This window comes from Cyclopterus lumpus, chromosome 9, assembly GCF_009769545.1.
Source record: "Cyclopterus lumpus isolate fCycLum1 chromosome 9, fCycLum1.pri, whole genome shotgun sequence".
Lineage (NCBI taxonomy): Eukaryota > Metazoa > Chordata > Actinopteri > Perciformes > Cyclopteridae > Cyclopterus > Cyclopterus lumpus.
This window is the reverse complement of record NC_046974.1, coordinates 17,539,244-17,607,701: the sequence shown is the minus strand read 5'-3', so window position 1 is coordinate 17,607,701 and position 68,458 is coordinate 17,539,244. Positions and strand designations below refer to the sequence as shown.

Sequence of the window (68,458 nt, the reverse complement as noted above, 5' to 3'; positions counted from 1 at the left end):
CCCATCAATCGTAAAATTGCCTCACTTGTTGTTGCAGACGCTGCTTGCAGTGCGAAATTTATTTAAATCGGGAATAGTCTTGCAAGAAGTGGGACGATGCCTGGGAGAGCAGCCGGTCAAGGAAGCAATGACCTCCAGGTCCTCCTCAGAGATCAGATCTTATGGACAAGACAGAGACAAGAAATGAGCAACTCAGCTGCAACCGATCTTTGCAAGACATTTCTGTGAAGCTGTAAAGGATAAACACCTGTGGCATTGATGGAGCGTTTTTCACGTCTTTCCAAAGACCTCTTGATGAGTTTAATGGTATTATCCATATAGTCAGCATTACGCACAGCATTACGGGTTTGCCCAACAGGCTGCTTCACCAACCGCAGAATGTCTGACGGACTCACTGCATTCCTCCTCACGCGCTCAACGCACCTGTATTGTGTGGAGACATCAGATCTATGAGTTATTGCTTCTGGCGCCTTACAACTTCCAGTTGAATGTATTGTACACTTCCATGTTGTGCCTGTGTTCAGTCACAATGGCTTCAATAGCAATTTAATACACGTGTGTTGAACAACTTTATGTTTCAATCAAAGTAGGAAAAAATGTGTTTAGCAGGCTACTCACACTCTCCTGGAGTACTCGTAGGCCGAATCTACTGTGGCCTTGGCTTCCATCACAGCCCTTTCAATGGCACTCCTGCTCAAATGGGATTCTGAAAGCATAAAATACATTTTGTTTCATATACTTTCTTTTTTATACTTAATGATGATGTTTTTGGCCAGTTTTTTTCTGAGATGATCATTTTTCATCCATGCCACACAGTTAGATCATTTTACTAAATATATATTGTCTCACAATAAACCATGAACTCAAATGTTTCAAACGTTTAATACAAAAATAAGAGAGTAAAATGTAATAGGAATCAACCAAGTAATGAATGCATTTAAAGCTATAGCTATTCTCAGTAAGATGATAGAGGTATTACTCACCGGCATCCACCTGGCATTGCACGCTCAGGTAAAGAACTGCAGCCAGTAGGCACAGAAAGTGGTTCATCTTTGCAAACAAGACTAATGTTCTCCAGTCGGTAAAGCACAGGTCAAATCACTTAAACTAATAGAATTGTTACAAATTTTGTTCTAAAACAAATATAATCCAATCTAATGCATCTAAATGCCCATAGAATATTTACTGGACATATTAAGTCAAATTAAAAAGAATGTGGAAGGGTTAAAAATAAAAGTAAAGTAACCTTGGATAAGCACAAAGTTGTGTACTCTTATTTGGAGATGGAGCTCCTTTTATACTCTCGATGGACGTGTGTCATTCACCGCCCTTGTTTGTCATGAATGTTTCTCAGACAATTACTTTTTTTTCTTCTTCTTCCTAGTTCCGCATTTGCAGCATAATGCCTTTGTGCCATTTACGGTAAATGAAACAATGAGGAAAACAAGAATGATCTGCTACAATTAGGTGTAATTAGGTGTCTTAAAAACAGCCACAGCCGATCCATCCACCTGTAAACATTAGTCTTTTTTAATGTTTGAATTGGATTTCACCACTTTCAAATTGAACCATATGACATCTCAAATTAATAATTTGTGTGACTTATGATTGATGGTAAGCCATAATGCTACATCCTCAAGGAGACAGTATTTTAAAACGATAGATAATTATCAATGTGACAGGTAGCACCGGGGAAGTCCGGGCTGGTTTTTCCCGTGAGGGCTTTCTAATACAGTTCTGGCCTTTTTGGCATCAACTATATGGCTCCGTTTGATATGCTCTAAAACTATTTTGGACTTAAATAACTTTGTGTAGATATTTGTGTACAATTATTTTATATGCGGTTTGATGGCCCATGGCAATTCAACAATAACCACATTTTCAAGCTGTATGCAGGATGTGGGCCTTTTAAATTCTTGTCCACAAGGAAGTTCAGTGAACCTTCAATGAATGGTGAAAAACAAACTGTATCACAATAACTAAATCTACAGAACTGAAGTAGTACAAATGAAGTAATAATATAAAAGAAACCACGGTTAATTAGTCAGACACTCATGTATGTTGTCTGTGATTATAAGGTGTGTTTGAGAAACATTTTGTGGCAATTATCCATATTAACGAATGATTATATCCTTTGAAAATTAAGCAGACACACACCTAACAAATCAAATTGTACCTCAAGAACTATGTTGCCAAAACAAAACAAAGGTCCTTGTTGCAGTCATCTAAACTAAGTGCACCTAGTGTCCTAAATATGTGTATAGATTCTTTCAAGAAAAATACCACAGTGAAAGATTTCATTAAAACATGCTTGGTTTTGATCACATTGTTGGATGCTGGTGGTTTTTGAAGACCTTTAAAAGGTGCAGTGTGTTGTATTTGGCAACATTTAGCGATCAGGTTTCAGATTGCAACTAAACAAACTTTTCCCATGTGACACAAGCGCCGGAATAATACGACGATGGCTGCCCTGAAAATGAGTGAATATGCAACCCAGTGTCACTCTCAGCGGCTGGTCAGTGCCCCTCGGTGTTTGATGCCAATGCTCCAGACTTTCAACTGACTACAATGTAAAACCCAACTGCGTCATTATTAGACGATCAGAGCAACTGCGCACTTTAAAGAACAAGATAATCGACAGAGGGCTGGTGGGAGGGGAGCAAGAAGAGTCAAACAAACACAGGACACTTGTCCAGGAGACCACTGTTAATGTCGTTGGTGTGAAATTTAAAGTAAACGTTGACATTGTGACGGTTCTGTAGCCTGTCTACTGTCTCCTGCACCCAGCAGGTAACTGGAGGCGTGGAAAGCCCTACTTGGAAGCACCTGGGCCCGGTGCTCTTTAAGAATAAAGACTCCGCCTTTGAGACAGCCCTTTCTCTCTCTCTCTCTCTCTCTCTCTCTCTCTCTCTCTCTCTCTCTCTCTCTTGGCATTGTTCGTGTGTGGCCAGCCAGGCAACAGCAACTTATCACTTGTACCCGTTCCGTTCCCGATTGTTCTGTGTTCTGTGTTGTATAATTTCCCCTATGTTTTGCTTTAATCTCTGCGTCTCCTTCTCATTTGTCATGACGTCAGAGCCGGGTCGTAACAGACATTCGTCACAGGAGTTGTTGGTTACATGAGTCATTGTTGTCTGGTGAGCCGTCCTCCCGCCTTGGCCCTGCTGATGCGCCATGGCCCCCACTGAGGACCCCCCCCCCCCCTCCTCTCTACCTCCTTCTGTTTCATGGATTGGAGTTCCATTCATATATTGTCATATTCATGTAATGTGTTTATGTAACTTTGTAATGCTGTTCATTCTGTACACATGACATCTATTGCATCTGTCCATCCGGGGAGAGGGATCCTCCTCTGTTGCTCTCCTGAAGGTTTCTTCCCTTTTTTCCCTGTCAAAGGTTATTTTTGGGGAGTTTTTCCTGATCCGATGTGAGGTCCTGGGACAGGGATGTCGTATGTGTACAGATTGTAAAGCCCTCTGAGGCAAATTTGTAATTTGTGATGTTGGGCTATACAAAATGAACTGAATTGAATTGAATTGAATTGTTGTCTTTGGTGCCCCTGAGTACGTTCAGAGCTCAGATAAGAACTATGAAGGGAAAGCTGCTTTTTATATATCAAATGTTGTTTACATGCAGTTCTTTGGAGTGGTAAGTATTAATTTGTTGGTTAAAGTTATTATCAACTAACTATCAGTTTATTCATATATATGGTGACAACAAACTAAACTGCAAACACTGCTAATACATTTTATATAAGTAAAATTACATAAATTATGCTTTCTAAACACACAAATCTGTAGTTTAAAGCACCGGTAAATGAAATGTCTAATAACTCAAACGATGACACTCCGCACGATCAGATAAGTGGATCAACGTATTGTGATTTGACTTGCACATATGATTATTATTATTATTATATGTTTTTCTTTTTTACATGGTGTTTATTTAAACATGGTTCATACCAGCGTAATTGAAGGGCTGGGCTGGGACATCGTGTATCTCTGGGGAAATCTCAAAGTCTTTGTGTAGATACTCATGTACCTTTGTGTCATAAAATGTTTGGTTGCTCATGACAATTCAACATTTGATGAACCAAATGTCCAAGCTGTATGGAGGATAAAGGCTACCGGGTGAACTTTTAAATTATTCTCCACAAGTAAGTTCAATGAAGTCAGGGACCTTCCATAAATAGTGAAACAACTAAATGTTTCACAATAACAAAATCCACAGAAGGAAAGTTATATAAATAGAGTAAAGTAAAATAAACAACGGTAAATTAGGCAGACACTTCCGTATATTGTCTGTGGTTATAAGTTGGGGTTGGACAATAATTGGAAGCAATCATACCTGAGGAAAACCAAAAGACAATAGATTGTTGGCTGCAGGGTGTGTGTGATATTAAAGCGTAAAGATATGCTGTTAAATGAAGCACTTTTGTGAGCATCAGACAAAAGACTCAATGGCAAAAATCACGCAAGAATAAAGTGAAGTAGAAAAATCCAAAAGTTTACTGAGAGCTTTGAGTAACAAAGGACAAAACAGCGAAAGAGTCACGCTGCATACAAAGCTCACTAAGAATGAGGCAAAACAAAGAAGCAGGCTACTTAGTAATCCATAAACAGGCTGAGGTAAATTGCAAGGTACAAACAAATGCTGGCACGCTAGTCTTGTACAACAAACTAAGAGGAAGCATGGGCAAGTGAATACAAAATAAGACGGAAATTAAATGATTAAAAGAGTCTATACCAGACATCACATCACCTAACATCTCATATTGTAACAATTCAATTCTAGTGTTGTCACAGATGATACGTGCAAGAGAGGTGTCCTTCAGGGAGTCCCTCTGGCCCACAGTGATAACGCCATTGTTCTCCCACCAAAGTCTGCAATTGGCAGTTCATGTTTAACCTTTTAAACCCCACGGCCGATTTACACATTATAGTTAGACTGTGTAAAACCTTACAATAAACATGTTATACATCAAATTAAACAAGAGAACGTGGGCTACAATAAGAAGTAAGCCATTTCCACACAACTCAAACACCAACTGAAAGAATTATTAAAATATCATAATCATTATTTTGTCAGGAGTCAGCCCACTCAAGCACGTTTTCGGAACTAGCAACCCGTAGCTCGGTGCTATCAGAAAAAGCCAGATAGCAAAGAGCAAGAGGACTCCACACAGGTTCTAAACATCTTCAGAAAAACCTTCTGTACCAAAGCATCACCGAGATATGAGCCAAAGAACACAGCAACATGAATTGCTTTAGCGCTTACAGTCACAAATGTTGCTTATCTTTGGCTTTTTTTTGAAAAAAATATTTTTTCTTCTAATCAACAAAAACTGCTATATTTCGATGTATTGAACACCATAAGTAATATACAAGTCAAATATATGGTTTCTGTTGAGACAAAATGGTGTAATTCTCCAATTTTGCCATTATTCAGGTTTCTAAAAGACTGCAAATCCCATAATGCACCACCGGCAGGCCAGTGCAGGCTGCTAATTACTTTAAGTTGGAACACCTGCAATTGGAAGGGCTCTCATTGAATCTCTCAGGAAACATTTCAGCAGAGAGAGAGGCAAGGAGGATTCAACTTATGGTGCAACCAAAGAAGCCACTGGTACTGTAACAAGATTTTTATTGTGATGTGCTTTCTTGTTTGAATTCATTTGTTGGATTGAAATTGTTTAAAGTTTACTTACATTTTTGTATAACTTTTGCTTTTTGTGTTTTGAAGGTTTTCAAACTGATGAACCAACCAGCCAAAAACTAAACAAATAAATATTGAGCTGTTTTGGAAAGAGTTGTCCCGTGCGTCCTTTGGGGTTCATGTAACAGGCCATTTCAAGTTGGGCAAAAGTTGAAGCAACCACGTATGAACTTGACAGTTTGGTACATGAGAAAATTAAAAATGCCCATTTTGCCTAATTAATCTGTACTAAAACCCCTCTAACTTTGTTCTGCTTTACTTTTTCAAAGTCAAACTTTGCAGAGACTGGTCCCATATTGTGCTATGATATCTGTGTTTTTTTTCCTTCCAAGAGATAATCATCCTGAAAGTGCCTTTTTTTTTTTCTTGGCCAACCTGGAAATTCAACTTTTGCTGTCTTTCATCTTTATTTACTCTTAACCAGTAACAAATCTAATAATATTTACACATCTGAACAAAAGCACACATGGTTTGCCTTTATAACACCACCATTATTCAAATAGCCTTTGTGGTTGCAGAGATACACCCTTTTTAGTTTGGGTATATTATTTCGAGCAGAAACCTATAAAAATAAGTCGGTGTTTGAAAGGTTAAAAGTGTGGCTAACAACTATCTGTACATCTTTAGTACATGTCAGTAAATAAAGCATTTTATGTAAAAATGTAACAATTCAAAGAGACTTTACAGGCATGAACGCTTCAAGAACAATGATGCATCAAATTTGGTATCAAAATACAAGTTGCAGTTGGTAAACTCATCTAAACCAAGTGCACTGCTGTCTGACCAACATAAAGTGTCCTGAATATGTGTATACATTTAGCGGTCAGGTTGCAGATTGCAACTAAACAAACACCAAAAACACACACTAATTTAGTGCCAATCATGTCACACTTAAGGTGATGTAAATTGTTAACTCTTAGGATGAACACAATTATATTATAAATATTTATTTTTGTAAAAAAAACACCTTGTAAAGTTAATTATTTAGAAATGATCAAACAGGTTGCATTTATTGGTCAGGAATGAAAATCAACATTTGAAAGAGAAGAAAAAAAATCTAAGAAAATATCACATTTCAACTAATCGCCAGCACTCCAGCAGAATAATATCCAGCAGAAATGTGATGTATGAATTGCCCTTAGATTTAAATAAAACATGTAAATTACAAAGAAAAAGATTTTATTCCACATGACAAAGCAAGCAACAATTCTAATTCAAACAATACACAAGGTTTGGAGCATTATAGTTTTGTGACTAATGTTTTAAGTAGTCAGCAGAAGTGTGAAGAACACAGAAAAAACAGATGCCCTGAGATGTAGCCGTCTTCAGTCAGACCGCTTACGAGTTAATACTCTCCTTCCATGGACTGAGATCAAAGTCAGGGATGTCACCACATTTAGTGTAACCAGACTTTCTGGGGGCATACAGGAAGGGCTGGGCTGGTACATCAGTGATGCCAGTGTTGTCACAGATGATACGTGCAAGAGAGGTGTCCTTCAGGGAGTCCCTCTGGCCCGCAGTGAAAACGCCATTGTTCTCCCACCAAAGTCTGCAATTGGCAGTTCATGTTTAAAAGTGTGGCTAACACAACTATCTGCACGTCTTTATTTCAATCAATAATGCATTTTTAGCACTTACCGGTCTCCCGTGCGGGTCCGCTGGAACTGAGTGGCAATCAGGCAGGCAAACAAAGGTCCCACTCTTCCTCCACGGACAAACGGCTCAGCCACTCCTCCCAGCCACACATCGATGTTGTCAGCTCTCCCATAGAGATTCAGCAGTTTTTCAGCCAGGTCATTACTTTTCAGCACTTTTGACAGCTCTTTCTTATTTCTTGGCTGCGACAGCCCACAGAACTTACGCCATTTGTTATAGCCTGAAAAAGGGGTACAAAGGGTGAAAATATAGCATATTTTAAGATAAAGTATGATTAGTAATACTTGCAAAGTTGCAGTTAAAATTCTAGAGATACAAGAAAATAAATAGAAAGACTCAATGAGCGTTATACCAGGGAGTCCATGGTCTCTTCCTCTCTGCATGTTGAGGGCAGCCAGATCCAGTGCCAACTCACTAGTGAATTTAAACAGCCTGTCCCTCAGTTCATCCGTCATCATTTGATCATGTGTGTTCATCTTGGCCTGACGACCCACCAGGCCCCTGATGAGGGGGTCCAGACCACCTGAGGAACACAAGGGACAGGAACATTTAAAATGTAGGCTATTGCTACTGAGAATCATGACCTCGCTCATCTGCGCCAGTCGGGTCGCTCGGCCGAAAACGCAGGGCCGCCGGTCGGACGTTTTACCGTTTGTCACGTAACGCTGATTTTCTTTCGCCAGTAGGTGGAGCTTCTACTATGAGTGAAAATAGGCTTGTCAATATCCTCAGGCCGTGACTTTTATCAAAGATGACAAGTTTGTGGCAGATTCAAGCAAGTCCAGTTGAGCCAGTAGGTGGCGCTGTGACAATGTGAACATATACATGCGTCATGTGTCTCTACGTGAAGTCTAGACCACCTCATGTAAATTAAATGTAAAAATTAGCCCTGGCTTGGATATGAACACGTATCTCTGGGTCATAGGGCAAACGCTTATCATGTTGAGCTACTGATCAGATGTAAAAACTTGACCGTTTTACCGACTAAGAAGATAACATTGCTGTCTAAATAGAATACATTATGGTCTAAAACTTTTTATTTTATTTTTTAGTAGGTGTTCTTATGACAAATTCGAATGTTTCTTCATGTAAATGTCTTCAGGCCTTGACTGGCATCATGCATGATTCTTTTTGGAAGGATTGGATCAGTTAAAGCAACAGTCTATAACATAACAAAACACAGAAAGTGGGTGACATAATGTCAAGTTATGTGAAAAGTCAAAATTGTTCTAACTATTCATATTTAAGGCCTTCAGATCATCCTTTAAAAAAAGATTGAAGTCGATCGGATAAGTTTTGAGGGAGGACACTGTAAATGTATAATGGCGAGAAATGACAACAACAAGCGAAAAACTCCCAAAACGGCAAAATTCAGTGAATTATTGTAGCGCCCCCTAGTGTTCAAATCGCACAAGATTATTTTTGCAGGTTACAGGATGCAATGTGCACATATACTGCAAGTTTCGAGGGATTAGTCCCAATAGTGTTGAAGTTATGAGCATTGAAAAACAAGATTACGCCCCTAAGAGGTTCATTGGTCCATATGTCCTTAGCACAATGAGATATCAAAGAGCTTTTAACAAGATTACATGATACAACATTTCTACATGTTTTGGAGCTATACTGACTTTTTAGTTTCAACAAACGATCAATTTTGTGTCAATGGATCTAGGAAAAGGTTTGTCTTGACCTGATGATGCGTCGTGATTTCTGTGGTGACATTCAAACCTATCTGGTCTTTTATTTTATGCTTTGTTTGATTTACTATGTTTTTAATTATTTTTGAATTTTTGAGCACATCTTTCCAAATTAGCATAGCGTTTTTTTAATCTAACCATTTGGCATTACCTTCACTGGCCACTAGATGGCAATCTTTGACCCACTAATGGGCCCCCGGCCAAGTGGTTGGGGATAGTTGCCTTATTTCACATTAAGGGAAATAATTTGCAATACACTGGAATAAGCTATACATTCTCTACTGACAGTTGGTAATTTCATATTTTCAATAAAGGTGAATAGACCTTGGTATTACCTTCAAAGACGACCCTCCACGGTGTAAAGAAGGCTTTGTGCAGCAACGGGCTGGGGAACTCAGGGTGATCCTGGTACTGCTCATTAAGACGAAACATGAAAGGCTGAACCATAAGGTGAGCGAATCGGTAGGCAGCTGTGGCAAACACATTGGACATCGAGGGGTCCACGTGTTCATCATAGCCAGGGTAGGTGGACAGATGACTGGCTATGAAGTCTGGACCAACAATGGGAAGTAAGTAGTCTCTGAAAGTGAGAACCTAAAAGACAGAAAATACATTCAGTTGATTGAACACATTGGGTGAAGACATTCCAATATTTCTGTAATCCATGCGGCTAAACCTGTTTCTAACCTGTGAATGTCCTCCCATGATTTTACGTGCTTCTTGATAGAGTCTCTCTCCGTTCCAGTGAGGGTTGAGGTCTGCCAGAGCACGGACCAGGCGGTTGTGCTCACGAAGGAACAGTGTGTGTAAAGCGGTCAGGCCAATGTGCTCATTGGACCGCTCGTCACCTTTAAAGTCAGATAAAATGAGGACAAAAGAACGGTCAGCCCTGTGCAATGCTTGTGATGGACTTAACACGTTTTGTATTGGTTCATCAGTGTTGGTGCACCCACTCACCAGCCACAAAGCAAGGCACCTCCTGTGCCTTACTGTCATTAGTAATGCGGGCTCGGGTGGCACACATGTTGGTAACCATGGTGGAGAAGGGGAGGAGCTCACGGCTGCTGTCAGTGAACTGTTTGTTAACTCTCAGCAGGCCCTTATCTGAGGTGAGGTCTCGTAGGAAACGAGCTTTGGTGTCCTCTGAACCGTACACCTGACCTACATCAAGGAAAGCCGTGAGACTGTTGATCTGTTGACGGACGGTGCTCGCTCCAAACGTGTGGCCAAAGTTGCCAGAACCACAAGTTGCTGCTGAGCGGAAGAAGGGGATGCAACTCCCAGATTGGTTGCCAAAGCGAGGGTCTTTCTTGGGAATCTGTTGAGATGATAAGAATCAGTTAACATTGTGTGTGTGTGTGAGTGTGTGTCTTTGTGTGTGTGTGTGTGTGTGCATTTGTTTGGTGTGTGTGTGTGTGTCAGGTGTATTCATGTCTTTTTTTGTGTAATGCAGCAAATATTAACCTCGATGGGGAAGCAGGGCTCTGTCCGGTCACAGCTCTGGTCACAGTCAATCCCATTATTGAACGAGCGAATCACAGGAGAGTGAGGAGTGAAGGTCAGGTCATGATCCGTCCACTGGCCGAACATTGTGACCATGTGAGTGTAGAGTGGGTCGCTCTCCACATCAGAGTTTGCTGTACGCAAAATTCTGTTGGACACCTCTCTGACCTGAGAACAGCATGTGAGCAATGAGCACATTGGTGAAAAGGATTTTTTCGACTGCCAGTGTTGTTTTCTCATAGTGAGTGAAGATGATATTCTGAAGTACGTTACCAAGGGAAGAAGATGTTTGTTGATTTTGCGTTTAGGGTCCCAGCCTTTGGGCAGAGAGATTCCATCCTCATACTCATTAGGGAGCCAGCGGGTGAAAGGTGTGTTGGAGGCTCCCCAGAGGGTGTTAAGTCTAGACAAGAAACAAATGAATCCCTTATTATAATGTGTTAATCTTCTCGTTTTTGACAAGAAAAAAGTCAGAATATTTCTTCGTTTTCACACATAGGTGCACAGCGAGTACCAGTGATTGACAAACCTGCAGTTGTACTCCCATTTTTAACATCTTTATTTCAGATAGGCAAACAGATTAAGTAGTCAATTAGCTGTGGACATATTTGTAACTTCTGTTCTTTTTCTTCCCCCATCAATCGTAAAATTGCCTCACCTGTTGTTGCAGACGTTGCTTGCAGTGCGAAATTTATTTAAATCGGGAATAGTCTTGCAAGAAGTTGAACGATGTTTGGGAGAGCAGCCGGTCAGGGCAGCAATGACCTGCAGATTCTCCTCAGAAATCAGATCTTATTAACAGAGACAAGAAATGAGCAACTCAGCTGCAACCGATCTTTGCAAGACATTTCTGTGAAGCTGTAAAGGATAAACACCTGTGGCATTGATGGAGCGTTTTTCACGTCTTTCCAAAGACCTCTTGATGAGTTTAATGGTATTATCCATATAGTCAGCAGCACGCACAGCATTACGGGTTTGCCCAACAGGCTGCTTCACCAACCGCAGAATGTCTGACGGACTCACTGCATTCCTCCTCACGCGCTCAACGCTCCTGTATTGTGTGGAGACATCAGATCTATGAGTTATTGCTTCTGGCGCCTTACAACTTCCAGTTGAATGTATTGTACACTTCCATGCTGTGCCTGTGGTTTTTCTATCACTGCATAACTTATGTAGCAGTTCAGTAGGTTTGTACACTCACACTCTTCTGGAGTACTCATAAGCTGAGTCCACCATGGTCTTGGCTTCAATAACAGCTTTTTCAATGACATTTCTCCTCAAACGTGGTTCTGAAAGCACACAACATCTTTTAGTTAGTCAACTCTGCTTTCTTACAAACCAGTCACCTTTCACTTTATTTTCTCTTTCTTTCTTAACCATAGAACACTAACGTTGGGGGATTGTGGTCATGTTTCATTGTGTTGCTGCTGTCTGAGTTGCGTGGGTCGAAGGTAGGAGTGTTCTCATCACAGTTGTCAGTGATGCGGGGAGACTGTGCCTTCACCGGAGAAGGCTCACATGCCCCAGGAACGGGTGGACCGAAGAACAAGTTCCCAGCTCAAATTTTGTTTTTTGTTTGAGGGATTTTTCGTTGACGATTCCCCATTTTTTCCCATATTTTAGAGCCTTTTTATAATTTTATGATACCTTTTTTTTCATTTTCTGAGACATTTTATAGGGAAAAACAAAAGAGTACTTAAATCTGTCACGTATTGTTGTACTTTAATATATTTTTATAAGAAGTATTTTTTATCGGGTGTATTATATTGGGTAAAATATACCCAACGTTAATTATGGTGTTACTAACTATTAGTTAGTGTTCTAAGGATAATATTGATTCTTTTATGGATTACTGATGCTAATTTGCAGGTTTCTTTCATGTATAATTACAGCAAAGCACTGGGAGGAGGAGGTGTATTTTAAACACATTTATATTGACTGTATTTCATTTCATTTCATTTGATAGAGGTTTTACTCACCAGCATTCACGTTGTTTTTCGAACACAGGTAAAGAGCGATCACGCACAAAACCCCCCTCATCTCTGAAAAAGATGAACATGGTCCCGTTATATACACACTAATCAACTAATAATACTAATTATACAAGAGGGCATGGTTGCCTGAAAGCAAATTACATCTGCCAGTTGCAAGTGTGAATAAACCCAATAAGAAAGTTAAAATGTCAGACAAGAAGCTTGACCGGTACCTGTTATATTTTAGATGTCCAACTTTCTCCAGTTGCAGTTTGGAGTTGGTGTCTGTATTTATAGGTTCACAAGTTCTGAAGCTGGAGACTCCCCTTTGCCACACCTAAGTAATCTTTGTTTGAGATGTTTCCAGAAAAGATGATGTGGTTTAACAGGAAACTAAAGAAACTTGCGAAATAATGTCAGCCGGGCAGGATTTAAGCTGTACTTTTAGCAGGTTTTAGATCTTTTATCACCAAACAGTTTGAACAGCCTACTCAAGGATGTGAAGGTGGCTGAAAATTACGTTTTAAACCTATAACGTTATCGATTGAGTTTTTCTTCAGATGTTCTAATGTTTTTTTAACGATGTTTAATTTAATAATTTAATAATAGATCTTTGGGTTATATGGCTACTTATCTATGAAATCATCTCTCACTATAAGTAATATTATAAGATTCTAAATCGTCTTACATTATTTTGCAGGCATTGGCAAAATAAAAATGTCCCTCTTTTACTGCTATAAAATGTCGCCAACGGACACATTAAAATACAAAACAACAACAATGTTTTCATAAAGATATTATTCTTGAATGACAATGACTGAACTCAAGCTTAATTTGAGTGACTGTTACGTGTCAGTGTTGGGTTTTCTTCCCCTTAAGGTGTCAGTCTTCAATGTGCAGGCCCATCCTGCTGCACCCTGGTTCCTGAAGGCGAGCTGGCCAAGCAGCAGAGTGGGCCCCATTTAAAAATCTTATAACTCAGCTCATTAAACATGCTCATTAAATAAATGCATTCAGTGTAATACCTTGTTGTACCGCCATGATTGTGAATTATGTAATGGATCTCTGTTACTGGATGTATATAAGAGTGGAATAATAGTGAGACGTTGACTGCAGATGCTCATCGCACCAACACATGTAGAGAGACTGAATGTGGTTTTATTCAAATGTTAATCGCGGCGACACCTCGATGGGAAGACAAAGAGACGACTACAATCAAGCCAGCCTCCACTTCGAAAAACACAGTCATGCCAGCCCACACTGTTTTTTTCAGTACACATATATACTAGGCATTACAGTACGAGCGTGTAAAAACTGACTTCAAAATAAGAGCAAACTTCCGGTGAACGTGATATGCCGAAAAAGGCCTTTAAATACAGATAAGGTAATAGATTAAACTAAATGAATGGATGAAAAATCATGCATTTTATGAATGATGAATAGAAAAAAAATAGGAAGTTAACTTCTGATTCTGATTTTGAATTTCAAAATAAAAGCTCTAGAAAAGTCACATTCATGAGCAAATGTGTCTCTTTTTTCAGACTAGATTTAGAAGAAAATGGTGCATAGTTACAAACTAATTTCACTTCTGATTCTTAGTAGACCAGCTCAAGATGCCCCTCAGAGACAATCAAGACATTCTGATGTTTGATTTAAAAATGAAAGCCTGTCAAAATCTCTTTCATGAGCCAACTTCAAATCAGCTCACGAGGCAATTTATGTCTAACTTTAGATTATATTAGAAATTGAATGAACCATAGTTATTAACTCAATCCACTTAATATGCATATTATATCACCTCATGATGTCCCTCAGAGACAATCAAGACATTCTGATGTTTGATTTTAAGATGAGAGCCCGTCAAATTCTCCTTCATGAGCCATCTTCAAATCAGTTCACGAGACAATTTATGTCTAATTTTAGATTATATAAAAAATTGAATGACCCATAGTTAAGAACTCATTCCACTTATTCTGCATAGTATACCACATCAGGGTGTCCCTCAGAGACAATCAAGACATTCTGATATTTGATTACTAAATGAAAGCCAATCAAAATCTCCTTCATGAGCTGACTTCAAATCAGCTCACGAGTCAATTTATGTCTAACCTTAGATTATATTACAAATGGAATGACCCATAGTTACACGGTAATTCCACTTCAGACGTATAGTAGACCATCTCAAGATGTCCCTCAGAGACAATCAAGACATTCTGATGTTTGATTTCTAAATGAAAGCCTGTCAAAGTCTCCTTCCTGAGCTGACTTCAAATCAGTTCACGAGACCATTTATATCTAACTTTAGATTATATTTAAAAATGAATGGTCCATAGTTACAAACTAATCTCACTTATTATGTATAGTAGACCATCTCAATATGTCTCTCAGAGACAATCAAGACATTCTGATGTTTGATTTTAAAATGGGAGCCTGTCAAAATCTCCTTCTTGAGCTGACTTGAAAAGTTCATGAGGCAATTAATGTCTAATTGCAGGGGGGGATATGAGACCAGAGGACAGTGTGGAGTTGATGATGTTTGTGAGGGGAGCAAGAGAGGAGAGTGAGGGGAGGTTTTTTCACTTAATTAAATACACTTTATTATAACTATCGATCCAAGATGTCCCTTTGTCCTTAAAGAATATTTCTGAACACTACAGTACCCTTTACATTTGTGCAGTCACATAGGAACTTTGTGTCTAGAACCATTAGGTTATTGATCGGTGCTTGTTTTGGAAGAGCATTGTTTTAGAGAAGCATGTGAAGCCATTTATTTTGTTTTATTTCTAGAGGTAGTTAGCCAGGCCTAGTTTTGTTATCTTGATTTATATTTGTTTGGCACTACCACACCTTACCCACTTCATGGAGAACCTTTGTTTTTTCACTACAACCGTGTGCAAATAAATCTTGTTTATTTCACTCCTACTCCTACATACACATACAAGTTAGTGGTTAGTGCTTTACAGGTATTTGGCACACTAATGCGGAAGTATAAATATATAAACATTAAAACAATGGGAGACTATTGCACGCAATGTTTAAGGTGGGGCGTTAAAAGGGTAGATGCTGGAATGTACAGTTAACAGGGTTCCCATGCACACAATGTCTAGGTGGACACTTTGTACTATTTAGTGGTAGTTTAGACCTTTTCCCTTTGCATTAAATCATTTTTGCAGGTATGGTATTTGTATAAAAAAATTGGCACTGCAGTGACCTATCTGCATCATTAAGCAGAAATTAAGCAGAAAGGCGCCAGGAAACACAGATATAGTTTAGTGTTAGTCCCAACTGAATGACATTGGTTTCCTATTTGTTGTAGAATTCAGTTTACAAAGCTTTTAATTTCTTTTAAATATTTCTGATCATTTTATACCTCATTCTGCACCAAGACTCCTAAACCAAATGTGGTAAATGTTGTCTAGACTCCGGACACATTATTAATGTTTTAGCACCAACACAATATCATATCAGCTCAATGGAAGTCATTTGAATCTCTCGTAGTTCATGAAGTTCAAAACCCATCAGACGACTTTAAGAAGAAAATATTTAATTAACCTAACCTACAAAGATGGTTGACATGGGAGGGTGCAGTTCCAATGTGTTTGAATATTTTTAATGATGACATGTACAATAGACAATAACAACTTCCTGGCTTTCAACCACTTCGAGCGGCTGATAATTAATACTGGCTTGTCAAAGTAACTCCTGTGACAGAACTACTCCATTTAAAACAACACAAAACATAACTTAGTTTATTTAGTATCTAACCTCCAACTATCTCAAGGAAGTACAGTATCAGTCTGTCTCCGGTCAAACAACTGATGGGTCTTTTTTTATTACATTTGATTGAGAGTGAAACAGAATGAGGAAATCCAAGATGCCAAACCAGAAAAGCCACCAGTAGTTCCTTAGTATTACCTGGTACCCATCTGGGCTGTTTGGACCAGATCCATTCAACAACCACCGTCCAATGAGATTAGGCTTTCCATGGGGGCCTTCACTCCAAACGGTCACAACACGATTCAGGCAAGAGGCCAGAAGGGGAACAAGACAATAAATAAATGTTAAAAACAAGAAGAGGTGACTTGAATCTGATGAGAAGTGAGAAGTGACAATGTTCACAAGAGAAAAACTAAATCAAGGCACACTGTTTTAGTAATAGAGTATAAAAGTTTAAAAGACTTTTTTGTTGTGGCTAAATGATTATCAATCTGGTTATGTGGATAATAATTTGGAGATGAGTATGGCATGTTATGTTGGGGTATTTCATCCATGACGGCTGTTATATAAGTTCTGAAAGTGTGTGCTGGAATTTGGTATTCTTGTGTTTTGCATGTATGCTGTATGTCAATCACCAGGTTCGTCATACCTTTGTAATCGTCTTGGCCTCTTTTGTCTGCATGGTGTTTTTTCTTTCAGGTACACTGCAGATGGAACAGGAAGGAAAGGTCATACTTTGTCTTGTCGTGGTTGTTTCCTCATATTTGGTTTAATCTGCCTTCATTTGCAGTAAATACTTTTTTCCTGCAAAGAAGTGATATATAACTGATAACTGACTGTTTGCTTTCTCAAGATTGAAGAATAACCTGCTAACTCTGTGTTTGCTGGTAGAAACAAAGCTGTTTTTTTATCTATGTGTACATAATCATAATTTGTATATGAAGTTATATTGCAAGATACAGGCAAACTGATAATAACTTAACATTTGTAGAAGTCATTCGCTTCAATGTAATTTGGTTTGCACATTTGGGACAGCATGGTGCAAATTGTGTGATCAGTGCAGGTTGATTCTCTGCAAAGCTCCTTCATGTATTATGTAATAATCTGCTAGTTTGTAGTGTTTCTTTTCTCGTGAATCTTTTTTTTCACATATCTTTGCAAATAATCTATGTCCAAAACTATTTTTATGTAGGTTCATAAAAAAAAAAAATGCAAACTACGTATTTGATTTCAAGTTAATCCTTGTGGAATTTATTAATTTCAGCTTTGTTTTGGTTTGCATTTTGGACAGCAAGTTGCCAACTGTGTAGAGCGGTGCTAACCAGCCTCTCCAGTACAGGTTGAGTATTTGTATGTAATAGAGATGTTGCATTATCATCAAGATATTTACTTGAAATGACACAAATTAATTGTCTGTAGCCAGTAGTCATAGTGACCTCCAGCTCAAACCTGACTGATGTGACCATTAGTGATTCAATGGCACCAGAAGGATGAGGAAAAACTGGAGTCAAAACTAAAAGAAGCAGAATAAGAGGAGCTGTTTCAATGTGCAAGCAGAGGAATATCTCAATAATGGAAACATCTATATGATAATGCTTGAAATGGCATATTCCCATGCTAGTTCTGCATGCTCCGGGTGGCATTTTAAAGTAATGTTTCATCCAGTTATTGAAACAGCGTTGTTTGTTTCATATGTGAATGCCACATGATAATTTATATATGTATTTATGTATTATATATTATATAAATTATTCATTAGTAGTAGTATTAATATTAACTATATTAACTGCAATGCCCTTTTCTGTTTAACGGAATCCAGTTGATGTGGTGGCATTTAAGTTAATGTGAAATAACTGTGTTAATGTTCAATGTTAATGAACTAATTACATTTCCTCAAAATGACTTGATCACTTCTTAAACTTAGTTTATTAAAATTTGGTGAATGTTCCACTTGCTGCTGGATTACTTTAGCTAAACGGAATAATACTAAATAACATCAACAGTAATACAACTACTGCCGGCTTGGCACTAGTGTGAGTACAGTGACGTAATGATCATCCATCCATCCATCCATCCATTATCAGCCGCTTATCCGGGGTCGGGTCGCGGTGGCAGCAGGTTCAGCAGGCCGACCCAGGCCTCCCTCTCACCCGCAACACTTCCCAGCTCATTCTGGGGGATCCCGAGGCGTTCCAAGGCCAGCCGGGAGATATAATCCCTCCAACGTGTCCTCGGTCTTCCCCGGGGCCTCCTACCAGTAATGATCATTCCTTCCTTAATATATTCCCTGGTTTTAGGATTAATTCCTGCAGCCCACTATATCTGTGACAGGGACATGCGGTCCAGGGAGGCAGTAAACCACTATTAATGATACAATACTGATCTGTGCTATAACGTAATCTCTTTATGATTTCAAGCATTTTCAGAATTAAAATCGATGAATGTGCGCATGCCCTGTTCAAACAGAGACGCGCGAGGTGAGGCAGCGACGAGCTGTGCTTTATCTCCGATTGCGCAATCCCTCACAAACTGGATTGAGGGCATGTCTTTTGCTTTCTCATTGTCACTACTGCAATAGTTGTAGAGACTTGTATTATATGTCCTTTATAGAATAGTGAGTGTCTTGCATATGGACATAAAGCCGCAGTGAAACAGTATATATATATATATATATATATATATATATATATATATATATATATATATATATATATATATATATATATATTGTTTTAAACAGGAGCTATAGAAGGATAGACTTCATGTACAAGTGAGTACACTGGGTGCAGAGGAAATGCTCTTTCTCTGAGCTGCTATAAACCGATGGAATCAAATGTACCTTATGTGTGTGCAAATGCTGATAGAAATATGAAAACAACCAGTAGCTGCTCTATTGGGTTCATATCTTTTTTTTGTAATTTGACTCTGAAAGACTTCACCGCACGTCACTGCTGTATCATACTATTTAGTATGCCAGAAAAAGATGTAGTATATCCACGCATGTTTTACATGCATTGTGTCCCCACTGCGCACTGCAGTACTGGGTAAGGCCGCATGGAGGCAGTACGCACGAGCCGCTCCGGTGGATCAGCAAGTCCACCCTCCGAAGCAGAAGGGTGCGGTGAAGCACCCGGAGGACGCACGAACGCCAGAAGAACAACAGCAGCAGCTCGGATGTTATTATCAATGGTTATAATCGACCTATAGACCATCATCTGGCGTCTCATCGCTGTGTGCTCCTTCACAACATGTCGGCCTCTGGCTTTATCCTGGTGGTCCTCGCCGTGTCTCTGTGGCCCGGTAAGATGCACTGGCAGCTGACAAGTCCTTATTGATTATGATGTCAAAGAGCAGGTTGTTATCGTGGGATTTATGACAACTTACATAAAAAACGGGTGTAACCTTAGCTATATACTAACTAATAACCGCGTGTACGTGTTTCTGTTTTAAAGGAGACTCCCGGTTCATCATAGACCCGTTTTCACTCATCAAACAGAAACCGCTGGTAAGCCTGAGCTTTATTCTCTATATTATCCCCGTTTTGTTTCAAAGGCCAACATACCAATACTAGATTAATGTAAAAAAGAATACACACACACACACACGTAGAGACTACTGTTCACACTAAACGGTGTAAGAACAATGCTAATGTCTCATTCAAAAACATCGGTGTGTAAAATATGTATTACTTAAGGGTGAAAAAAGGTCAGTCTTTATGTTTAAACGAAATGATGCTGACGTGCATGCCTTAAAGCCCAAATAAATCATCTGAGTGTGGCTTCTCCTCTTTAGACATTCGACATGTGTTCAGAGTGCAGCCAGGTCGTCCAGATGTCCGCCAACATGATTTCCAGCAGAGATACCAAGGTGAGGATGTTGATTGCTGACTCACTGTAGTTTCACTTCCCTTTCCTGACCACTGGGTTTGGGGAATTGGTTAATGGTGAAACTGGCAGAAACACCCATCAGCTGGGATCCCTGTAATGTCTTTAAAAGTTCAACCTTAAAATCAACGTTTATAAAAATATCCAATGAGAGAAAAGCCGACCCTTCGAATGTCAAAGCCTTGAAGTGTGCCGTCACAAAGGTTTACGCTTATCTTGCTTGCTCCTCCTGTTACTTTACTCTCTGCCGAGTAGACGCTTGGTATTCATGGACAAAGCATAACTACTCTGCCTTTGCAGGAGACTGTATATGAAACCTTGCATGCTCTGTGCCAACGCCTCCCAAGAGAAACGGCCTCAGAGTGTGATTCACAGCTCAAGGTGTATTTGCCAAAAGTCCTGCAGCAGACACCCGGTCATCTGGTAAGCGTATCATTTTACCATGGAAAAATAATCCACACTTTGGCCTTCCATGATAACCTATAAGATCATGTGCTTATGTAGAAACCAGGAGAAACCTGTCGGGCTTTTGGACTCTGTGCTGCCCACGAGGAGGAACTGCTGAACCTTCCCCCCCGCGCCACCGACGTGTCCGGCTCTGCACTCGCCTCGGCCACCAGAACCCACCTTAGTGTGAGAAAGCAGAAGTTGGTGTTAAAATGAAAGTTGAAATAAAACTGTTTTACTTTCATACTTTAAATGTCCCTCTTATCAGCTTGTTCTCTCTCTAGGGGCAGTTCAACCCTGCTTGCACCCTGTGTTTGTATATTATCAACAGACTGGAGACCCTATTGCCCAAAAATATGACTGAGGTGACGCTTTTTTAAAATATCTCTTTGTATTAAATCAGGCACATGTCCCTCACCATACATCACATCATGTAAATGTCTCCTCTGCCCTGCAGGATGCTTTGATGAAGATCATGGAAGAGGTCTGTGATCTCGTACCACAGAGCTATAAGGACCAATGTGATGATTTTGTCGACAAATATGGCACGCAGATTGTCGAATTCCTCTTATCGTCTGCTGCACCTCACGCAATATGCAGTCTTTTGCACGTCTGTTTGTTCAAGGAGCAGCCTGTTCCAGGTCAGTCGCATGTTTATAATGAGTACATTTGGCGGGCGTCTGCACATTCAGTAGGTTTGACGTCAAACCTCTGCTGATTCCCCAGAGCTGTTCCTTCCCTCGGATTGTGACTTTTGCCGCACGCTGGCTGCGCTGAGCCGCCTCCAACTGGGTCTCAACGCCACCGAATCCCAAACTTCCTCTTTCCTCCAATCTGTGTGTGTCCATCACCCCAATGCCATCCCCAAGGTCTCCCACTCACTCTAGATATCCCTCAGCACACAACCAAACATCACTATAATTAAAGAATGCATGGCCACTCCTTGTTTATCCCTTACATTAAATGACAGTATGTTTTCAGGTAAGTGATTTAGGCGGTTTTAATCCGATTGACAAAGAAAACATTTTTTGGGCACATTGCATACAAGTACTTTAACTCTCATGCTCTTTTCAGTGTGAGGCTTTCACCAAAATCTACGGCTCCCGACTGCAGAAGGTTTTGGGAAACCAGATGGACGGCCAACATGCTTGTGAAGTAAGAAAGAACACTTTTACAATGAGCTCTCTCACTGGAGGGACAAAGAGGAAACTGTTATATCGACAAGTCTTCACACAGGACTACAGATCCACAAGAGGATTTGTCTGGTGGAGCAGTCATGGTCAGCAGGTCCACACACCTCCACCGGGGCTGAAATTAGCTCACTGACTGATGCAAATTTGACAATTTTTTATAATTTGCAGCAGCGCACTTTTTAAGGTGACTTAAGAAATGTACACACTTTTGTTGATTGACGAACATCACTTACAACAGTACGATGCAACACTACTCATAGCGAGGCCACTTGAATACTCGTGAACACATTCTTTTGGCCCGTCTGTCCCGCAGAGAGCTGATCTGTGTGTTGCCGCAAAGAAGTTGGAGCCGCTGGGAAAGAATCGTTGTACCTGGGGGCCGAGCTACTGGTGCCAAAGCATTCAGACTGCTCAGAAGTGTGGCGTAAGTTCAAATCAAGAAGACAACATAAGTAATGTATTTCCATGAAACAGTATTTTTACCATTTGTAGCAGTGGCCAACCAAATCACCCCCCAGGCTTCTCTCATATACAGGACATGATAAACTCTGTTCTTCCTATTATTGAGTCAACTGTATGCTGGTTTTCAAAATGTCATTCCATGATGAATAACTAAATACTGTATTTATAGTAAGCAGGTAATACAACTAGTTGGGTCTAAAGAGACAGCTTACACATGGTCTCTTTCCCCACTGCGCTGACCAACTGACTGCTTCAAACTATTTAAAGCACTAATGTGATTTTGTGAATAATTCAATTTGTTTAACATCCTATTTCTGTTTTTATCTGCAGAACCATGCCTTCTGTGAGAAGTACATGTGGAAGGAGTGAAACAAACTGCCCGCCTGAGAGCACAAAAATAACTACTTTCTTTTTACAAATGTCTTGCACTGAAAATTCATGCCATATGCTAGTTTGTTCAATAAGCATACATATTGATCCTGAAATGATTCAGTTTGTATAGTGTCAGGCTGTGATTCAGTCTGAAACATCAGTTTCTGCAGTGATTTGTAGTTTTATGAGCAGTATTATTCTAGATTGCTAAATATATGTAATTATGAACATGGATATTGCAAAGAACGTTACCTAGGATGAGCTCTCAGTATGTAAGACATACTATTATTCTACTTGAATAGTATATGTTAGACTATTATCCTATGATCCCTGGTGCAAATAGGCACATACACATTACAGACTGCTAAACCTTCATTAAAATTAAACACAGACAGACACACGTGTCCTAGAGTTTGTTTATTTGGAAACATCCACATGGTAAAAACATAAAACAGTGAAAAAGATCAGGGAGTCATTTACATTTATTTGCTTTTTGTGGTGATAAAGAATACATCCTGATGCTCTTTTACCATTCACTCTATATCCTGCTGTTATCTTGAATCATTTAAATACCCAGTTAATTTCCAAAAGGAGGCCATTCAGGAACACGCTGCCTCACTTACTCCCCTGTGTGGTTGTTTGTGTCGTTGTCGTCGTCGCTCTCTTGTCTCTTCCAAATCTAAGAGGGAAAGAAAAAACACTTTGTTACGTTCAAAGACAATGTTTGGCTTCATGACTTAAAACTGCAATCTGGTATGAAAAAAAGGATTCAACCGATACAGGTTTTTGAAATCTACGGTACATTTATATATGAAAACGCAATACTTTTTCCTAATAATCATAATAATTATCAGCAAAAATCTCCACAGAATAAACAGATTAAATACATACTCTTCAGCAGCTCTTTAGGGAGGTATGGTCCATTTCTTTTTTTGATAATATTGGATATATTTACATGACTCTCTAGATGTATATCTTTACAAAAAGCCAGTTAAATTCATACATGCAAAGAACCAAAATGATTTAAAGATTTTATAGAATATTTGTATGCATCGATGATTGCGAAAAATGATGCATGTTGAAAAGAGTAATATGATCTATTCACTTTTTTTTCTTCATATCACTACTATTACGTTAAGTTGAAGGCTACTTAAATGGTCCGTGTGAGTGCCATCAGATGAAAGGTGATACACGTTTGACGTTGCTTCATGTAACACAGACATTTAGAACCACGCCTCTGCCACCATTACATTGACGACATGCTCAGAATGAGTTGAAGACTTGCCTGGATGTAGGCCTCCGACAGCGTAATCATCTGGGGCAGAATGTCAGTCACCTGCAGATCTTGCATCTCATACCACTTCCCAGTTCCCTGATCAAACACAAAAGGAGATTATTTGACCGTAGAACAAAACAATCCCTTGGTCAGATATAATTTGATACATTTTTAGTACCAATGCCACCAGAAACTGTTTCAGAAATATCTAGCTGCAACCTACATGATGCAGAACGTGTATCCTGTAAGCTCCTTCGGTGGGTTTCCCATCATGCACTACGTTGGCCACAAGGTCATATGTTGTGTTTTTCTCTGTAAGTTGAGCTTCTTCTGTCAAGTACTCACGGAGGTCGACATTCCTGTCGGAGCAAATACACAGCATAAACAAGTGCATATTCATGCTGGGGACAAAATACAGTTACATTATACAATAATAAAAACAACCATTCATTACTACTAGCAACATGCACTTCATGGTTCTGTTAAGCTGTAAGCTTTGATCGATGACATGTATTTTGGCTTACAGAATATAAACACTTACGTGATGGGGAAATTGACGATTGTGGGGTTCTTTTCCACAAAGAAGTTGTTCTTGGTGAATCTTTTGATGCAAAAGACGAGGTACGGGGGCAGTTTGGTCAGCTGGAACCTTTTGAGAAAATTCTCTTTGTAGGTTTTGTACTCCTGAATGTAAATGAGACAGGAGAGCATGCACGGGTGCTCAATAAAAAAAAAAACAGAAATGAGAGCAGAGGGCAGATTTGATGTGGGGCCGATTGCCCTGCGCCACACTGCAATTTGATTGTCTTTTTGCAAAACACTGTTGTAATTCATTCTGGGTAGTTGTCAGAGGTTATCTGTTCTTTATAAGAAGATCGGAACTGTGGACACCATGAACAACGTGAATTATCTTCTACTGCGAATGTGTGCATTTTGAAGAACTCAAAATCACAGATTTAACGTGGAGTTGTTCTCCAGAAAAAAAAGAGTAGCTTGTCAGAGAAATTTATTTTTTTGATTCCTGTGTGTGCCGTTATGAGTAGATGGTACCTGGTCAGAGACAGGTTTTCAAGATCTACTGATCCCAACCATCTTTCTGAGAGGATTATCAAACATGAAACCAAAAGGACAACATGGTCAAATTTGGCTTGCTCGGAAGAACACATTCAGCTACCTGAACTGACAGCGAAATTAGCAGTATAACAGCAAACTGGTACATAAACAGGGATATACCCACTCAGATTATCACTGGGCTAAACTGTGTGTGAAGTGTGAAACAGTGCATTACTTTAATCTGTAATTTTCTGGTACGGCATGTTTTTTTCACCTAAAAACACCAATGCTTTCCATTGAGATTACTGCTTTGCAACATTGCTTTCAGTCATTTCCATTATATATTGTGTATATATATATATATATATATATATATATATATATATATATATATATATATATATATATATATATATATATATATATATATTTAAGAAGATTAGTACCTTCTCCGTGTTGCCATTGAACTTGCCCAGGATGTTGAAGAGAGGGACCTGCGGGATAATGAGCTGCTCCTTCTCATCCTTGTACAGTGGAGCTGTTGGGAGGTCAAGGGTTAGAAACAGGAAGGTGGACTCAGACATCTGCTCCTGGTACTCCTCTGTCACGAGCAATGCCTGTTTCTCCTCTGGTGTCTGGAAAATTAAAAATGATATAAAACATGGATTCTTTCAAAGAACTTCAAATCCTGTTTTCACAGGGATTCATCTGAAATAGTACACAGTAAACCATTAACTGTCTGGTAGCACAATTAGATTTAAGGGCATGTGAACATATAGAATATTCTTTCGCCCTTTGGCTTGTATTTGAATATCACATCCGCATTGTCAGGCTATTTCTATTCCTCCTCGTGTTGCTTTTTATTTGGGATGCGTCACATTTTTGAACAAGTATTTATCATCAGAGAAACTAAACGCTTAGCCAGAGAAACTTTAAGTAAAATATGTTTAATTATGTGCCAAAACGTTTTGATTTAACCTATATTTTGAGAAGAAAATCAATTCAGAAGGTAAAGAGACCATTCAAAAAGTAGAATTATTATTATTATATTACAAAACTGGTCAAATAACTTAATAAACCTCAGCTATGCTATTAGCAACATCATTCATATTCCAGATGTCAATAAATTATTTCATAACAGCAGTAAACTCACTAAATCTGGGTGTGGAAGTTTCTTGGAGAAGATCCGCATGGAGCCTTGAAATGCTTTTGTAATGCTTGCTATGAGGGCAGACAAAAGTGGGCAGAGGTTTATTCACATTTGTTTTAACAATCAACAATACATTTAACATTTGACATGCTAAGACTAACTCAATTAAATTCATTTAAAAAAAAAAAATACAATTCACATTTGGTCAGAGTTTTTTCTTCATCTCAGAAACATTTACCATTAACATTCCAAATATATATCTAAATATAACCATTAAAGACTTTAATTGCGTATATTATGACCCAACGAATAGGGATGAGGCCATTTTGATTCTCTTCCGACTTACATGTTTTTTTCTTTGTGCCTCCAAGAGCACCGTGCAGAGCATTCAAGAACCACGTCATGAAGTCCACAGCATCTCCTGCAGAACAGAAAACGATCAATCAGCATCACAGCCTAGTTTCCAGAGAGCAGCATGTGTTAAAAGCCTTTCTGAGATCTGCAGTCCGAAGCATCGTACAGTACTGCATTTTTCAGTTTCTGGGAACTGAAGCATTACCTTGCTTGGTGATTTGGAAGTTCTTCTTGCTGCACAGCACAACAGCCTGCAGCATCTCATGTGGAGACACATGAGCTTTGAAGTTTCTTGGATTCCACAGTTTGCGCATCAGCTCACCAAACCTCTGCACCAAGAGGAACATGATGTCCCCCGGTGGCCTGCGGATTCCCCTGTAGTTTTCCTCCTCCAGGAAGTAGTTTCGCAATGGTGGAACATTGGAAAAAGCCTTGGTAGAAGAGGCAACAGGAAATGGTTGGGACTGATTATTACCTTTTTAACAAAGTCCAGAGACGGTCCACTGTGGCAGCTATTCATACCTGTAAGACCACATTGGCGTAGTCATTGGCTTTGATGTTGTTCAGCCCTACAATGCCTGGCAGGTAGGTCGTACCATCGTAGGCTCGGTATAGTTTACCCTGCTTGTCCAGCCCTGAGATGTGCAGCTTGGTGAAAGTTGGTTTCAGCACATACTGTAGAGAAAAGTGAGGATGTGTCAACAGATTACAAACCCAAAAGTACAGTATGTTTGACGCAGCACCACAATATTGACAATGCGACAGAGTATGACCCTCTGTGGTTTCAAAAATATATATATTTTATGCTGTCAGAGCATGATGTCTCATGCAAAGAAGATATTAATATTGTATGACTTGACTGTGGTGTAATCGTTTAAACCAGGATCAGCTCAGCCAATTAAGATCTCAACACCTGTAAATATACAGTTTTATAACAATATCAATATTATAGTTCTACCGAAAACAACAATAAGAGTGGGAATGTAAAGTGAGGATGCAGAGCATAACTTTTTTTTCATTAAATGAGAAGTAGAATAACGAACATGCTTGTAACACCATAACTTTACTTACGGTGATGTCTTCGAGTGAAGAGTCGATGATCTCGTAGTTGTCTGGCAGACAGTAAAACTTGAGTGTGTGCAGATTGAGGAACACATGATGGGTGAACTGCACACTGTGAGTGTAGGCATGGGACTTCAAACCTCTACCTACAAGGACGCACACATGTTTAAATCCATCAAAGCGCAACACGGTGGTTGATCCCTGGTTGAATGTCAGATCATCCACCTACCTTGGAAGTATTTCCCACATATAAGGCAGGCATAGACGTTGATGTGAGACAGCGAGATGGAGCAGAGTTTCTCAAAGTCAAAGTCCAGCACACTCCTGGTGGATAAACAAACTGGGAATCAGATGAAGAGCTCTAGTGGAGAACAGGGCTAAGTAGCATTTAGCACGGACATTAGCTATGCACGTTCAACTTCATCTTGCCTGTTGATGGTGTCAAGGTAAGGACAGTGGCGGCTTCTTCGGTCTTCTATCACACGTCCTCGGCCTATTTTGGCTGCCACTGCAACGTCAAGTGAAACAAAACGAACATAGTCGGACCATATTGTGTTCAATCAGTTGAACGAAAACTAGCTAAACATGCTAGCTGGCATGATGATGGGTTTGAACCATAAGAGTGATATCAGGACATTTAATTGGTTTCAGACAGTTCAATGTGTACACTCTACTGGTGCGTGTTGGCCTGTGTGACTGGACAGACCCGAGAATAACATCGGACTAACTTGTATCTGGCTCCTAGTAGCAGTAGCGGGCTACCTGCTAACCAAACGCAGCACAGACGTTACCAGTAAATAAACGTTACCTCTCCCTTCGTCATCGTCATCCTCCACTTCAGCCTCCCTTTCTCGCTTCAGAGAAACCATCATAGCGGTTAGTTCGCGAGCTTAATGTCAAAACAACGGAGAAGGCACTAGTTTATTTGGAAGAAATGAATGGGTCGAGCACCGTGCACGTCGAAACTCGCGGTGAACGAGCGGGTGTACGTCGAACTACCAAATGGGACAGTTAAAAGTAGCCCGGAGTTTGAGGCTCGACACATCGATCGATGAGCTGCTAAATAGCGATACCATCGTGACAACGTGCTGGTTGTATTAAAGCTTAACCTGGTGTTTTTATATTTTATTTGTGTAAATGTTCCGTCTGGTTCTGTCCAATACATGTTTCCTCAATGAAAACAAGGTGTATTATTTAATCTGTTATTCATGTGTAAACTCCGGGAGTGTTTTATTTGGACAACAACTTACCATTAGCTAGCATGTAACGTTAGCTTTTTGTTAGTGGTTTCTGTGGCTCTGCTTGTTGCAATCATAAGCTCACACATACTGTCACCGTATTGGAGCTGTTACTAAAAATGGATATTTTAGGAGACGATGAAGTCCATGACCTGAAATGCAAACCCGTCGGCCGCTTGGATATGAGCCACGGCTTCCTGCACCACATCCGGAGGAACCAAATTGCTAGGTGATTTCCTCAACTGCTGTTAGCCAGAGCTAGTCGCGTTAGCGAGCACACTAGCCAGGTCGTGTCGTCCAGTCTCAACCTTCAGAGTTGCAACTACTCAATGTTTGTAGAAGTTGATCTGCTGGTGAAGCAAAGGACGGCGGTGGGGCGGGTAACTTATTGTCTTACGCTCAAAACGAAAACACAAAGAAATGCCGCATTGGCCCATTGACCAAAGTTATACTTGATTTAATACACTGGAGCCAATATCATATAACGTTAGCTGTTAACTGCATATTGCAAAAAATAGGATTACAAATCCAATTTGTACTCAGTGTAATCAGTGCTGTGTCATCAGAGGAAAGTTAGCGTTTATATCGAAGAAACTGGACATGTTTCTCAGACCTTCATGATTGATACAATAAGTACAAAGCACCTTTTACCTCACATGCTGGTATTTAACACTTTGCCTGATATGTGTTATCTCTACTAGTTGGTGATAGTATACGACTTTTAGGGGTATGACCTTAAGAAAGAATATTACAAAAGTGTCTTTCATTATTATTATTATTAGTCACGTTACTATTAACGATATAATTACTGCTTTTATCTTTATTACTCTACTATATCCACTGCTGCTGTTATTATTAGTAGTCGTACATCTTTCCATCATTATTCAACCTACTACTTTTCTTTTATGAATAATTTATGGTTGTTCATTCTGCAGACATTACATATATTGCACTTCTGTCCATCCTGATGGAGGGATCCTCATCTGTTTTTCTCCCTGAGGTTTCTTCCTTTTTTCCCTCCCTTTTGGGAGAGTTTTTCCTGTTCCGATGTGAGGGTCCTAGGATGCTGTGTATTATGTAGATTGTAAAGCGCTCGGAGGCAAATTTATATACTATACTAAATACATTTAATTGAACGTTGCTGCTAACTATTCACACAGGATAGTTGTATGCAACGGGGATTGGCCAACTATATTTTGTTTCTGAAATATATTTCACTAAAGCAAATATATAGAAGAAAACATGAAACATAAAATGTATTTACTTTGACTATACTTTTTAATTGCAGAAAAAGAATAGAGTGTAACAACTTCCTATATGTGCCCTTAGGCATATTGATATATTGAAGAGTTTTTTGTTGGTTTTAGGGAGTCAGGATTGATACTTATAATCCTTATGCAGTGAAGCAATAACATAACCGTATTTCTGTTTAACTAACCAGTTTAGAAGTTCAGAGAAATGTTAAACTGCATATTTTTGAAAGGCATTGTACATTTCAAAGCAATAACAACATGTTTATATATTGGCTTCTCAAGAGATGACTATGATAAAGAAGTAAAGCAAGCCAAAGAGGTAAAGCAAGCCAAAGAGCTTCAGCGGCGGAGGGAAACCACAACCACTAGACGACCCCGGCGGCCGGATATCCAAGTGTACCATCCTCGATGCGGACGTGAGTTTGATGCACTTTGTTATTATGCGTTTGCCAACAGTACATCCACTAAAGAATATGCATCCCTGTGCTCATTTTCCAGATGGATCAGAGCCAGGGGCCGGTGCTGAGGCTGAAGAGTCTAATGAGAGTGGGTCAAGCACAGAGACAGAGACCCTTGGTACTGAACTCTTCTGGCTCGACTATCAGGCGGACTCGGGTACACTTACCTCCTTCCTGGTGCACAAGGTTAATGCAGATCCCTTTGACTGATATTTCTAGCTCTTTGATCTAGTTTACTTTGCTCTTAATGACCTCATGCTCTCGGTTTCCACAGGAGGATAAGCCTGAGATGGTGGTGGATCGTGTCGCAGAGAAGAACATCCTGGATTCAGCCATGAGGGCCGCTCTAAAGGCTCGAATTCGGAAGGAAATTGACAAAAGACGAGACAAACGATGAGTGATATTCTCAAACAGTTGACTATGACGATAAAGGAGCAATAGACAAAGAGGAGCAATACTTCATTTGCAGTTCTGCACTTCGACATAGCGTTCACGCTGTTGACAGTGTTGAGGACATAATGAGGACTCTGGGATCATGTACAGTGACTATCAGCAGAGATCCAACTCGATGACCCACAACTAATCTGGCTTTTGTATTGGAAGGAGAAGGAACAGCACTTATCAAAGACAGTATGGTTGGGAGTTGACTGTCAGGGTCACATTGACTCCATTTGTCTCACTTGCATTGTTACCTCTCACATTGTACAGCTTAAAATAGACTGGACCTGAGAAATGATAGTGTTGCTTTTTCAGTTAAATTCAGAAAAGAAGTACGTACTCTTTGACAGAGAGCACTGTTAACCTTCCTCCTCTGTTGAACATGTCCTGTGTTTTGTGTTTACAAAGATCTATCTTTTATAAATAAGATTAATCCTTTATTTGGTCAAATGCTGTGAATGGAACATCAGTGATTCTGTGTTTAGAAATGTTACAATATAGTTGTGTTTCCAGTGTGGCTGTAGCCATGATAATGTGTTTGTGTGGCAACTGTGTTTCATTGTTTTGAGTATTCTAATTTATTTTGGATTTTTTAAAATACTTTTATTTTTGATACTGAATATTTTTCAAGGACATGATTCTTTACGTACAAAACAAATGACACACGCACACACATATATATAAAAAAAGCCATTTATTACTGTCCAATTGTGTCTGGATGTGCACTTGTGGAATTGAACAGCCATAAAATGTGAATGCTTTTTCTTAGTGTCTTGATATGTTGTAAAAACTCAGATGTGTGGGAGGAAAATACTATTTATCCAGAAATATCCATTTAGTATTGGGGATACAACAAAATACAATATAAAATGCAGTTGACTGATAGAAGTGTTTCACATCATATCCTCAGCAGGTGGCAGTATGAATCAGCGGTTCAAATCTGCAGGCCTATCTTCTGTGTGTCTCAACTTTTGTCTTAATCATTCATCAAATTCGATTCTTTTTTTCAATAAGTAGTGATTTCTAACTTTGAGGAAAAAATACCCTAACGGTAGTACTTGTTGAACCTTTTATTAATCTTGGAAATCTATTTAGGTACTAGCCATTATTTAATTGCATTTACGACCCTCCAAACTGGTGGACTAGTTGTTTGTTGTTAACCTGTTTCCCCTGCTGGGACAAACCCAACAAGTTAGAACCAGCCAGTGGTGTAGCCTCCCTCCTATCACATTCTCTGAATATGTGAAACAGACAAGCCTGTCATCTACAACAAAATTTATGTTAAAGAGAGGGATGTCTAGTTGGGGCTCACAGACACTGACAGAACGGCCCGGGGTCACAGAAAGAATGCACCAATTGGCAGATTTAGTCATGTTTATCTTATAAGACAAAAGATACAACTCGCAGATACGGCTAAACAAATAAATTCACCAACAAATGAAGTAAATGAGGTGGCATGAATAGTGACTGACGAGAGACATGTGGGAAAACAAGAAAGAACAGGAAGTAAAATCAAACATGACACATTTCAAGTCAAATAGGAGACATACTAAACAATAAATCACTTTTTTTTAATAAGTATTTTTGTAGTCTTGATTGAGTTTGTAGAAATCACTGTCTACAACAACATTGCTGTAAAAGAGTGATGTCTAGTTGGGGATCGCAGACACTGACAGAACGGCCCTGGGTCACAGAAACAAATAAGTCTTTAATAAGGGCAGCATGCCCCATTTAAATGTAGATACCATCAGTTGTGCACAAGTTAAATGTATTTCTGTCTCATCTGACAATGTTTTCCAACCCCATGATGAAACGGGGTAACCCAAAGTTCCACTACCACTCCGGGCTCTAAAGAACAAAGTTGAGTTGACAATTGGACAGACGAGCTGTCGATCCACACCGTAGCAGGGGATTCATTCATTGTTTCCATGAATGCATAAAAAACGGAAAACTAAATCCTGTGACCAAATGGTGGGCCAAGTCCCGACAGTTATGCAACGCCCAGTCGAGGAGGAGTGGCCTCTGCTCTGCTATTGGTGAAACAGAGACACTCCCCTTTAGGTTGCCTCCACCCTTCTCCGGCTCACTTTTCATCTTCCAGCCAGCATGTGACTGAGACTCTGAGCCAGGAGACATATTCCCATGTCGACAGATTATCTCCAGTTTCACCACTTCTCTATTGGCTGAAAATGACCCAATCACAAGTCACACCTTCCCCTCTCAGTGCAGATTCATAATAACAATGTTATAAAACGCACAATTTGTCATGCAGGTATATATACGCCCAGGAAACACTAGAATGTAATGTAACTGTCCCTGAACCTTTACTGTGAAAGGCAGGCTGACAGTTCTGTATGGCAATATGTAAATATAGCATAATATGTTATATCGACACGCGTAACACTTACATTCCATTTAGACTATTATCTAGAGGAAGAAAAAGATAACTACCACCATGAATCAACTGTTTCTTTTTTTTTTTAAACAATATCAAAGCTTGCATTAAAACTACTGTTCCACTTACATCACATGTTTAAATACATATTTTGGACCCAATGCCTTATCCAAACCCTTTAAGGGTCAAAGTCTCTGAGTGGATACTTATACAGCTCCCGTCTTATAATGGCTTATGTCACCTTGTTAGTTATTATTTATTGAGGTACTAAACTTTAATGTTTACGTGAAGCTCCATTGCTAAACACAAAAGTACACCAAACCTGTTGACCCTCTCTCTAACTTGGAGTTCGGTTTACTTTGGAGGTTGAATTGTTATATTTACATTCTGTTTGTTTGTCTTCTAAAATGGCGACACTCCAGGATCAGGGCCCAGTTTTCCTGCATCATCTTGGATTGCCCCTTAATTTCTCTTTATTATTTTAGTGCAAGTTAATCTAGTGTAACAAAACACACATTTTCTAACCACGTTGATTTGGACTGTTTTTGTCATTTACTCAGCAGGTGAAGTAATCTCCGAGAAGTTACACAACATTCGGGAAAAAAAAAAATTGTCAGGGCATTCAATTACTAATTGAGTCTAATGCTACTTTATACCCAATGTGAAAAACACTATGAATTGCTAGACAAGCTGTGAAAAAGCCGACCTTTTCCCTTTGATAATGCCGGCTAAACCAACAGCAGTTGGTTTAAGTGCACCAACGTTAACAAGGTGAGAAATGCGATTGGAGTAAAATAAAAAACAAAAAAAAACTTAAAGAGCAATGTGTGGCTTTGATTTCACTTTCCTGCAAAATAAAAAAGCAGAGCGACAGCAAACTCGCACAGATATAGCTTCAGCTGTCACCCAATCCACACAAGAAACCTCGCTGACCCCGACGAACTGCTGATCTGCTTCTGCCCTTTACACCGTGACCGGGCTCCCTCTGGCCTGTTGGCTGTGAGACACATCTGTCTCGGTCTCACTGCCGTGCTGTCTAGCTGTGCGTGTCATGCATTGTTTGGTCTCCGATGTGAGCAGAGCGCAGGTGGTGTCGCCTCAGCTCTTTGTCGTGGGAAGAGTTTTTGCAAAGGAGAAACAGAGATAAACTATAGTGCATTTCAGTGCCCCCCCCCCCCCCTCAGTGCTGTGACACTGGTGCACTAGTGAATGATCGTGCCCATTCAAGGCTGTGGAAGACTAACCCCCTGGACCACTTAGTTAAATATAGACCAAATGTGGTCATGGAAATGCACAGCTGCAGTGGTCAAACTGCAACAGGACTTGAGGTCTGAATTTGATGCCGTTACTCGAGTATGAATACATAGCGCGATATAATGTGATGTACTTTTTTGTAATGAGCTGGGCCAGCTCTCCAAGACAAGGAGTACTTCTAGATATTATTCATTAAGCCAGCTTGCATAGATGTATTTAGAGTTTAGAGTAATTTAACTGTCAAAAGCCGAACTCAGTAATTGGCAGATTCAGTGATGGTAACCTAATAAAAAGCTTAAAGAGTTAAACGGGGAGGCAGGTACAGCTCGCAGATACGGCTAAACAAATAAATTCACCAACAATGAGGGAAAACAAGAATGAACAGGAGGTAAAATCAAGCATGACACATGAGGAGTGAACTTTAAATCAAACTTTCAAACAGGAGACAGACTAAACAATAAACCCAAGATCATGACAGCTTATGTATGAAAATATAACATATTACAAAAAAGAGTGATATAAATCACTTCCTTTCATAAGTATTTTTGTAGTTTGGCTTTCTTAAGAAACGTTACTTTCTTGATTGAGTTTGTACACATGGTTTAATGCACTTATTATAAGTCGCTTTGGATAGAAGCGTCCGCTAAATGACATGTAATGTAAAAGTGACACAATCAAAGTAAGCATGTTTCATCTGTGTCTTTGGCATTGCCACAGGAGCTAAAAGTACCTGGAAGTGCAGGTACTAAACTAATGCTTATGGGACTGCCCCCACATGTGCAGACCCCAACATTAGCCGCTCAGTGATTTACAAAGCTGCAGGATTTATGTGGCACAGTAACTATGGTAGTTCTATTACCAGTTCAGCACTGAAAAGGCTCCAGAGATCCTGCGCTAGGAGAGGATCGATGCTGAAATCTCTCTGACTGAATGAGTTTCAGTCTGGATAAACACTGGTTGGAAACAAAGAAATAGAAACATTTCAGGAAGTAAAAAGGGTTTACATCTTGGATCAATCATGGGGAATTTGTTTAAATATAATGTATTTGTTGGTTTCAGGGAAACAAACAGATCATAGAATATTCAGCGGCATAATAGTTTATGATTTTGATCATTTTTACAGTTTATTTTTGTCTTTTAGAAGGACAGATGTTTAACTCAACACAAGGAGAAATGAACGTTGCTAAGCCTGTGAGGCAGATCAGGAAGCCCAAACGTGTCTGAGTGGAGACTTCATAACCTTTCTGTCACTGGATTTGAATAACTTAATATCTTTTCTCAACTGCATTCATTTCTTTGGAAAGTTCTCATGTCATATTTATTAATCTTAAGATTTCTTATTTCTAAACTTTGTGTACTATTACTAATTAATAAAGTTAGTTGTCCTCAAACCATCTAAGTAAATAGCACTAATACAACATTTGCATTGCCCTAGAGGTGTTAGATGTGTTTCCAACAATATCAATTTGCCTTCAGAATACATTTCATCTTCTTTGTATGCATCTCCTTGTGTTGATTTGGTTTTTTTAGGGAGCATCTCAACTATTGTCATAAATACTATTTTGTCCCAAGTGTTGATTTTATGAAAAGAATAGCGCTGTGTCATCTGACATTGTTCCTCCAGCGCAGCTACATATAATAAATGTGGTGTGTCACGAACGGAGGTGACCAACTTCCAACAAGCACCAATGTGATAAACACGTTATGAATGCATGTGTATACTTCTGAGGCCATTGTGATCTTATGAGAATGATTGACCAGCAGATTGCTGAATGTCTGCTTCACACTTTCTCTGCTCAGCATCCAGCTTGAGAAGCTGCTTAGTCACACTTTGCTCTGCACACTCAAACAAAGTGCTAAAGTATGCCCCAGTCACATTATAAGTACCGGTAACTAATGCAGTGCTTTAAGTCAGTGGAAAAAAGATACAGATTGATGCTTTGTTTTAAAGAAAGGTATAGAAGACCTGGGAGCAATCCTGAACTTTCAGAACACGTATTCAACAGGGAAAGCCTTCGTTGAACATGAAGGCACCTGGCTGTGCAGTTAATCTCCAAGAGCTGTCACACTAAAAGCAGCCGCTCAGGAGTGGAAGTACAACAGCCAGAAGCAAACCAGACCCGCTTCAAACTATTCCCCTCCAGCAAGACTGCCGATTGCGAAACAGCCGTCACATGAACTCATTTTGAGAATCGTTAAGGTTTCACCTCACATACCTGAGTGCAGTGCACATTGGCTTCAATCCACCTTTCAGACTCACGAAAGACAAAAGCTTCTCAAGACTGGTGGCTGCATGGCAGCATGGACTTGTTTTTATGACTGCCTTCAAGGAGAACTGGGAGTTCCAAGTGAGCTTATATGAAACATTACCCTGGAGGCTATGATCAATATATTATTAAGAGACCCGATGACACTGCAAAGTAATGTTGTAAAAATGTTGAGCAATAACTCAAAATTCCATTCAAACAATTAAATGTTTGGGACATACTTGAGATGATGCAAAGTAAATTGTGGCTAAAGCTGCGGCGCTAAGCCCCGTCAGAGCGCTTTGCCAATACATGGACTTATTTTCATGTAATTAGCAGTTGCCTCAGAAATATAAAACTTCATTTAAAAAAAGAAAAGAAAAGGGGAGACTAAACCAAACACCAGCAGCAGCAATAGGGTGCTCGGTTTGGGGAGCATTGAGATTTAACAGACATAAAACATGACTTTTATGGTGCGAAATAAAAAGCTCAATGTCCATGCAAGGCAAATACAGTATGGACAATTTAAACATGGCCGTTATAAGAAGGTTAAATGAAAGATGTAAAATCACCTCAGTCTTCTTATTATTGCCAGGTATGAGACACGCTGGATTCCAAATGGCATACTCTGTATTAACAGGATGCAGTAAGACATGCTAGTATATCATTTGACACTTTTTCCGGCCTTACTAAAGTCAGTTGCAACAAAGAGTGTTGCGTTGTTATCCCTGGAAAAATGAATAAATATCTCACGAAAATAAAAACCATCAATGACAGACATTTGAAAGGAGTAGTTGTTTATTACAGAGCATAAGGAAACTACCCAGTCTAGACAGGGAGCACAATACAGTATGAGCTACTTGTTCCTCTGGAATTTGAGCGCATGTTGGGATTGAGAAAAGCAAATGGGGAGTAGAGGAAATAGAAAAGGCACTCCTACACTTACGGTAGCCAAGGGATCACCTTAGTGGCAAAAGGAACAAAACCAAAACTTGAACCCATCCCAAAGATGATGGCTGTGTAAACACGGCTGGTTTCTCTGTACAACACCAACCAAATGTTGCCATTCCATTGAGGATAGGTAAGAGCTAAAGAATTGCACCAGACATGTTAATGGCATTTCAAAACCAACCTACTTAAAAATATGATCTGTAGTCCAAAAATTAAAAAAAAAAAGTTATAAAATAGTCATCAACAGTGACATTTTGGAGTTGAGGCAGCCCAAAGCTTTTCTGTACAACACTCTGGAGCCTCAAGCCAAACACTGAAAAGTAATCAAGTCAAAAGGAATTCAAGATTCAATAGCCATGTATTTTTAAAGCTGCCTTCTGAAACATTGGCTTCTCTGTATCCACCCAGTTTCAGAGAACAAATAAATAGTGTTGAGGTTTGACTTCAAGCCAATAAGACTCTGTGGCAAAGAATACTCTCATTAAGGATGAAGACGGAGACCAGGTTTCTCTGTAGCTACACCTGCCATCAAGATACTTAAGGAGTAAAAGGGACATTTGTCACTTCAAACCATAAAAAGCAAGTGAAACTCACTAAACAGAATGCATTTTAAAATTGAATTTCAATTCATAACAATCGAATTTTGCCATTATTTTCAAGTCAAACAAAAACCCCTGCAGACCAGAGCAGTGACATAGCAGCTTCTGACTTTTCTGTATTACGTCAGAAAACAGCAACGGTCTGTAGGGGCATTTGAGGATTATAATCCTTTGAGCACTTGATTAGGATTTGGTTCTCCCATTAGCCCGCAATGCATAGCATTTCTTTTGTGAAAACAGCAACAATCCTTACATTTTAATTGTGCCATTCTAGCATCCTCCACAAAGATGCAGGAGTAAAGCTAACAAAAAGGATAAACACCTACTGGGTCAGGGAAATTATTGTACCAGATTGCCAAAAGGAGGACCGTTTAGAAAGATCTGATCTGGCACTTTGGTAAAGTGCTAGATCGGAGAACCTCCCCCACCCCTCGACTATCAAATTATGCTTCCAACAGGACTTTTAAAATGTAGATGTTGCAGAGACTCCTTAGATCAGTAGCACCAGTTAATTAAGAGGGCTTGTAGCCTAATATGCCATCGCCATGACACTGAATAAGAGACTTACGATATTGACGGGAGTGGAATGCCAAAAGGAAAACTCAACGCCGCTATTCAGGGTCTATCACAGCAAGAATCAGGGGAACCTCAAGACGTGGGACAACACAAAGTACTATGGTGCATGAGTTCATGGAACCCATCTAATTCTTTAGACATCAAGTTTCTTAGCCATGCCTGCTACGACCCACTATGATACCGCAACCAGCAGAAAAACAACAAAAAGACAGGGAGGGAGGTGAGTGAGAAAGGTAGTCATGTGTTAAAGGATACCATTACTATGAGAGAGAGAGAGAGAGAGAGAGAGAAGGGCATTTCACCCCCGTAACCTTGGAGGCTTCTCTGTAGTATACACCAACAGGCCTGGGGGGAAAAGCTTAACATGTTTAGTATTTGAGTTTTTTGGGCACCTCCCATGGGAAGGAGTCTCGGCCAAAGTGGCCATAGGCTGCGGTCCTCTGATACAAGGGCTTCTTCAGATCCAGCTCCCTGGAATACATAATCAACATACTTAGCAGCAGTCACACCCAGCAACCTCAAATGCACACAATCATGCTCACACAAGCACAATGCTCACATTAGCCGGTTGGAAGTGCCGAGTGCTACCCAAAACAATAAATCTATAAAGAGATTGTTAGACCAGTTGGTTAAGAGGGATTTGTGAATATTCAACACTTACCCTGGCAACCAAACTCACCACTGAGCAGTGTGGTTACTGCAGCTGGAAACAACACTCTTCAATTTACGAAAATAAAACCGCCTATCCAACTATGAGCAATAGTGCTTCATTAGAGAAGGTTATCCTACACGTCTACACCAATAAATGAGACCGTTGCTCCCTCTATTTCCCCCCCCCCTGTGTAACCTTCTCCCCTACGTCATATAATTCAGTAGAAAGCAATAAGCCAATATCAAAGCTTTAGATCAAAGAAGTCATATAACATGAAAGCTGCAGCAAAAGAAAAAACGGTATGGGCTCTGCAGTGTGTCAATATACATAAACTATAAGTATATCCTGGACAGGGCTATAAATAAAAAGACAAATCAAAGGCATCAGGACTGGAGGGATCTGTTGCGTCACTGAGAACAGGTTGCTTCAGAGGGTACACATTACCTGACAATGACTCCAGGACGGAGGTCAAAGTTCCTCTTTACAATGTCAAGCAGCTCCCTCTCACTCCTGTGGGAGCTCCCGTAGTGGAAGATAGAAATGGAAAGGGGATGGGCAACTCCAATGGCATAGGAAACCTAATACAACACACACGCACATGTATTATATCAAGAATAAAAACACATAATACTTCAGGTAGGAACCTCTCGCAGCTCCTCACAAAAAAAAAGAAAAAAAAAAAAGAGCGGGTTCAACCACTCACCTGGACCAACACTCTCCTGCAAAGCTCAGCTTTCACTAGAGACTTGGCCACCCAGCGTGCAGCATAAGCAGCAGAGCGGTCCACCTTTGTGTAATCCTTCCCAGAGAAGGCACCACCGCCGTGGGCACCCCAGCCTCCATAAGTGTCAACAATAATTTTACGCCCAGTCAGGCCAGCATCCCCCTTTGATGAAGAGCAGAGGTCATACAGGTGAGTAACTCACAGGCTAAATATTTTTCTAAAAAAGCCACACCCTCCGTCATTTACCTGAGGGCCTCCAATTACAAATCGCCCACTGGGCTGCAGGTGGTAGATTGTGTCATCGTCCAAATAGATGCATGGAACAACAGCTTTGATGATTTTCTCCTTCAAGGTGTCTCTCATCTCCTCAAGGCATATATCTTCATCATGCTGAACAGAGACAACAATTGTGTGTACACGCACTGGAAGCATGGCACCATGGTCCTGGCGGTACTGGACAGTAACCTGTGAAATAAGTGAACATGTGAACAATAATCCCAACAAAGTATCATTTATTATAGTTATCAATAGCAGTCTGGGTTACCTGTGTCTTTGAGTCTGGTCGGAGCCATGGAAGAGTTCCATTGCGACGCAACTCGGCCATCTTAGCATTTAGTTTGTGGGCAAGGACAATTGTGAGAGGCATACTCTCCTCGGTCTCATCAGTGGCATATCCAAACATCAAGCCCTGCAGAAAAACAGAAAGTTAATCTTTTAAAAAAGCATTTGTCTCATTTAAGGATAATGAAAAACCAGTTATTCAACTACAAAGCACACATGGCCAACCAAAATGTTGTTAGCCACTACTGACCTGGTCCCCTGCCCCAATGTCCTCCTCGTTCCGGTCAATGTGAACCCCCTGAGCAATGTCGGGAGACTGCTGCTCCAAGGCCACAAGAACATTACAGGTTTTATAGTCAAAGCCTGTGCAAGAGACAAGACAGATGAGCATCAAGACCCCAGTCGTTCGATACCAACCAACTACTGACAAGTCAATGAAAGCACAACTCAGACATTTGCCACACCTTTGGAGGAGTCGTCATATCCAATTTGGCGGATGGTGTCTCGAACTACTTTCTGATAGTCCACTGTCGCTCTTGATGTCACCTCACCGGCCAACAGAATCATCCCGGTCTTGGCAACAGTCTCTGCACGAAGCAAGAAGGATCAATATATTGACTTGCACAAACATAAATATTGAATAAAGAAACAACAATGTTGCATACCACATGCAACTTTGGCATCAGGATCCTGTTTGAGATGGGCATCCAAAACGGCATCACTGATCTGATCACAGATCTTGTCTGAAAAACAAGAACAATAATTGAACTAAACACCGGCAACAATAACTGCAGCAAACCCGGCACCGATCAATCTCGAGGTTAGTGGGAGTGGCTCAGAGACCAACAGTCGCCATTTCAGCATGCGCACATGTGGTGGGGAGGCGAGGGCGCTCAACTAACATCCACCAGGGACCGGAACTTTATCAAGCGCGATTAAGGACTAAATAGTTAACGCTATCCTACTTTGTCTGCCGACCGTAAATAATTAGAAGCCCCCACTACCGTGCGCTGCTAAGGCAAACAGATAATGCCTTATGGACAGCCTGGGCACGCTTACCAAACAACGCGTGATGATATTGTAATAACGGAGTATTTAAGTAACGTTAACGGAGCATGTCTGCTACGAACAGTGGTATGTGTGCCGCCCGTGGACCGAACATGCGATAGCATCTTCATTCAGCAACGACTAGCTAGCTAACATTAAAGCTAGCTAGCAGCGCGTGCACAGTGGCTCTGCTAACGTTACGCAGCACAAAAGGCCCTAACGTTCAAATGCAATTATGCATGTTCCCGTTTTTTCTTATTAAAAAAGTAAAAACAGAATGATACATTGAGATCATTTCATAAAAGTCCAAATAGCTGTTCGGGTCTTACCGGGGTGTCCTTCCCCGACCGACTCTGAGGTGAACAAGAAGCAGTCCTCATCAATGAGGGAGTTATGAAAACCATTCATCTGTCCGTTCATTGTCGCTAATGGCTGCTGCTGGTGTGTACGAATGTTACAGCGTTGATTTCAAGCTAACGTGTGTATCTTTTCTCCGAGCAGTGTCTCGTCGTTTTCCCTCCTCGCCAGCATAACAGTCTAAGTATATCTGTACGTAGATCCTTTGAGCCTGAGCCTCATGGCGCAGAGCTCCACTATTTATGCTACGAAGTCAGCCTCCCTGACGTCACGAGGAGGTGGCCCATACCGTTGAGCCTATCGAAGGGGTGCGTGTGCGTGTGTGCGTGTGCGTGTGTGTGTGTGTGTGTGTGTGTGTGCGTGCGTGAGTTAGTTGCACCCGGTGCTGTGTTATAAACCCCACCAGTCTTGAATCACGTAGTTGCTAGATCTGATTTTAATTGTAATTATAAACGTCTCCTCCACCACGCCCAAGCGCTCATCCTTCTGAAATGTCTTCCATCTACAGTTTGACACATGGAGGATGTTGACTGATGGTTGACGCTTGATGCAGCTCAGTTTGACTGTCCTTCCCACTTCATGTCCTGCTGTGTTTCAAGATGGTGAAAGTAGCTGGTTGGCTCAATGTGCACACAGGAGCATTCAGTTTAAAAGCTGTACTGCTTATGCCTAATAAAAGTTCAAATGTTAGGTGTTTGTTTTTTAGATGGGCATCCAGTGTCATGTATCAACAAATTTAATAATGTTTCCAGGAAACATTATTAAAGTTTGCTATAAACCCACACTGGTATATAATCTGATAATTAATCTGATTTTAATTGTATTTCACATGAGAACATGTGCTCTTTGGAGAAATAAACAGATTCACCTGGAAATAATTGCAACAAAGTGAAAACTGGACCGAGGAGAGCGAGTAGAGGCTTTGTATATTATATATAAACATAAATTGATTATACTTTACTCAAAAAGCTTCCATCTCCCTCTTACCCTTCAGGCACTGTTGTTTAATATAATCAAAAGATCTGATGGTGAACATGTTGTACCTTTGTGGGCCACAGATAGGTTTAATTAATGTCGCTCAAAGGACGGGTTTACCGTGGTTTAAGCTCCAAAGCAAGACCATTTTATTCATTTGAGATGAGGAGTATTTCTTGTTTCAGTTCTGGTCCTGTTTTATCCAGAAAAGATGTTGAAATTGGGATATTGTGGTTTCAGAGTTTGTGGCAGACCGCTGCTCCACCAAGACAATGTATGTACGGACATCTTCTGCTTGTCATTGTGAATATCCTGCACAAATGAATCATCCTAATTTCAAGATATCTTTAAATATGAATACATGTTTTTGTCACAGAGGCGACACATTTATATGAAGTTGTGGAGCACACAATCCCAGTGGTGCTACAACCAAGGACCAGTGTTATTTTATCAAGCAGAGACCTGAGGTTGTATCCGTCCAAGGTGCTCAATATGAGGGTCAATGTCAGTCACCATGACAGAGCGATAACATATAGCACACACTGTGGCTGTTATATAATGTGAGAAAAACAATAAAGGTGGCATCAATCTCCGACAGCACTGATAAGGGTTATTACAAACACACACACACAGTGTGTCCATATCACTGGCAGTTATAAATGGTAAAACATCAAAGTTTGCCTTCAGGATAAACATATTCCTCTTACAGTTTAGTATGATAAGCAGAAATTTGACCTTTCAATGTTGCAATCTTTATGGAAAATGCAACCCAGAATAAACCCTTTACACTTAGGACATTACAGGGACATTAGTATTGTCTGTTCTTACCCTTTGTCAGTTAATTTAATGATATTATTATGGTGTTTATCGTCACTAAAACAAGCAACTCAATCTCAGCCCAGTGTTGCATCAGAGCGGTACAATCATTTGTCACCATGAATTTGCATGGTGGACACTTTCTTTTCAGAGGGCAAAAGCATGATGCAAGACGCACCTGCTGTTGCCTTCTGCAGGATGTGTTGCTGTGTCTGTTTCCCACATTTTAATAGAAAGACTAAAACAGCAAGCAACATCGGTTTTATCCAATAATAAATCAAAGAGCCAAAGGGCTGTCCGAAGATGAATAATAGGAGACTGAAGGGCCACCTTAATGCTGGTAAACATTGAATGAAGCTCGATTATTTTACATAATTGAAAATAATGCATGTGCAGTACTGTAGTTGTACTAAATATGTTTATATTCATCATGGAACTACTTGCACTTCTTCGTGCAAAGGTTTCAGCAGAATATTTTTAGGCCACCGTCTTCATTTACTTTGTATCCCCACATTGTAAACTCAGTCACTGTCACTTTAGCTGATCTCATTCTCTTTCACCTTTCAGCAAGAAAATAAATATATAACTCTTCAGTATGTCACATTTTCACTATTCTGACATAAAAGTATAAGAAACAATAGATTACACTGTAATTAAAAAATGTTCAGCCAATGACAATAAATATGAAGAGACTCAGGAAACACACAGACAGCACAATTCCAAGGGGAGGATATCCATTTTTTTTCTTTGGACAGTGTTTTATTAGTTTTGGGGTTTGAGAACAAAGCAAGCGACCCCTAAAAAACCTTCTCGCCTCACAGATCAGATGGTTTCACAGAGATAAACCATTCTCATAAGCCAACAATGAATATCTCACAGGCTTACTATATTTTAAAAATACATTTCATTCCCAATTATACCTGTAGACTAAACAATCTACACTTCAGACAATTAAAGCGACATTTGATCTGGATTTACTAAAATGGAAACTGACTCTCTCTTCATAGTTCCTTATAGAACAAGACAATAATTATCAATATTCTGTGATAGCCATTGCAATGATGCTCCCTCACTGGCCAGCAGAATTCAAGCTCATTCAACAATTAAATAAGAAAATAAATACATAATTTAAGTAAATTATCTTTGTTGCATTGATTGTCTATTTTGTGTTTTCTACCATACTTAATATTTTTCCTTTACATACATATTTCTTCTATTTTAATCACATAATTACAAAACAATAACACTCTGGAGACAGAGCATTTTTTTAAATGTACATTTCACAATAGATAGTCACTGGCCATGACAGCAGAGCTGACCATACTTATCTAAATTAGCTAAAGTAGGACAAAGTCGTACAATCTTAATCTTTTTTTAAACATATTACTCTAAACAAAGGTCCATTAGGTTTTTCATTTCGACAATACAATACAAGAATGAACTATGAAATGTTTCGAACAACTTCAGATTTATGCGAGGATAATTGTCCTGCATTTTCTTCACTTAACACTAACGGTTAATTTTTTTTACTGTTCTTATCAAGTTTTTCTACCAATTTTCACATCCACTATTATAACAAAGAGGAGTCAAAAACAGCACTTTACGGCACAAAAAAATCACAGTACCAGAATGTACAATATGTCCAGCAGCAAACCATGCAAACACATTCACAGCTAACTGCACACACACACACACACACACACCTTCCACCATCAAAAACACACATCCATAAAAACACACACACACACAAACGGATTACATACACACAGTCACAACAGTATTACACTGTCCTACGCTAACAGCCCAAAAGTACAACGTGTCTAAAATGGTGCATCTGAGGTCACACGGTAACAACGCAACATGACTACTGTGACTATTGTCAGGTTCAGCTCACCACTAGGATCAGAGGAAGGATCTGAGCAACAACAAAAAAGAACTTAAAGAAAGAAAGCAAAAGAATAATTTATACAAAAAAATAAAGCATTAGATAGGACCATTTCATGTATTTAAAATATCACATTGGCATGTTGATATTTCAGTGGAGCTTTGTATCATACGATGTAAAGCCCCATAGTAGCTCTACATAGTAGAGCTCCTGCTCACATTTGTCAGAGATATCCAGATTGATTATCGTTACTTGTTTCTGTGTTGAAATCATCACACAATCAATTTGATTTTAATTGAATACTTAGTGAAAATGTATTAAAAAACGAATAAGATGTTCTTATTTTCTGGGTAAATTATTTCAAAAAGGTAACTTAACTGCTGGAATTAGCTCATTAAATCACATCGAGGTATGCGTGTTCTAGCAATAAACTGTGTACGTTTCCTGGTTCAGATATTGTTGTGGTTGTTACCACAGAAGTTGTCCAAGGAGAGTTAGTGGCCAACAATGAATCAACTAGCTATGCTGTGCTCGCTGACAGCTAGCCTTCCACAACCATCACATCCCACTGCACTGATTTGGCCATTTATTGAAAGGCATTCACTTCCTAAGCTGGCATGTGCTGCGCTGCTGCCGCGGGTGGTGGCCCCTGAACCCGTCTCCACCCACTTTGGTTCTGCTCACCCTTTATTCCCATTGGTGGATCATTTGAAATGCTCCCCGCGTGTTATGCAACATGTTGCTGTGTAAAGCATGCTGGATTTACAAAGCAGGGAATATCCACAATAGTAGACATATCACCAAGTCAAATTGCATGGCTATCTCCATTTGAAGATTTGCAGAAGCTAATAAAATAAGTGATTGTTGACAGAGCTGGTGATGCTTATGTAGAATGTTTTGGAATAAAATGCTTTTTTCCCCCACTATGTTTCCTATGGTCGTCTTCACAACTAAAGCAAACGATTTGTGTCAAGTATGTCATACTAGTAAAAGTGTTTCTTGTCGTTGGTATGCGGCCTGCTGACATGACTGCTACAACAGTGCAGAGTATCAAATCACTGTCGGAATATGGGGAATATGGTTTCTAAAGAGTATTAAGTCACCACTCTTTTACTCTACATGACCATAGCATCCTGGAGTATTTCCTAATGCAAGGTGTAAGCTCCCTGTACTGTCCACACCTGAGAACGGACAAAGGTAGAAGAAACACAGGACAGAGTGAAAGGTTTACAAATAAAAATATACAATGTGCACAGCTCAATAGAACAACTCAAGGCAAAGTAAGCCTTCTGGACAAACCAGATGGCGGTTTCCTGAAAAGGATGGCATCAGAAACTGTATATTTTCATCACAGAAAACATACATGGATGTATTTGATAAAAGACACAACAGTTGGCTATGTGACCTGTGACAACAGCAGGACAAGGTTGTGCATCACACCCCTGAACACTCTGTGTCTTTTTCTTTCTCCTCAGGAGCCGACACCTGGCCGCTGCTGTCCTCTGCTGGACGTCCTGTGGACTCACTCTCAGTGGTTGTCGTGGTGACGTTGAGCACTTTCACTTTGGCCTGTGCTGGGCTGCCAGAGCGACTGGAGGTGTGGCTGCGATGGCTGCGATGGCTGCGGTGCTTAGCTTTGCATGGACTGGGACTGCGGGACCTCGTCTTCATGAGGACAACAGTGCCGTCGTCCTCTGAGCTGAAGTCAGAGCTGTCAGAAGAACTGGTCTCAAGACCTGAAGTGGGAAGCTGGATCTGAAGACAGATGAAGAAGATGATAAGAGATGCAGATGGGAACACCATCATACCAAAGATGTAATGTCCCCCTCTTAAAGCAAATGCATTTGATTGTTCTAGCCAGAGTGCCAAGATTACCTGAAATGGTTCCGTTACACCCACAATGGTGCTCATGTTGTTGCTATAGTAACCCAAGATAAAGTCCCCTGAGCCTTTGGGCAATTCTTCCTCAGTAAAGGTTACCTGGAAAACAGTTTGTCAGACATCTATTAAATGTGAAAGTAAACCATCTCTGAGGAGAATTCAGCACGCAACCAGATTACCTGATGGTCTTGTCGAGTAAAGTCAGCTTCCTCCTGCTTGGCCCACACGTACCCCACATAGTCCTTATGATGCTTGAAACCCACCTTGGGGGGCAAATTGGTAACGCACAGAAATATTTATTAGAAAGGTTCCTAATGATTTGCTGACGTAGATTCTTCAGCCGCACAACATGGTATTTGGCCAGTAGCGGAAAGACGGTTCACCTTATACAGTCCAATCCAGTCCCAGGAGCTGCGTGGGTAGTTGGGCAGCAGTCGGTATTTTGCGATGGCATCAGCAATGCTATTCCACTCATCCTCCACTGTGATTGTGACCAGGGGAACATCCAACTTGTACGGGAACTAAACATAACTTTTTCCATCAACATTTGTACAGTGCAAAAATAGTGTAAAGTCTCTAAGATAAACCAAAATGATGAAAGGGGTTGAGTATCAAATGTCAGTACTAATCTAAATGTGTTTACAGCATCAATTATTCAACTACAGCAGAGACGATGTTTCCCAGATTTAAAGTTGTACAGCAGTTTAAACAACATTGAACATTGTCGTTTGATTCTCAAACTAAGGTGCTGAAATTAGTTTCGTTTTTGCTTTTACTTTGGAAACAACGTATTTTAGTATTGTATTAGCACCAGTATTGAATTAAAAGGATGCCAGCCTTAAGTCACCTTTACAAAATCTCACCTGCAGGGTAAAGATGGAGGAGACTGGTTTGTGGTCACTGACGGTGTATTCCATGTGACTCCGGTAGTAGTGTTGTGCCACTTTGGTCCCACTGGTCAGCCCCGACATGGAGCCACGCTTCCCAGCGCTGAGAGCAGCGGCAGCAGTGGCCCTCAGGCGCCACAGGATCCGGTCGGTCCAAGCTGGTTTACGCTTCTTCCCACTGGGTGGAGGATGGAAAGAGAAATGGATCAAGACAAAAAAGAAATCAACAACTTTAAAATTAGTACACGGAGAAAAAAGAGGCCCTTTCAGAAAATGAGTCAGGCTCTCTGATATCTGGTCAGTGGCCTAAAACTCATAACGGCAACCCTGGCCCCACCAACCTTGTGTCATATGTATCTGTTCCAACATCAAACTTGTAGGTGGGAGGAAATTTCAGCGGCCCCTCTTGGAAACCCTCCAACACTGTCTCACTGTCTTTGACCATATTGAGCTGCAGCAATGAAGAAAATAGTGTGTTCTCTACTGCCCTCTAGTGGCATCACATACACAGTGCATAGTCACCCAGACAACTAGCAATGCTTCATATTGTACTTCCTGACTTAAAAAAAAACTAATTTCAGCTTGTAAAATGCCCTTAGAAGAATTCAGATCTAAATTTTAAGTTTTTCTGTGGAAAATGTTGCTAAGGCGCAAGTTGCTTTTCAGAAGGACACATGCAGAGGAGTTAAATGTCACAGTCTTCTCTCTGTCTTGTAAACAGTTCATTAGAGAGCCTTTATGTTTTACCTGATCCTTTTCCCACAACATTGGAAACTTGTTGTTATCGATGGCTGATTTCACCACTTGCATATCCAGGTCATCAATGCGGAAATTGAGATCCCCAAACCAGAACACCACACTATTGAAAAGTTATTTCATGAATTCACAAGTGCAAGTATATATGCACTTTTTCAATGCCGATTGTGACACCAATACCATCATAAAACATGAATATTGGGAAAACAAGTCTAGGAAAAGGTAAAAGTTGTGGCGTCTTACTCATGGTCAAGAACCCCAGTGGCAGTCTGGCCCTCAAACTGCTGCTGCTGCAGGATGCTCTCGAAGTCCTCCATGCGCTGACCAGAGTTTTCCATGTGAGCCGGCAGGTGGCAGTTGAGGAAGCAGATGGTGTGGCCGAACGCTGACATGCGGGCGCTCACACCCCCTTTATTCCCCTGTGACACCGACAAGCACAAGGGAGGTCAAACAATATTCAAGAGAAGGAAAACAACGCACTACTGAAGAAAGCGTTCGTATTAATTTTCTCATCCTTTAATTTCTCAAGATCAAATTACAACAGTCAGTGATGGCGAGCATTCTAAAGTCAGTGAGTTGTCTGTGAGTGTTTTCACTGTATTGAGTGGTGTGCGTGTCTGTACCACAGACACACGTGATGTTTACTCATTAGAAACGTGTGCACAGTGGAGGGACAAAAAAAAAGTCTGTGGATTTCTTCCCCCTGTTCTCCCAACTGTTCTGACCTGCTAAAACACAATAGATGTCTCAGTGTAAAATGTTTGCGCTTCAAACTGAGCGCTAAATAATTTTTTAGTGAACAGGATCTTAGTTCTGTCTAAACTAAATGACCACCCCGTTTTTTTACCCAGTCTTTATTCTCAGAAAACTGGATGGAACAGCATTTGACGATCAAGTTACAAGACAAAAGCAAACCACCTGCATTGTTCACAAACCGGGCCGTAGAAGTGAGTCGACGCTGTAGTGGACAGTTCGTGTCTCTCAGATCTCCATCAGGGTATCGGTGACCGGGATGCAAACTTAAACCTAGTCACTCCCACAGAGATGCCGTGCTATGTGCAGGTAAGCTTCTGTGTGTGAAATGTCCATAATACAGTGCGGATCACAGAATGGTGTCAGTAGCTGTCTCACCCAGTAACCCCCCAGGCCAGTGCGGGTGGTCTCGGTCTGGACTCCGCGGAGGAAGGGCAGATGGAAGTACTTGGCAAAGACCAGCAGCAGCAACCCCTGCATCCGCTGGGAGGCCACCTGATGAGGGACAGGCAGGGGAGGAGAAACAGACAGGTACAGACGGACATGAAGAACAAAATGAGATAACATGAATACGGGAGATATTAAGAGTTGGATTCATCCTGAAAAGTGAGCACCGATACAGTTCAGGGTAACCGTATAAAAATCTTGCGTGCACTAAAATTTCCATAAACAAATTGTCTGAGCTGCGTCCGGCTTTGCTGTGTGTCCATTTATGGTGCTCTGCTTCACTTTCTCTCCCCCTCCTCTCTCTTCCCCCTTGCATTAGCATTTCGCCCTGCAGGAGCCAGTGGTCCAGCTCCCCCTCTACTTTATCTGAAGCGCTGCACATTAAGGAGGCCATAGCTTGTGGTGTACCCTCGCTATGGCAACGGACCACTTTGTGGAGGGTGATGTACACGCTGTAGGCCTTTGATGGTCAGACCTTTCCTTTCTCTAAACCCCACCACCATCATCTTAAAAGCACTTGCTTCTTGTTCTGCTACATAATGATGTGCAGATTTTGACATTCATGCCACTGGTTCAGAAAAATAAGCGCACATATTTTTGTACTGTACAAGAAATATGATGCATGCGTTGTGGAACAAGATGAGCTATGTGCATGCTTTGTCAAGCCCCTCGCCGGATATTTATGTTCATCTCTCCCTCTCCTTCTCTCCAGTGGTCCACACATCCCAACCCCCAACTGCAGGCTGAAGAAGCATGATCACACCCTGCCTTAAATGCCCTGTGGCCAGCAACGGAGGCACACATCTTTGCACGTGACTCAAGACCTGCTCGCTTGTATACTAACCGGTTATTTGAACTACTTTGTTGCGTAATGGATTCTGCTGAACCGTAAAGTGGACCAACTTTATGTGTCGTACGTGTGTGGACGCGGGCAATGAGTATGCGTTTCTGTGGGAAAAGTCTGAAAGAGTACACCTTTGCCTGAATGTATTGTGGGTGTAAACATTTCTTATCAACATCAGTGGACATTAGGAAGGTTCCTGAAGGCTGCCATACGACATTTAGGTTTAGACTAATTTAATTGTAGCTTACTCAAACATAAATTATGGTGACAATCAGCAACTGTGAGGTGAATAACCAGGAAAAAAAATGTCTTGTTGGCTCCGTTTCTGCAGTGAAGGGTAGTCAGCTTTCTTGTGCTTGCAGCAGTTACAGTTTGAACCTGACAATGAGTCTTGGTGAGCTGACTATCTCAGAGCAGAAAGAACTGATGGGCGCGTCTGTCCACCCTGTCGTGACTAGACAGATTCCGACTGACACCACCATCCACCTCTCCTACAAACTCTAATTAACACATCCCCTGAACCTCTTCATGGCATTGCTATTCACACGAAGTACACAGAAAGGTCACATGGAAATGATTTTAACGAGGTTTAAGCTAACGTAGCAGACCATGATACAACTGGGGGACAGCATCAGTCTCACTGTCAGAGGCCCGTCAACACTGACAACAATGTGGTCCAAAAATAAAACAGCATCCTGGGAGACATTTGTACAGCTCAACAGCTGATTCACACTCTCTGGCTCACCATGCCAACAGAGCCAAGTAGCGTTTCAGATGCAGCCGACAAACACCACCCTCAGCTGCAGTATGTACCAACACACCAGCTAGCGAGAAAATAAACATTTTGATGGTTTCTACTTCCTTGCTTTGCTAGCTTTTAATGTCTTATCTCTGGAATACATATTGGGGAGTATTTTCTATATTCTATTCAATATGACATTTCTGCATTTCTTAGTGTGCCACCATCCCACAGTGGGTGTAGGCATTTTGAAATGGTAATATAGAGAAAAAAGGGGCAGGTACACAGAAGGGAGCCGACATTAAATGCCTTTTATAAATTGTCAGCCCATCGGTTGCTTAGGGAACGAAATGAGTTGAAGCAGCAGCGGAGAAGCAGAGCTCTCATCAGCGATCACGTAATGCGTATGAATCTAAGTTGTTTAGCATTTTAGTTTGAGAGTGTCTATATGTGTTGATAATAAAAGCCATCACTGACCAGCACATAACCAAAGGGGCTGAGTCTCTCCATGCAGACCTCGCTCCACTGGTCTGTGAAGAGGACATCTTTCAGCCTTTTGTTAATCATAGAGTTCACTTCCTGCAGCCTGGAAGAAAAATGACAGATAACAAAAAACAGGGGTCAACAGCCGAGAGAGATGTAAGAGGAGCTGATGAGTGGGAGCTTTGATAATGTAATGGTGGATTCATAAATGGAAGGAAATTGTAGCCATAAAGTGGTTCAGAACTGAGCCAGACTGCTCATTAGTGACACTGTTTAAAGTGTCAATGTGGGACATAAATGGACACTTAAGCTTTCATGTGGAGGGAGGACACTGGAAGCGCCACAAAACACTCACCCGATAATGTACATGTCAGTGTTTCCATCACCCACATTCAGCCCCAGCAAGGAAGTGATGTCATCAGGTGGCGTGGCCGACCCCACGTTCCAAGTGATCACGTGCAGTCTGTTGGAAGAAGGGTGTTTGGTTATAAACTCTCATCACCGACAGACATCATGACCTGAGTGAGACAGAACCCGTGTATTAACAACTAGCATAACCACCTCAGACAACTAGTCATGTTGTACTTTAGATCCATGTTTGTTCAAAATGCCATCACCTCATTATTTTATCATATATGTGAAACTATCATAAATGTCATGTCCATTGATTTATGGCCAAAAATATGTTCTTTGTGAGCTTTGACCACCCAAATATATGTAAAAACAACATACATTACAAATCTGAGTACAAAGACAGTGTTGATTTCCAGCAGCTACTGTTTCCATTAAATAAATTAACACCATTAATTAGTTGCCAGACAGTACTGGTACCAACGTGTATGCTACACGTCTTTAAGAATGTAATGTGTGTAATGTCATTGTGTATTTGTAAGAAAGCTATTTAACATTACCTCAAATTAAATAAGTGAATGATTATGGAGCTTTTTTCTGATTACTAGCCAATGGTAGTGGCACAGGGTATAGGACATTTAGGGGGCAATGTCACGGTTCTTCCTGAGTACCAAAGACAATTCCAAAAATGTTCTAAAAAAAGCAGTCATCTCACTATGCGGCAGTGTTATCATTAAACTTCCACTTCCAGAAGACCTTTCTCACAGCCCAGCATGCTGTAGCTGATATAACTGCATACTTGAGGCATACTTGTAATGTAGGTTTGTAAATGTTGTTGTTGTTCTTGTTTAGAAACATTTTATGACATTGAATAATTTATTATTCATCATCTGTAGCTTTGTTTTCTCTGTTACGACACTTCTGTGAAGTACTTATGCAACCTAATCCATTCCAGAAATCCAGTTCACTATGTAGTGATTCACTACCTAAACCAGGGAGTGGTTGGAGACACCGAAAGAAATGAGAGAACATCCAGTGGGCATGAAAGACAAAAAACATTTAGGAAATAAATGTCACCCTTTTGAGGCTGAACATAGAAATGTTATCGTCCCTAAAATGTGTCAGATTATGTAATTTAGAAATACACATTACTTTAATTGGACTAGACTTAAATTTGGTCCCTGAATTTGTAACAATAAATAAATAATTTGAGGAAGTAAAGGTTTACTGACACAGAACCATACAACAGTGTTACATAATTATGGTTGCAGTAATCAGCTTTGTAGTCTCAAATGTCAGTGTTTAGAAATAAATTCTATGAGTGCCAGGCTTATTTTTTCTCAGCTGTCTAGGATCAAAAGACGATATTAAGACATGCTGAGACTTGAATGTTAGGAGAAACACAGATCAGGGAACTTGCCTGAAGTCCTCCACCGTCTGGGCCTGGGTGTCAGCTGTACCGGCGACAGAGAGAGCTCTCTGTGTATGAGGGTTCAGGTGAAGAGCCACAGGCCCGCTGGCAGGTGGGTGGGGGACTGACGCTGCCCTAATCGGGAGGTGGCCCGGCCCTTTAGGACCACCCTTAGCGCTGGGTCCGGTGCGCACTCCTAAGGGTTTGAATGTTGCAGGGCGAGAGGGTTTGGGGGAACTTGCCACAGTGCCATCAGGAGTGCACTCCTCCTGGTTCTCCACTGGAGTGGGCTCAGCTTTGGGCTCAGCTTTGGGCTCAGCGATGTCTACAGAGCCCTCTACTCGGCCACTTCTCTGTGGCCGTCGAGGCCTGGCAGAAGCTGCAGGCAGCTTGGCAGTGGAAACCGTGTCTGGAGCCGCTGTATCTGATGCGGAAGCCAGAGTTATTGTTAAAGCTTCGGCTGCTGCCTCTGGGTTGTCTTCTTGCGTCTGGCTTTGGATCGGAGTATCTTGGTCCATTTCTTAAGATTTCTGAGACAAAGAAAACAATGGGAATGTTTCCACTAATAAGATGCACATTATAATATCATTATAGGGATTTCACTCATCCAGAACATCGATTGAGGGATTCATCTAAGGAACAAGACAGAAGTCTCCGTGACCTTAAAATGATGACCTAATGTAATTCGGAAAGGGAATTATTAAATTTCTACCATTGAAACACTGGACACCACGACATGTGGCCTTTTTCACAAGTAAATTCAGCTGATGAGTGCAGGACTGTCATGAGACCCTTTAGACCCAGCATGGTTCCAACCAGACTGACTTTTCAACTACCTGCCTTCTCATGGCCTCACAAATGGATGAATACAGCCGCATGAACTGATAGAAGAAGACATCTGAAAGACCAAAATACATTTAAAAAACACGACTAGAGAGGATTAGGAAAAGACAAGGAGAGACATATTCACCTACTGTCCTAACCTCTTCGAGCTTTAGGTTGGGAGATTTGGAGAAAAACAAGCCTGGACACAGTTTATCATCCTCTCTACTTGTGCCTAAGCCACCTGCCAGTCCTCCAGTAACCAGGGAGGTGCTCAGTCAGTTCATATCAGCTCAGAGCACCTGCCACACACTAACATGAGGAACTGCTGCACGGTCCAGAACCACAAAATCTAAAAAGTGGCATTGAATAACCAGCAATACAGGGAGAGGGAGCTGCAGAGAGATTAGACAGACACAGATAGCAGAGGACAGAAATAAAAGGATGAATTTAAACCCATTGATTCAAGTAACAATATATACAATTATTGCAAGAATAAATGGCTGCATTGCTTTTCTCTGCTGCTGATTAATAGGGTACGATAGCAATTTAAGCTTCTGCACACCCAGTCCTACAAAAGCTTTAAAATGTCTGATTTAAATACAAACACGTGAAGCATTTTAGATCGGAGGAAACTGCTTTAATTAATTAATTAATTAATTAAACAATTATAAATAACCGGTTAATTATGATGATATCCAACATGGCTGAGGACATAAGAGTGTCACTTAAAGAAATTCAAACTTCTAAATGGGAAAAAAAAAAATATTTTAAATCATGAAAAATCTAAGGGAGACTGTATTCCATAAATTGTTCATCATCATCATCATCATCAAAGATGAAATACAAAATGAAAACAAGCAAGGGTTGCTCGAGGACACGTCCTTGTAAATGTGGACATGTCTCATCCTTAGAAGAGCTGATCTGGACACAAAACAGTGGCAGCCCGACCCAGATCCCTCAGTCCGTGATAATAGAAGTGAAACACGTGAGACCATAAAATGTCTCTTGTGAGGGTGAGAGGACATCTAATCTTTCGTCACAGCCAAATCGAGGCAGGCCATAAAGCTATTATGTTCTCTACATGGTCGAAAATGATGTCCTCTACATTAGGCACATACTTTCGGTCAATAGAGAGACAAGGTTATCTGTTTGGGGACAGAGAAACAACAGAGCACTCTCATAATTATTCACATGACCTTGAGGAGACGGAGGCCATGACTTTCATGCTGACAGGAGAGCTGCCTCTGTACTCCACATGTGCCCAGAAACACGCTGGTCTTTCAGTCCACCAATAACCCGGTGCCCGACTGGGCATAATCTATTCCTATGGTCCATGTATGGCATTTAGTGGGGGGAGTGTGGAGGAGGGTGGCAGGGCACACGTGGGAGTGGGAGGGTGAAAAACGAGCTGAGGGAAGCGAGAGGCAGAGCCGAGCGAGACAGCCCATTCAGTGACGACTGTCTCTTTGCAGAATGTCTCCAAATTGATCCTCTCACACTTCCCTCTAGCACTTTCTATTTTTCCAAGCTTTAATCCCCCCTCCCTCTCTTATCATCCTATTTCTCTAATCCGTCTCCCTCCCCATCTTCTCCCAGACTCTGTTGTTCTACCTTACCCACCTTCACTGCATGGGCTTTGAATCGCTCGTCCCACCAATTTCTTTTCTCCCCATCCTATATTTTTCCCGTCACATCAAGCCAAGCGCCTACACTATTCCTGACCTGAAATCTTTTCATTCCCTTCCTCTTCTACTCCCCCTGTGCTCTGAGGTGACACGTGTGCTCCTCCAGCGATATTCTCTGTATTGTTTCCTTCAGCCAACCACTTCATAGTCACTATCAATGACGTCAAGTAGCCACAGTCCGCCATAACCGCCATAACAACTGAATGTTGATCATAATCAGGGCTAAAATGCCCCATAACATGGAAAAATAACTGGAGGCTGAGAACATGTTGAAACCATGTATGTGGAAAAACAGCTGGGAATGGGGAGGTCCAGTATGTAGGAGTTTTTGGAGGTGATAAATACTAAATCGTGAGATATAAACACTGATTAATGTGGAAACAGCCCATTCAGAGACATGCCAGAAATTAAAAAATGTTAAATGTTCTTCCAAATATTTGGCTTTCCCGGGAACATTGACGACAGACACCACTTCTTATTCCACTCACGTCCACCAAGGAGCGAGTGGAATGATTCGATAGTAACAAATGTGTCATGATGTTTACATGCGCCCTCTTGAGGGGGTGAATGCTGAGAGAACCAGAAAGGATGCAGTGCAACACAAACAGCAGGCTGTAGCCAGCCTTCTTGATATAGGAATATTTAACAACACAGATAGTTTGGGTTGACCGAGTCTGTTGCATGGTCAGAAGTCCTATTTCATGCCTTTCAATTGAGAGCTTAATGTAAAGGGAGTCATCTATATCCTTATTCTCTTAAATCCCCTGCTCTGCATGGCTGCACTATAGTGATTCCAACCATAATGTTGATCACATTTTGTGTTGATATTACAGCCAGGCAGAGTGTTGGTGGTCATGGCCTCCAGGGCCATATGCCCCTGTGACAGGGACACTAATGATGACCTGGATAGAAATGACTCCGGCAGCTGCTGCCACAGCTGTAAATGGCTCCTCTAGGTCCTAGTGCCACGAAGTATCACTCCCCTGTATCCAGGGGGCTTCATCTTTCTGATCAGGTCACAGCCAAGGCTGTAGGATGTCACAATTACTCTGCTTACAGTCTAACATTGAAGACATGTGCTAACAACATAGAGTTTAATGTCTGCACTGCAAAAGTTGCCATTTCAGATTTTGTCAATTAACAATTATAGAAACTGGCCAAATGGAAACATTCACTTAGGCTACATTGTGCTTAAAAGGCCTTCTGTAGTAGAAAATAATCACCATGTTGTTATCTGACGCAAAAGCAGCATCTGGTTTACCAAATAATTGCCATGCATACATTGCACAATGTGAAGTAATTGGGGTAAAGATTTCCATTCAGTCAGACATAATCTGTCTGTGAAGGAATCTGGCTATGCACTTGAATGCACCGACAAAAACGTATTAGGGATGATAAACATAAATCCACCGAGCTTGGACTGGCACGTGAAAAAGGCCACGGCTATGTGTAATAACATCTGCATGTGCAGGAAATCAAAACACTATAAGTGAGTTCATTGCCTGCACGTTCTTCCCTGGCCAGTTACTGGTTGTCAAATAATAATAAAGAAATACGTTCAGCAGCTTCACAGAGCAGTGGTTGCTGTTCCTGTAACTACTGAAAAAACATATGTGATGATGAATTTGCACTAAAATCTAATTGAGCGTTTTGGAATCAAATTTGGCTACAGATTTACTGATTGCAGCTGCAATCTGAATACCACCAAGCACCGACATAAGTAGACCATAATGACAAACTTGTGTAAATATTCCTGACAATAAAGAGAACGTTTTTCGACAGGATGTCATTTGATATACTCTGTTATGTAAACACTATAACTCAAGTTCTGCAATGCACACATTCAGGGAAGCAGACACTGGTATTTGGCCATGTATATTAATGGTAGGTAGATATACATATTTACATAATGACACAGACATGACTGATGTCTCCTCTGAAAGAGGACGGTAGCATACAGATAACGTATCTGGCCTAGTTACACTCCTGCTTCAATGACAATTTTTTGTCTGGCTGAAAAAAAAAGATGAAGGTCATTTGAATTAAGTGTTTTGCCATCAAATATTAACGCAGACACATGGGTTGCCTGTGTGCATGCATTTGTGTGTATATATACCAAACAAGAGGGAGGAAAATATCAAAGTCTGTGTGTACACTAATGTCTTACTGCCCGATTATGATTCATTAGGATGATCCAGCATTGAACATGTGAGATTTGTGATTGGTATATTCTTAATTATCATTAAGGATTTCCGTTGCAAACAAATGCTGTAACATGGATCAATAAACACAGTGTCAATATTTCCCTTATGGTGTATACACATCAACAATATGAATATCTGCTGTCAGGGATTTATTTACAGGTGACGTCAGGATGAAACAATAGTAAACAACAATATTTCCTGTATGGGTGTTTCTGCGGTCATCCCCACTGATGATTAATAGGAGCACGTCCTGTTACATTATAAACATAACGCATGCGTGCAGCTGATTAATCATCACCTTTGCCTTTCTGGGTTCTTCTGTGTTGAGGATGTTTTTGTTCCAGCTGATGGATCTCGAGTAAACCGTTCCTACAGATGTAGCGGTCGGTCCGTCTCGGCACAGCGTCGGTGAGGGTCGTGAATTTACAGGAATCACGAGATGAAGTGAATCGTTAACCACAAACAGGCTGAACTTTCCCTTCCAGTCGCCCCCCGGATGAAACCATCGGCATCCCAGCGCCTTCCTTCCTTCCTTCCTTCCTTCCTTCCTTCCTCAGCGGCGGGATGACAGGTGGGTTTGAAGCGATGCTGGCGACAGTTTTGCCAGACAGGCTACATCTCAGAAACACAAATGTCCCTCCTGCGTTTAAAGACACAGGCTGCCACGGCACGCGCACGCCTAAAGAGTCCTATGCCTTCCCCGTGCCCTTCAAATGAAAGAAATCGTTCGGGACGGCACGAGAGAGAGCGCGCGCGCGCTTCCGCAAACGAGCAGCTCCTGCCTGCCAACCGTGCTCGGTTGATGATTACCGTGAGCGTCCGGCTGTGAGGCTCACGGAGCTAAAGCAGGTGGACGGGAAATATCGTGGCAATTACGCGAACATGACTTCCACTCGCGAGCGGAGCGGAGAATGCTCTGTCTCCGTGACACGCTCGTGCACCGACTCCACACTAGTTTACATAACCCCGTCAGCCGTACGTATGGTCGCATGCCAAATTGATATGTTTGTAACTATACAGTGTGGATTTGCATGGCCGTTCTATGTAGTGAAAGTCCACGATGAAGCCCTATACTGTCGCCTACTGGTCGGTATGGAGAAGTGCGGCTTCATGCAGAGCAGTAGCTTCTAATTAATTAAATAGGAGCACCTGCTTCTTGGCTTCATCTTTAAAGTATCCCTTTGTAGTGGCACTTTATCAGAACCCCCCCCCCCCTTTAGATCTGAGAGCCAGAGCATAATGTTGGGTAAAGGACAGTTGCACTTTGCAAGTTAACATTTGCTTCAGGCCTTCACTAAGCCCCCACTGAACCCTGTCCTCATCAAATGAAGACAAGCTTTAAGCCAACACTTTATTAAAACCATCTTTTTAAAAGAGTTCTTTCTCGAAACGTGTTCCAGATCACAGGTGTCCTGACTGTTTGAGCTCTGTAGGTTAAAGCACCTTCACCCTCTAAACTACACGTTTACACAGTGGCCCTGTACTAGATGTGGCCACGTCATTATTATTGCAGTACTCACTTTAGCTGATAATAAACTGTCATAATGCAAATTCCCTTAAAATAAATTGTAATTAATCAAATTACCAAAGCCATTTGACATTGATTGTGTTTTTTCTTTAATTTTCCATTCAGTTTACTTCTGGGAAGCCAAAACACCATCTTTCGCTGATCCAAATATAAGATCTTGCTGAGGGTACCTCATCAGGCTCCATGACCTCTTAAATGCCTGTGGCCTTTATAAAATGAATGAGTCAAAAACCGTACACACACTCTGTATGTGTGTGTGTGTGTGTGTGTGTGTGTGTGTCCTTTAAGGCTAAGCTGTGCAGTACAGTAAATAAAAAGGTTGCCTGAAGCTAGTATGCAGAAGTAATTAAATATTACAAAATGTGTAGAAAGCTTACGGCACATGTACCAATTGACCCATAAATGTATCCTCATATGGAAGAACAATGTATGTTTTTGGTTTTTTATTTTGTAATATTGGCTATATATCAGCTCAATGGTATTGTGGCTCTCGGCCGCGCTGACTTCTTTTTAACAACCAAGAGTACTTTTTGTGATTTACACTACATTACATTACATGTCATTTAGCTGACGCTTTTATCCAAAGCGACTTACAATAAGTGCATTAAACCATGAGTCCAAACTCAGAACAACAAGAATCAAGCAAGTACAATTTCTTCAATAACGTTAAACTACAGAGTACTATCCGTAAGTGCCATTTAAGTGCTACTAAAGTGCCAAACTACAAAGTGCTATCGGTAAGGGACATTTAAGTGCAATAGAGTGCTACTACGGCTCTACCTTCCCTATTCAAGGTATAGTCGAAAAAGATGTGTTTTTAGTTAGCGACGGAAGATGTAGAGACTTTCTGCTGTCCTGATGTCAATGGGGAGCTCGTTCCACCAATGAGGAGCCAGCACAGCAAACAGTCGTGATTTTGTTGAGTGTTTAGCTCGAAGTGAAGGAGCTACAAGCTGATTGGCAGAAGCCGAGCGAAGTGAACGAGCTGGGGTGTGAGGTTAGACCATGTCCTGGATGTAGACCGGACCCGATCTGTTCACAGCACGGTTGACTCTCGTATTGAAGCGGATGCGGGCGGCCACCGGTAACCAGTGAAGGTCGCGGAGGAGCGGAGTAGTGTGGGTAAATTTCGGGAGGTTGAAGACCAGTCGAGCAGCTGCATTCTGGATGAGCTGTAGAGGTCGAATGGCATTAGCAGGCAGACCTGCCAGGAGGGAGTTGCAATAGTCCAGCCGTGAGATGACCAGAGCCTGGACCAGAACCTGTGCCGCCTTCTGAGTGAGAAGAGGTCGTATTCTCCTGATGTTGTACAGCATGGACCTACAGGAGCGTGTTATTGCGGTAATGTTGGCAGTCAGAGATAGTTGACTGTCGAGTGTCACACCGAGGTTCCTGGCAGTCGGAGTCGGAGCCAGCACTGAGTTGTTGAAGTTAATAGTCAGGTTGGTGGGAGAGCCTTTTCCTGAAAGGAGGAGAAGTTCAGTCTTGTCCGGGTTAATTTTCAGGTGGTGTGCGGACATCCACTGAGAGATGTCGGTCAGACAGGCAGAGATTCGTGCTGCTACCTGTGTTTCAGATTGGGGAAACAAGAGGATCACTTGGGTGTCGTCAGCATAGCTGTGGTAGGTAAAGTCATGCGAGCGAATGACAGAGCCGAGAGAGTTGGTGTACAGAGAGAAGAGAAGAGGACCAAGGACTGAGCCCTGAGGGACCCCAGTAGTCAGAGGACAAGGCTTAGACACAGAACCTCTCCAGGTTACCCGGTAAGTGCGGTCGGTGAGGTAGGATGAGAAGAGTGAGAGCGCTGTGCCTGAGATACCCAGGTCCTGGAGGGAGGACATGAGGATCTGGTGGTTCACTGTGTCAAAGCAGCGGAAAGGTCTAGAAGGATAAGGACAGAGGAGAGTGAGGCTGCTCTAGCAGTGTGAAGCTGCTCAGAGACAGCAAGGAGGGCAGTGTCTGTTGAGTGGCCTGCCTTGAATCCAGACTGGTGGAGGTCTAGAAGGTTGTTACAGTGAAGAAAGGAGGAGACTTGGTTAAAGATAGCTCGCTCTAGTGTTTTGGAAAGGAAGGGGAGGAGAGAGACAGGTCTGTAGTTATTGACTTCAGATGGGTCGAGAGTGGGTTTCTTCAGGAGAGGGTTGACTCTTGCCTCCTTCAGTGAGTTAGGGAAACAGCCGGTTGAGAGGGTATTACCTCGTATTGATTTTATTACTAACCCCTGTTCCCTGTGCCCATGATTCCTGTGCCTGCACTCCAGCCCAGCCACCGCCGCTCACGCCACCACACCTTCATACCTGTGTTCACCTCTGGCTCTGCCAGACTACCAGTGAATTCTGAATAAATCCTTTCCTTCACCTACCTTACTGTCTATGTGTCTGCACTTGGGTCCTGTCCTAACACTAATAAAGGTAGCCGGTTCGATCCCTGCTCTCCCCATAGTTTGCATGTCCTAGTGTCCTTGAGCAAGATACTGAACCCCCAGTCGCTCCCCGAGCACTTCACTGCAGCTCACTGCTCCTTAATAACTAAGGATGGGTTAAATGCAGAGAAGAATTTCCCCACTGTGGGATAAAAAAAAAAGCGTACATTAAGGAGCTTCAATGCTTCCTTAATTAGCTCCTTTAGCATAGTAAACACTGGATCTTTCTTCACGAAAGGAAAGGAGATAATTCCGCCCCACAATTCCTTGCAGCGGCAACATTTAAAATGAAGCACCAATCGTTATTTTAAATGTTAAAATGTTAAATTTGTCAGACAAAGGCCAAAAACATATATATATACGATTTCAACTTGTCTAATGTTTGTGAATAAAATCAGCCGCTGCCAGTGATGCTGTGTTCCAAACGACGGTGCATGCTCAAGTGACCTAACCAGAGCAACGGTGTTGAGGTATGAACTGGAGGAGCTATTTGTTCATTAGTATTTAGTTATTTAATTCACAAGTAATATTGTTTAATTCTTCTAGATGTTTGCTTATTTTGGTTATATTTGATATATTAGGATAGCTTTTTCTTCTGATGCTTTTTAGTTTAGTTTAATTATCTGTTGTTGTTGTTGTCTAGATATACTTAGTCTTTTGGTTGTTTATTCATTTGTTAATTGGGTAACACTGTGGGCACCTGGGGTTATATGTAGGAGGCAGATACAGGACTAGGTTTTTTTTTACCAGCGCAGGAGAGGCAGTGTTGTGCGTAAAAACGCAGGGAACAAGTGTGCGGCTCAGGCTTTCAACGGACAAGCGGAGTCGAGAGGTAAAATCACAAATATTTATTCAGTAATAAAAAGCAGAGTATTGCATCCCGTACAGTTATACGTGCACGGTCCTAATCAAAACAATCAACAGGGTTGAATGTCCAGGGGAAAAGGCGCTTAAACAGAGTGCGCTGAAACTTCATATAGGATTCCTCTTGTGAGGTCCCATTGGTTAAGACTATTGTAGCAGGCAGAGCTTATTCTAGCTAGAAGCTCCCCCGTTGGAGCACTGAGCATCTCCGCTCACACTGGCTCACGTCCATTGGTTGTGGTGGTCTTCATCCATCAGTGTGTGTGCATTTTGTCGGGGTGCAAGGGTGGGGGCATGGCGTTGTCGGCGGGATGAGAGGGCCTTGATAAACACAGCTGCAGCTCCTGAGAACTAGCTGTAACTGTTCTCTCAGCATAGGAGTTGTTCTATGTGTACGAGCATCAGTAAGCCACTGTCTGTCTTCTCGTTCCCTGTTATCAGTGAGTGCTTCTCAACTAACCTTGAGTCCTTGCCCTAGAGCAACCTCCGTTCTTTTCTTGTAGCTTTCTACTGTGGCTGAGCTTCCTCTGTGTTCTTCCCACTCTAGGGTCACTGTCCTCAGGGGGCCTTACTGCGCATGCGTCAAAAGTTAAACCAATAACGTAATAAAAGCCTATGTGTCTCAAGTTATTTGCCAACAGTGTAATGTATTTATTTTTTCTACAGCAGCATGGGGAGTTCCTTTTGTTTATTTGTTTTGTTAAATAAATTATCAGAAAAAACAGAATCCTGCATGCACAATGCATTATTTTGGCTGCTTAATCCACACAAGTGGCCCTTTGATTTATGTTGGTTTTCTTTGATTTATTGAACAAATGTTTGATTTTCAGTTTCCGTAGTTACAGTCGACCTGTTGAGCTCACTTCCGGTTTGCTTATGACATACCATAACGTTGTAAAGTGTCCAGTTTGATGTGGATGCTCAGGATGTGGTAATTAGTTTATGTCAAAGTGGTTATCCATAGCGGAGCATATTCAAACTATGTACACGTGTTGGGTAAACTGACGTAGGAACCAGGAACCGTACATTTGTATTTAAAGACGCTGACGGAAGACATTTGTAGACGCGCACACTTCCGTAAACTAGAGCCGCTTTCGACTCGCCCGTGTGGTTCGTTGTGTTGTCTCCGTGATGGATCGCAGCAGATCACCTGATAGAGCTGGAAGAGAGAAAAAACACGAGAAGAAGAAGAAACGAAGACGATCCTCCTCTTCCTCCTCCTCTTCCTCCTCGTCTTCCTCATCCAGCAGCAGAAGTCGAAGCAGATCCTCAAAGAAAGCATCGCACACAAGTCAAGGTTGGGACATTAAAAGAAGGAGGACGCGTTGACGTATTCTTTTACAACTTGTTGAACTTCATGTTTTCTGTTTCCCTCAGATGTGAAAACACAAAGAAAGAAGCGAAGAAGAAGCTCCTCTTCTTCATCGTCCACTTCTTCTTCGTTGTCTTCTTCGTCGTCTAGTGACGAAAAGAAGAAGAAGAAGAAGAAGAAGAAGAAGAAAAGTAAAGCCAAGAAAGAGAAGAAGAAGAAAAAGGCGAAGCTGAAGAAGCTGAAGAAACTGGAGAAACTGGAGAAAAAGGAGAAAGAGAAGAAGGAGAAGCTGAAGGAGGAGAAGAAGAGAGCAGAGGTGGTGTTGCTGCCCAGCCCTGCTGTTGAGAAGCCTCCATCTTACCTGGAAGTGTGGCAGAGTGATGAGGGGGCCGTGGAGCTCGGACCTGGTGGGACAACACATGACTTCACTCTGTTTTATCCATCGCATCTGGTTGTTAAAATAATGGAGATGGGTCAGAACTAATAATTGAATTCCTTCTGTTGGACGGCGCAATTATGACATTTGAATGTTTCCTTATGTTTTAAGAAATTGTGATGGGTATTTTTCACTTTCTGTTAAGTTCGTCTAAAAGATTATTGTCAACATCTCAGACGGCTGACAAATGAATGTATTCGTAGTATGAATATTGTTAGAGGACGTCACATGGAGGGTATAATACTGGGTTTCCTCTTCAGTGATGACCGATGAGCAGAAGGCCCGACTCTCCACGAAGAGGCCCATCACCAAAGAGGAGTATGAGGCCAGGCAGAGTGTGATCCGCAGGGTGGTGGACCCGGAAACCGGACGCACCAGGTGAGCCAGCGAGCAGGAGGTAACAAATGTCCTCGTAAGAAATTCTACAGCTGAAGATTTTTCTTCTTCTTCTTCTTCTTCTTCCAGATTGGTGAGAGGAGAAGGAGAGATCATCGAGGAGATAGTCAGCCGAGAAAAACACAAAGAAATCAACAAGGTACAAGAGTTTAAATTCTAGCCTTGTGAAATAAACAAAGACGTCCCTTATGTCTAACGGTGAACTTCCTTTTGTCCCGTAGCAATCCACGAAGGGAGACGGGAAAGACTTCCAGAGGAAACTGGGAGTGAACAGGTAGAAGATGCTGGATCTCCTTCTGGAGCCTCGATAAGCTGAATGTTACATCTCAAACGGTTGCTGACTTCACTGCACAGTGACGGTACAAAGTAAAGGACGTTTACTCTGGATGTTCACCCAGTTCATTCCTGGTAAAAGACAGTTTCTCCGACTGATTTGCCTTATTAAATCTAAGCTGGAGTTGGTGATGTCCCAACTAGTGATCACATGCGATGGTAAATGTATTTTATTGTTTTTTTAAAAGTATTTCAATGAGTATATTCAAGGTTCAGTCCTGAATAGGTTTTCTGTACCTGCTGACTGAAGACAGACTGACCATTGAAATGTTTTCTTCATTTGAAATCAACTGATTTGTGTCGTACGTTACAAAGCTGGTTTAAGCGCTGACTCGACTCTTTTGGCTTCATACTCTGAACTTCACTTTTCTTTGGTTCTCTGAACAAATCTGCATTTGGATGAAAAATAAACATTGTCAGCAGCAGTGAATTGTCCTATATTTGAATAATCCATGCGCTCTCTTACTATAGAGCTGATTGTATTATTCATGACAATTTTACCATTTTGCGTGTGGAAAAAAGGCCCAAATAACTTTGTTCTTTATACACTGTACATAAAAACACAAGGGAATGAATACAATGAAGTTATCCAAAACCTACAAGATACACACCCTGTACAAGGAAAATATTTAACAAGCTGTGTTGCCTAGATGTGTGTGTGTATGTATGTATGTATGTATGTATATATATATATATATATGTATTTATATATATGTGTACATATAAATATATGTTTATTTATGTGTATATGTGTACGTTAAACACTATACACATATATATATATATATATAGATATACAACATATGTGTATGTACAACATTAAACACTGCATCTGTAAGTACTATAATACAGTTTTTATTGAAACTGCCACACGTATTCGTTTAATTTTGTTGTGATTCATAAGCTTGAGTTGTTGCATTACACTGAAATGTTGACATTGGAATTCAATGATCAACCGCTGTGTGTGTGTGTTTGACATAGATTTGAATCTGATCACGTGTGCCTGAGCTACGCTCAACAATGGCATCGTCATCTTTTCGACACATGTACTTCAGCTCAGGACCCCTTTTGTTTTAGGCCAAACAAATATGCTGATTGATCTGCTTCCATATAACCTTCTCTTGATGAAATAATGTAAAGATCACATTTCATGACAGATCACAAAGGTAACTCCTAAAACAAATTAACACATGATTCACTTTGTAAAGTGTCATTATCCTCAACATCAGTTTGCCATATTCACCCTGACATGTAGAGACTATTTTGTGTAATACTTCAATAGTGATCATCATTGTCTTATATTGTACACAACAGCCCACCCGCCATCTTCTGCTTGCACGGTCCTAAAATAAATAAATAAAATAAGTTGACGATAAATTCAATTCAATTCAGTTTATTTTGTATAGCCCAATATCACAAATTACAACTTTGCCTCAGAGGGCTTTACAATCTGTACACATACGACATCCCTGTCCCAGGACCTCACATCGAATCAGGAAAAACTCCCCAAAAATAACCTTTGACAGGGAAAAAAGGGAAGAATAAATCAGTTCGTGTATGTTTTTTTTAAGGTGCTTGCTTACATTTGCGAGGATCCCATAGACTGTATATCAAATCCATGGGATCAACTGTCTTGATGGGGATCTCCCAGATAACCAATGAGCGCCCTCTCCACGCCTCTCTCTCTCTCTCTCTCTCTCTCTCTCTCTCTCTCTCTCTCTCTCTCTCTCTCTCTCTCTCTCTCTCTCTCTCTCTCTCTCTCTCTCTCTCTCTCTCGACGTGGCAAGAGGTCCGGACGTGTCATAGCTGCACACACCATCTCTCCTCTTCTCCTCCTCTTAGTTGCGTTACCTCCACCACAGTGATCTGCAGGTCCTGGTCCGTTACCTGAACCAGGAGCAATGATGTGGCTGATGGTGCTGGCCGGCTTACTCCACTGCGCCTCGGCTGGCGACGTGGATC

The 68,458-nt window shown here is 41.0% G+C and overlaps 8 protein-coding genes across 10 annotated transcripts in view; 4 read left to right on the top strand and 4 right to left on the bottom strand.

The window, feature by feature from the left end:
* Nucleotides 1-6,695: 6,695 nt before the first annotated feature.
* LOC117736365 (eosinophil peroxidase-like) lies at nucleotides 6,696-12,848 on the bottom strand. The gene is made up of 13 exons (XM_034541663.1): nucleotides 12,778-12,848; nucleotides 12,551-12,613; nucleotides 11,773-11,860; nucleotides 11,447-11,622; nucleotides 11,230-11,362; nucleotides 10,845-10,974; nucleotides 10,533-10,739; nucleotides 10,026-10,386; nucleotides 9,756-9,916; nucleotides 9,404-9,662; nucleotides 7,724-7,894; nucleotides 7,354-7,591; nucleotides 6,696-7,264 (listed from the first exon to the last, which is right to left on the bottom strand). Exons 2-13 carry the CDS (start codon nucleotides 12,609-12,611, stop codon nucleotides 7,054-7,056), a joined length of 2,196 nt encoding a protein of 731 aa, XP_034397554.1. The 5' UTR covers nucleotides 12,612-12,613; nucleotides 12,778-12,848; the 3' UTR covers nucleotides 6,696-7,053.
* A 6,508-nt stretch (nucleotides 12,849-19,356) lies between these two features.
* sftpbb (surfactant protein Bb) lies at nucleotides 19,357-22,639 on the top strand. Its single transcript, XM_034541429.1, has 11 exons — nucleotides 19,357-19,561; nucleotides 19,714-19,766; nucleotides 20,054-20,128; nucleotides 20,446-20,568; nucleotides 20,650-20,778; nucleotides 20,877-20,957; nucleotides 21,050-21,233; nucleotides 21,319-21,461; nucleotides 21,667-21,747; nucleotides 22,099-22,209; nucleotides 22,578-22,639. The coding sequence occupies exons 1-11, from the start codon at nucleotides 19,510-19,512 to the stop codon at nucleotides 22,614-22,616; spliced, it is 1,071 nt and encodes a 356-aa protein (XP_034397320.1). The 5' UTR covers nucleotides 19,357-19,509; the 3' UTR covers nucleotides 22,617-22,639.
* Nucleotides 22,640-23,021: 382 nt separating this feature from the next.
* On the bottom strand, nucleotides 23,022-28,524 carry usp39 (ubiquitin specific peptidase 39). Its single transcript, XM_034541428.1, has 13 exons — nucleotides 28,323-28,524; nucleotides 27,944-28,022; nucleotides 27,744-27,838; nucleotides 27,524-27,660; nucleotides 26,975-27,127; nucleotides 26,658-26,883; nucleotides 26,445-26,519; nucleotides 26,102-26,169; nucleotides 25,395-25,583; nucleotides 24,437-24,579; nucleotides 24,119-24,254; nucleotides 23,905-23,991; nucleotides 23,022-23,298 (listed from the first exon to the last, which is right to left on the bottom strand). The coding sequence occupies exons 1-13, from the start codon at nucleotides 28,384-28,386 to the stop codon at nucleotides 23,239-23,241; spliced, it is 1,512 nt and encodes a 503-aa protein (XP_034397319.1). The 5' UTR covers nucleotides 28,387-28,524; the 3' UTR covers nucleotides 23,022-23,238.
* A 62-nt stretch (nucleotides 28,525-28,586) lies between these two features.
* On the top strand, nucleotides 28,587-31,662 carry c9h2orf68 (chromosome 9 C2orf68 homolog). 2 transcript variants are annotated; one of them, XM_034541431.1, is made up of 5 exons: nucleotides 28,587-28,605; nucleotides 28,885-28,981; nucleotides 30,288-30,421; nucleotides 30,504-30,649; nucleotides 30,738-31,662. In XM_034541431.1, the coding sequence occupies exons 2-5, from the start codon at nucleotides 28,935-28,937 to the stop codon at nucleotides 30,858-30,860; spliced, it is 450 nt and encodes a 149-aa protein (XP_034397322.1). In that variant the 5' UTR covers nucleotides 28,587-28,605; nucleotides 28,885-28,934; the 3' UTR covers nucleotides 30,861-31,662. The 2 variants fall into 2 exon arrangements, with proteins under 2 accessions (XP_034397322.1, XP_034397321.1); XM_034541430.1 differs by lacking the exon at nucleotides 28,587-28,605 and having other exon boundaries at nucleotides 28,618-28,981.
* A 5,914-nt stretch (nucleotides 31,663-37,576) lies between these two features.
* Nucleotides 37,577-42,507, bottom strand: mat2ab (methionine adenosyltransferase II, alpha b). The gene is made up of 9 exons (XM_034541975.1): nucleotides 42,236-42,507; nucleotides 41,525-41,602; nucleotides 41,324-41,446; nucleotides 41,110-41,222; nucleotides 40,843-40,986; nucleotides 40,545-40,763; nucleotides 40,278-40,460; nucleotides 40,019-40,152; nucleotides 37,577-39,393 (listed from the first exon to the last, which is right to left on the bottom strand). Exons 1-9 carry the CDS (start codon nucleotides 42,324-42,326, stop codon nucleotides 39,291-39,293), a joined length of 1,188 nt encoding a protein of 395 aa, XP_034397866.1. The 5' UTR covers nucleotides 42,327-42,507; the 3' UTR covers nucleotides 37,577-39,290.
* A 2,264-nt stretch (nucleotides 42,508-44,771) lies between these two features.
* Nucleotides 44,772-60,228, bottom strand: inpp5jb (inositol polyphosphate-5-phosphatase Jb). Of its 2 annotated transcripts, none has more exons than XM_034542220.1 (13): nucleotides 59,504-60,228; nucleotides 54,501-55,021; nucleotides 53,085-53,192; nucleotides 52,724-52,832; nucleotides 50,595-50,711; nucleotides 49,707-49,882; nucleotides 49,455-49,566; nucleotides 49,049-49,158; nucleotides 48,684-48,885; nucleotides 48,204-48,341; nucleotides 48,000-48,083; nucleotides 47,815-47,919; nucleotides 44,772-47,694 (listed from the first exon to the last, which is right to left on the bottom strand). In XM_034542220.1, the coding sequence occupies exons 2-13, from the start codon at nucleotides 55,007-55,009 to the stop codon at nucleotides 47,374-47,376; spliced, it is 2,091 nt and encodes a 696-aa protein (XP_034398111.1). In that variant the 5' UTR covers nucleotides 55,010-55,021; nucleotides 59,504-60,228; the 3' UTR covers nucleotides 44,772-47,373. The 2 variants fall into 2 exon arrangements, with proteins under 2 accessions (XP_034398111.1, XP_034398113.1); XM_034542222.1 differs by lacking the exon at nucleotides 59,504-60,228 and adding an exon at nucleotides 55,462-55,610 and having other exon boundaries at nucleotides 47,374-47,694.
* Nucleotides 60,229-64,757: 4,529 nt separating this feature from the next.
* On the top strand, nucleotides 64,758-66,921 carry LOC117736959 (ADP-ribosylation factor-like protein 6-interacting protein 4). Its single transcript, XM_034542645.1, has 5 exons — nucleotides 64,758-65,316; nucleotides 65,397-65,738; nucleotides 66,028-66,145; nucleotides 66,233-66,302; nucleotides 66,385-66,921. The coding sequence occupies exons 1-5, from the start codon at nucleotides 65,151-65,153 to the stop codon at nucleotides 66,439-66,441; spliced, it is 753 nt and encodes a 250-aa protein (XP_034398536.1). The 5' UTR covers nucleotides 64,758-65,150; the 3' UTR covers nucleotides 66,442-66,921.
* A 1,359-nt stretch (nucleotides 66,922-68,280) lies between these two features.
* selenom (selenoprotein M) overlaps nucleotides 68,281-68,458 on the top strand; it is a 2,865-nt gene continuing 2,687 nt past the window's right edge. The window contains exon 1 of the mRNA XM_034541879.1: nucleotides 68,281-68,458. This exon is cut by the window's right edge and continues 38 nt beyond it. Within this exon, the coding sequence (XP_034397770.1) occupies nucleotides 68,398-68,458 (61 nt within the window). The 5' untranslated portion in view covers nucleotides 68,281-68,397.

What these genes read in the sequence shown, in the direction of transcription:
- LOC117736365 (XM_034541663.1), bottom strand. Translation starts at nt 12,611, where the DNA reads ATGAGGGGGGTTTTGTGCGTGATCGCTCTTTACCTGTGTTCGAAAAAC. An exon ending in TATGAGTACTCCAGAAGAGT is followed by an intron (nt 11,623 to 11,772) that starts GTGAGTGTACAA and finishes CACACAATACAG; the next exon opens with GAGCGTTGAGCGCGTGAGGA. An exon ending in CGGACCCGCACGGGAGACCG is followed by an intron (nt 7,265 to 7,353) that starts GTAAGTGCTAAA and finishes TGCCAATTGCAG; the next exon opens with ACTTTGGTGGGAGAACAATG.
- sftpbb (XM_034541429.1), top strand. Translation starts at nt 19,510, where the DNA reads ATGTCGGCCTCTGGCTTTATCCTGGTGGTCCTCGCCGTGTCTCTGTGG. An exon ending in CCACCAGAACCCACCTTAGT is followed by an intron (nt 20,779 to 20,876) that starts GTGAGAAAGCAG and finishes TTCTCTCTCTAG; the next exon opens with GGGCAGTTCAACCCTGCTTG. An exon ending in TGCCCAAAAATATGACTGAG is followed by an intron (nt 20,958 to 21,049) that starts GTGACGCTTTTT and finishes TCTGCCCTGCAG; the next exon opens with GATGCTTTGATGAAGATCAT.
- usp39 (XM_034541428.1), bottom strand. Translation starts at nt 28,386, where the DNA reads ATGATGGTTTCTCTGAAGCGAGAAAGGGAGGCTGAAGTGGAGGATGAC. An exon ending in ATGTGGGAAATACTTCCAAG is followed by an intron (nt 27,661 to 27,743) that starts GTAGGTGGATGA and finishes GCGTCCTTGTAG; the next exon opens with GTAGAGGTTTGAAGTCCCAT. An exon ending in CTTCACTCGAAGACATCACC is followed by an intron (nt 27,128 to 27,523) that starts GTAAGTAAAGTT and finishes TTTTCTCTACAG; the next exon opens with TATGTGCTGAAACCAACTTT.
- c9h2orf68 (XM_034541430.1), top strand. Translation starts at nt 28,872, where the DNA reads ATGGATATTTTAGGAGACGATGAAGTCCATGACCTGAAATGCAAACCC. An exon ending in GTACCATCCTCGATGCGGAC is followed by an intron (nt 30,422 to 30,503) that starts GTGAGTTTGATG and finishes CTCATTTTCCAG; the next exon opens with ATGGATCAGAGCCAGGGGCC. An exon ending in CCTCCTTCCTGGTGCACAAG is followed by an intron (nt 30,650 to 30,737) that starts GTTAATGCAGAT and finishes CGGTTTCCACAG; the next exon opens with GAGGATAAGCCTGAGATGGT.
- mat2ab (XM_034541975.1), bottom strand. Translation starts at nt 42,326, where the DNA reads ATGAACGGACAGATGAATGGTTTTCATAACTCCCTCATTGATGAGGAC. An exon ending in GGTCGGGGAAGGACACCCCG is followed by an intron (nt 41,603 to 42,235) that starts GTAAGACCCGAA and finishes CTTGTTTTTCAG; the next exon opens with ACAAGATCTGTGATCAGATC. An exon ending in TTGTAATTGGAGGCCCTCAG is followed by an intron (nt 40,461 to 40,544) that starts GTAAATGACGGA and finishes TCTTCATCAAAG; the next exon opens with GGGGATGCTGGCCTGACTGG.
- inpp5jb (XM_034542220.1), bottom strand. Translation starts at nt 55,009, where the DNA reads ATGGACCAAGATACTCCGATCCAAAGCCAGACGCAAGAAGACAACCCA. An exon ending in GCCCCTTTGGTTATGTGCTG is followed by an intron (nt 50,712 to 52,723) that starts GTCAGTGATGGC and finishes GTCCCTCATCAG; the next exon opens with GTGGCCTCCCAGCGGATGCA. An exon ending in TTACTCGACAAGACCATCAG is followed by an intron (nt 47,920 to 47,999) that starts GTAATCTGGTTG and finishes ACTGTTTTCCAG; the next exon opens with GTAACCTTTACTGAGGAAGA.
- LOC117736959 (XM_034542645.1), top strand. Translation starts at nt 65,151, where the DNA reads ATGGATCGCAGCAGATCACCTGATAGAGCTGGAAGAGAGAAAAAACAC. An exon ending in AGCATCGCACACAAGTCAAG is followed by an intron (nt 65,317 to 65,396) that starts GTTGGGACATTA and finishes TGTTTCCCTCAG; the next exon opens with ATGTGAAAACACAAAGAAAG. An exon ending in CCGGAAACCGGACGCACCAG is followed by an intron (nt 66,146 to 66,232) that starts GTGAGCCAGCGA and finishes TTCTTCTTCCAG; the next exon opens with ATTGGTGAGAGGAGAAGGAG.